Source organism: Salvelinus alpinus, chromosome 6, assembly GCF_045679555.1.
Source record: "Salvelinus alpinus chromosome 6, SLU_Salpinus.1, whole genome shotgun sequence".
Classification (NCBI taxonomy): domain Eukaryota; kingdom Metazoa; phylum Chordata; class Actinopteri; order Salmoniformes; family Salmonidae; genus Salvelinus; species Salvelinus alpinus.
In genome coordinates this window covers 29,293,513-29,365,601 of record NC_092091.1, presented here as the reverse complement: position 1 = coordinate 29,365,601, position 72,089 = coordinate 29,293,513, and the positions used below count along the sequence as shown (strand labels likewise).

Below are 72,089 nucleotides of genomic sequence, written 5' to 3'. Positions count from 1 at the left end.
CCCTATCCACATCGACGGGACAGTAGTGGAGAGGGTAGTACGTTTTAAGTTCCTCGGCGTACACATCACGGACAAACTGAATTGGTCCACCCACACAGACAGCGTTGTGAAGAAGGCGCAGCAGCGCCTCTTCAACCTCAGGAGGCTGAAGAAATTCGGCTTGTCACCAAAAGCACTCACAAACATCTACAGATGCACAATCGAGAGCATCCTGTCGGGCCTTATCACCGCCTGGTACGGCAACTGCTCCGCCCACAACCGTAAGGCTCTCCAGAGGGTAGTGAGGTCTGCACAACGCATCACTGGGGGCAAACTACCTGCCCTCCAGGACACCTACACCACCCGATGTCACAGGAAGGCCAAAAGGATCATCAAGGACAACAACCACCCGAGCCACTGCCTGTTCACCCCGCTATCATCCAGAAGGCGAGGTCAGTACAGGTGCATCAAAGCGGGGACCGAGAGACTGAAAAACAGCTTCTATTTCAAGGCCATCAGACTGTTAAACAGCCACCACTAACATCGAGTGGCTGCTGCCAACATACTGACTCAACTCCAGCCACTTTAATAATGGAAATTGATCAGAAAATGTATCACTAGCCCCTTTAAACAACGCCACTTAATATAATGTATATGTATATACTGTACTCTATATCATCTACTGCATCTTGCCATCTTTATGTAATACATGTATCACTAGCCACTTTAAACTATGCACTTTTATGTTTACATACCCTACATTACTCATCTCATATGTATATACGGTATCGAGTACAATCTACTGCATCTTGCCTATGCCGTTCTGTACCACTCATTCATATATCTGTATGTACATATTCTTTATCCCTTTACACTTGTGTGTATAAGGTAGTAGTTGTGGAATTGTTAGGTTAGATTACTCGTTGGTTATTACTGCATTGTCGGAACTAGAAGCACAAGCATTTCGCTACACTCGCATTAACATCTGCTAACCATGTGTATGTGACAAATAAAATTTGATTTGATTTTGTGCACGGGGGCATTGTCATGCTGAAAAAGAAAAGGGCCTTGCCCAAACTGTTGCACACGTCTAGAATGTAATTGTATGCTGTGGCGTTAAGATTTCCCTTCATTGGAACTAAGGGGCCTAGCCCAAGCCATGAAAAAAACTGCCCCAGACCATTATTCCTCCACTAAACTTTATAGTTGGCACTATGCATTGCGGCAGGTAGCGTTCTCCTGGCATGCGCCAAACACAGATTCTTCCGTCAGACTGCCAGATGGTGAAGCGTGATTTATCACTCCAGAGAACGCATTTCCACTGCACTAGAGTCCAATTGCAGCGAGCTTTACACCCCTCCAGCCAACGCTTGGCATTGCACATGGTGATTTAAGGCTTGCGTGCGGCTGCTAGGCAAAGGAAACCCATTTCATGAAGCTTCCGACTAACAGTTCTTGTGCTGACGTTGCTTCCAGAGGCAGTTTTGAAATCTGTAGTGAGTGTTGCACCCGAGGACACAATTTTTACACGCTACGTGATTCAGCACTCTGTTCTCGTTCTTTGAGCTTGTGTGGCCTACCGCTTTGCGGCTGAGCCGTTATTTCTCCTAGTCGTTTCCACTTCACAATAACAGCACTTACAGTTGACCGGGGCAGCTCTAGCAGGGAAGAAATTTGACAAACTGACTTGTTGGAAGGGTGGCATCCTATGACGGTGCCACATTGAAAGTCACTGAGTTCTTCAGTAAGGCCATTCTGCTGCCAATGTTGGCCTACGGAGGTTGCATGGCTGTGTGCTCGATTTTAAAAACATCTCAACAACGAGTGTGATTGAAATAGCCATATCCACTCATTTGAAGGGGTGTCCACATACTTATACAAAAGTATGTATAAAAATAAATAAAAAATCACTGTCATTATGGGGTTATTGTGTGTAGATTTTTTTTTTTAATTTATTATCCATTTTGATTTCAGGCTGTAACAACAAATAGTGGATTAAGTCAAAAGGTATGAATACTTTCTGAAGGCACTGTGTATAAGCCTTACAGGAATCTAACAAGCCTTAGGACTGGCCTCATTAGCCAGAGTTACATTTCTTCACCCCACCCACACGAGAGCTTGACCTAGGCACACGAGGGCCTGTTGCACTGACTGCAGCTACCTCGCCTGTTGTCCACCCACAGACTTTCCATGTATTATCCCCACATTTCATGGACACACACACAGTGAATCATTGAAGGGTTAGTTTACAGTGCGACTGTGTGAGAGAGGAGACTTGGGGTCTGTGTGATTGAGGCTGAGAGCGGCTGATTCATATGCCCCCATTTCAGCACAACCATTAGAAAAATACACAGCTCCATACAACCGTGAACTGTTTACAAGAGCGAGAGAGAATTTGAGAATAGGTCGATATGACTTAACAATCACATCTATCATTTTCTAATTTATGGGCGATTCACAGTATATCAATTACCAGTCAGAAGCTGACACACCAACTCATTCAAGGGTTTTTCTTTATTTTTTACTCTTTTCTACACTGTAGAATAATAGTAAAGACATCAAAACTATGAACATATGGAATCATGTAGAAACCAAAAGTGTTAAACAAATCAAAATATATTTTATATTTGAGATTCTTCAAAGTAGCCACCCTTTGCCTTGATGACAGCTTTGCAGACTCTTGGCATTCTCTCAACCAGCTTCATGATGTAGTCCCCTGGAATGCATTTCAATTAACAGGTGTGCCTTGGAAAGATATTACACAAATTAACTTAACTTCTAAAAATGTGTTTGAGCCAATCAGTTGTGTTGTGACAAGGTAGGGGGGTATACAGAAGATAGCCCTATTTGGTAAAAGACCAAGTCCATATCATGACAAGAATAGCTCAAAAAGGCAAAGAGAAACGACAGTCCATCATTATTTTAAGACATTAAGGTCAGTCAAGCCGGAAAATTACAATAACTTTAAACATTTCTTCAAAACTGTCTTGGGAAAAAGGCATAACCATAAATTCAAATTTATCAAATTAATTAGATATATCGCGCAAGTTGAGAATGAGATTGGAGGAACAGAACAGAGAGAGGGGGAGTGTGCCACTTGTAGTTGTTTGAACCACTCCCAGTATAAGTACAGGCGGAGACATCCAGTTCCAGACCAGTATGATCAAGGGAGGGCAGCCTGCCGTGGCAGCCGGGTAGCCTACTTGCTTGTGGTACCAGAGGGGAAGTCAGCTACAGACTGTGGGTCTCTACTCCGGTTTCCGGAAGTGAAAGTTGAGACATTCTCTTGAGTGACAGCCCAAAAGCCAAACCGGCAGACCGAAGTTGGCAAGGGGCCACATGAGCTCCTTGACTATGGGCACAACACACAGTGTCTTGCAAGAGTATTCATCCCCCTTGGCGTTTTTCCTTTTTTGTTGCATTACAACCTGTAATTGAAATGGATTTTACTTGGATTTCATGTAATGGACATACAAAATAGTCCAAATTGGTATAGTGAAATAAAAAAATAACTTGTTTAATTAAAATGATTTTTTTTTATTTTTTTTATGGAGAACGGTGCCTGCATGTATTCACCCCCTTTGCTATGAAGCCCCTAAATAAGACCTGGTGCAACTAATTACCTTCAGAAGTCACATAATTAGTTAAATAAAGTCCACCTGTGTGCAATCTAAGTGTCATATGATCTGTCACGATCTCATATATATAACACATATACACCTGTTATGAAAGGCTCCAGAGTCTGCAACACCACTAAGCAAGGGACACCAGCAAGCAAGTGGCACCATGAAGACCAAGGAGCTCTCCAAACAGGTCAGTGACAAAGTTGTGGAGAAGTACAGATCAGGGTTGGGTTATAAAAAAAATCACAAACTTTGAACATCCCACAGAGCACCATTAAATCCATTATTTTTAAAATTGGAAAGAATATGGCACCAGAACAAACTTGCCAAGAGAGGACCACCCACTAAAACTCAAGGACCAGGCAAGGAGGGCATTAATCAGAGGCAACAAAGAGACCAAAGATAACCATGAAGGATCTGCAAAGCGACACAGCGGAAATTGAAATATCTGTCCTTAGGACCATTTTAAGCCGTACACTCCACAGAGCTGGGGTTTACGGAAGAGTGGCCAGAAAAAAAGCCATTGCTTGAAGAAAAAAAATAAGCAAACACATGGTGTTCACCAAAAGTGAAGAAGGTACTCGTCAGATGAGACAAATTGAGCTTTTTGGCCATCAAGGAAAACACTATGTCTGGCACAAACCCAACACCTCTCATCACACTGAGAACACCATCCCCACAGTGAAGCATGGTGGTGGCAGCATCATGCTGTGAGGATGTTTTTCCATCGGCAGGGACTGGGAAACTGGTCAGAATTGAAGGAATGATGGACGGCTCTAAATACAGGGAAATTCTTGAGGGAAACCTGTTTCAGTCTTCAAGAGATTTGAGACTGGGACAGAGGTTCACCTTCCAGCAGGACAATGACCCTAAGCATACTGCTAAAGCAACACTCGAGTGGTTTAAGGGGAAACATTTAAAAGTCTTGGAATGGCCTAGTCAAAGTCTTGGAATGACTTAAAGATTGCTTTACACCAGTGGAAGCCATCTAACTTGAAGGAGCTGGAGCAGTTTTGCCTTGAAGAATGGGTAAAAATCCCCATGGCTAGATGTGCCAAGCTTATAGAGACATACCCCAAGAGACTTGCAGCTGTAATTGCTGCAAAAGGTGGCTCTACAAAGTATTGACTTTGGGGAGGTTAATAGGTATGCACATTCAAGTTCAGTTTGTCTTATTTCTTGTTTGTTTCACAAAAAAAGATTTAGCATCTTAAAAGTGGTAGGCATGTTGTGTAAATCAAATGATACCAATCCCCCAAAAATCCATTTTAATTCCAGGTTGTAAGGCAACAAAATAGGAAAAATGCCAAGGGGGGTGAAAAGTTTCACAAGCCACTGTACATACAGACTAATATCGCTTGACACCCACCTCAGTAGGCAGCCAGCACCACAAGACACCTTACACACTGCTATTTTCTGCAGAATGTGTTTCACTAAATGTATTTTCTGTGAAAGAAAAAAACTAGTTGCACGCCCCTGATCACTTTATTGAAGAGACAAATGACGTGTGAAATGGTTTAAAATGCAGATTTCCTTTTGAATGTCTGTGTTTTGAAAATGCAGATCACTGAAATCTAACGCGGCCCCTGCCTTAACCTCCATGGCTGACTGCAGCATCATCACTATCACCACTCAGTCACAAAAGATGATAGGGCCAAAGACATCCTAGACAAGTCAGCGTACATCTTAAAATGTGACCCACCACTTCGATCTTGTGTAGCCAAATATGAAATGGTGTTGTTTTTATACACATAGAATAAAAGTAGAGACTCAGAGATACAAAATGGTATATCATACACTGCATGAGGAACAATGGGGAAGTAATTCTGCTTTGAAAGTTGATAAACTTGTAACCCCACTTTTGAGAAAATGGCCCTTGAATATTTTGGTACAGAGAGCTCTTTGTCTACACCTATTCAGCATCGTTCACACCCTCTTAAGCCTTAGCCCCACCCATCGCTTTAAGGATTCACATGAGGCCATGTGCTAAAGAGTGAGTAATTTAACTGTCACTTTACGGATACGATTACAATATGGCCATGTCAGCACACCCCTACCGGACACTTGTCTAAATTGATGGTCATGTGAAAGAAATGCTATAACCACCCCCCAACCACATCTAGCGAAGCGGATGGGTTATTACTGTCTAGACATGTACACATCTTCATGAAATACAATAGATGGCCATAATCACCCTCAGAAATACCTGGCTAACTTGATGGGTCATGTAATCTTCTGTTGAAGTAGAGTCCTTTGCTTAGACATGTAGTTAGCTAGCTGAACAATAATCCCAACCCATTCTACTAGCAATACAAACTGATTGTCATGCTTGCCACCATGCATGATATGCTGTAGTAACTAGGTTCAATGAGCTAGCTAGCTAACAATAGGCTATAACTAGCAATGCAAATGACTGACATACGAATAATATTGCTACACAGATCATACACGTAAAATTGACGAGTGTACTTAAAATATCTGAAAATGTAGCTTGACTCTTACCCGTATACATGGATAAACACTTCACGGTAGCATGTATTTTCTGTTTGTGTCAATTCACTCCGGTTCACACTGACTGTGTGCAGAAAGTAGTCCATCACTATTTTTTCCAGTGTTCTTTATTGATAGCTCCTGCTAAATTCTGGGCAATAATGTTGTTAAGAGCAGTAGCAACACTTTTGCAGTTCTCCATGGCTAAAAAAGCTGCGTTTCCAAGGATTATCTACACACACTGAGCATCTCATGTTATAGACAGACGCGTGCTACATGGCAGACCAATCCAAACTCATCTGTCGGCATGTCCAGCCCATCCATTATCTCAGCCCCCCAAAGAATAACACGTTCCAATGCCTCTCCTGTGAAGTACTGACGTGACATACGCCTTGCTTCTTGAAATGGTTCACAAACACCAACATTGAGACACACACAGACCAGGACACATGTTGCAATTTAAAGCTAGAATCCTAAAGTGGTGAAACTGCCACATCTGTTTGGGATATTACAACAAAGAGGTTACTGCAAACAAACACCCCCCCCCCCCCCCCCCTCTCAGAAAACATTGCGCATGCGATAGAACAGCTATCAGCTAGAACACCATGCTCCTCACCTCAGTTTAGTTAACAAAACAATAACAAATCCAGACTCCATCTTTAAGAAAGTCCCATGTCATCCGAGGGACAAAACCCAGAGCAGGCTAACTAAACCCGAGACAGACCATGGCGCTGACATCTGACGCATGCCCTGTAGCGCGCACACACACACAGCAGTCTCATTTTACAGCTAATCACATTTCAGGCCTTGGAAAGACAGAACACAACACACAACTACAGCACCAGATGCACAGCAGTACTTCCACTTAGATTAGACTGCACTGACCAGTGTTCGTGTGGGACAGTCAGGGAGGACCAGTGACATATAGTGATGGGAAGAAAAAATATACAGTTACATATCAGGATATTATTTTTGATGATACATCGTATTGTTTTACGCTAGTTGGTTGTACCTGCACCAAAACGGCAGTATTTTTCCTTCATAGCTTGTTCTCCATCTTTTTAAAAAGGGAGCCAATTTGTTTTCAGCACTTTTATTACCATGACTGATCAAACTTGTTTTCTCATGGCTCTCGTCCCTCTTCAGCTGACATGAGCAATATGTTAGAATCATCAAATCGCAATAAAAACACAATACATATAGAATCATAATAATATCATATTGTGAGGTACCTGGCAATTCCCAGCAATAGCGACATACAGACAGTGACAAACTAGTGTGCAAAAATGAGATCGTGACAAGATAGAAGACCAGGAAAAGGCCAATCTAACCAAACTAGTCTGTTTTTAAATGAGACACAGATGCAAGATAAATAGATTGGCTGTACATGCACCATGGGGTGGCATGTAGCCTAGCAGTAAAGAGCATTGGGCCAGTAACCGGAAGATCACTGGTTCGAATCCCTGAGCCAGCAAGGTGGAAAACATCTGCCGTTCTGCCATTGAGCCAGAAAGTTAGCCCCCAACAACTGCTCCACAGCCACTGATGACATGGATGTCGATTTAGGCAGCCCCCCCCAACCCCACACCTCTCTAATTCAAAAGGGTTGGGTTAAATGCGGAAGAAATAATTCAGTTGAATGCATTCAGTTGTGCAACTGACTAGGTATTCCCTTTCCCTATATTAACGAACTACAAAAATCTCTGAAACTGGAAACACTTATCTCTCCCACTAGCTTTAAGCACCAGCTGTCAGAGCAGCTCATAGATTACTGCATCTGTACATAGCCCATCTATAATTTAGCCCAAACAACTACCTCTTTCCCTACTGTATTTATTTATTTAGCTCCTTTGCACCCCATTATTTCTATCTCTACTTTGCACATTCTTCCACTGCAAATCAACCATTCCAGTGTTTTACTTGCTATATTGTATTTACTTCGCCACCATGGCCTTTTTTTTTGCCTTCACCTCCCTTATCTCACCTCACTTGCTCACATTGTATATAGACTTATTCTTCTACTGTATTATTGACTGTGTTTGTTTTACTCCATGTGTAACTCTGTGTTGTTGTATGTGTCAAACTGCTTTGCTTTATCTTGGCCAGGTCGCAATTGTAAATGAGCGTGTTCTCAATAAAGGTGAAATAAATAAATAATGATGAAACTTTCCCTTACTAATCTTGATTATTGAATGCTCTGTACACTAGGGGTAGGCAAACAGATTCAATCCAGAGATTTTGCCCCCCCCCCCAAAAGTTTGATTAAAAAATATATACACACTGAACAAAAATATAAACACAACATGTAAAGTGTTGGTCTCATAGTTCATGAGCTGGTTTCAACTGGACCAGGCAGATGGCAGACCGTGTGTGTGGCATTTCTTGGGCGAGCGGTTTGCTGATGTCAAAATGTCCCAATTCTTCCAAGGCCTGCATACTCAGCAGACATGTCACCCATTGTACGTGTTTGGGATGCTTTGGATTGATGTGTACAACAGCGTGTTCCAGTTCCCGCCAATATCCAGCAACTTTACACAGCCATTGAATAGGAGTGGGACAACATTCCACAGGCCACTATCAACAGCCTGATCAACTCTAAGCGAAGGAGATGTATCACGCTGCATGGGGAAAATGTTCACCCCAGAAACTGACTGGTTTTCTGATCCACACCCCTACTTTTTAGTTTTTTTAAAAAGTATTTTTGACCAACATATCTGTCATCTGTAATCCCAGTCATGTGAAATTCATAGATTAGTGCCCAATTTATTTAAATTGACTGATTTCCTTATGATCTGTAACTCTGTAAAATCTTTGAAATTGTTGCATTTATATTTATGTTCAGTTTATATTGCTCTGTATCCTTTGCAACAGCTCTACTCATGCATGAAAATACATAATCTATTCTATAGGAGATCTGCTAGGGAGACTCAGCGGCTGTGATCTCTTATTAGGGCTGAAATCTGGAACCTTATCTAACCATTCAATATCAGACTATTCACTTTATATTTTACCAATGGATAGACACAACAATTGCAGCTATGTAGATATGAGCATCTAACCCAACTCAAATCTATCTTGCAAGTTATATTCATCTTGAGAGAATGTTAATCTGGCAATACAAAAGTGCACATACGATACACATTTCTGTAGTTTTCTGTGTATCTAACCAAGGCTATTATATATAGCCTGGTGGTCCAGATCTGTTAAAGTGCTAGTTTAGCAAACTCCTCTCTGTGTTCGTTCCACGTCATGCCAAACGTGTATGTCATGACAAGTTATGATAGGATAGAGGTCTTGGCTACAGTACAGCCTGTGACCAACCAGGCTGTGAAGGCACTACCATGACTATAAGACATCTCAGGGCTCGACATCAACGCTTGTCCGTTTCCCCGGGGCAAGTATAATAAAAAATATATATAATAATAATAAATATAGATTTAAGCTGGCCGAATGGACAAGTTAAAGAAATCACGCAAAACCCACAATATCAAACAATTAGGCTACGCCGATCCGAATTGGTGTCCTCCGGGGCTGGAGACAAGTGACTTGAGCTTTCCGACAAGTAAAAAAAATAAAAAATGTCCTACTGGCAAAAAACGTTAATGTCCAGACCTGCATCTCAGTTATGGAACACAAGCGTACACTGCTTAACAGATATTACTGGGTTAACGGAAATCTGCCTGCATGGCATGTGGCATGACTGATATATGTTGCTGTAGAGTCCCTGGCTTTGCCCAGCAAGTGGCTATTGTCTAGCAATATCAAGGCAGCAATGAAAGATGCATCAGCAATCTGTTAAACGTGGCTCATCTAGGAAATAATGTGGGACATGAGACGTGCATTACAAATAATAAATTCATTACTCTACACTTTCACCCTTTGAAATCAATTATATCGACCCACGGTATTGCTTTTAACTGGTACATTACAGGGCCTAACGTTACCTAGCTAATGTAGCAAAACACATTGATGCTGACATATCCTAGCTACAGTAGGCAGGCATCGCGATGTTGATGCCAACCTGTCATGAAAGATTAATTAATTCGTATTGCAACGGCTGGCTGGCTAACGTGATGTTTCTTGCCTGTGTATAAACTACAGGCCGTTGCACCTCCCTAAAAGTGCTCTGCTTTTTCAGACTAACTGCATATAGTAATAACTTCTATATTGAAAGACAACTAGTCAACCGGCAGTTTGTTTATATCCAAGCCATTTTAGTGAGAGAGAAAAAAACACTCCCCGGATCTGGGCGGGACAGTGAGGGGGGTTCTGAGTCCAAGACAACCCGAGCCAAGGCGTTTCAGTAGCCATCAGCTTAGCGCTAACAGCAGGCTGGGGACAACACGCGCAAATAACCGTTAGCCAGCTAGCCATCTCAGTTGGCAAAAAAACACAAATAGCAACGACATTAAAGAGGACAGTTGTTAGTTAGTTTGCTAACTAAACTTGTCAAACAAACGTTGACTACCTACAGCTATCGTTAGCTAACTCGACAAGTGCAAACATCTTAAGACATTCTGAGAGCTAGAACTGGCAGTGGTGTAACGCAAGGTAGTCAACGTTAACTAACGTACTTAACGTTACTGCAGAGAGAGAAAGCTTAACGTCGTTAGTGTGGCTTACTCCAGTGGATAACGTTAGCTAACCTTCCGCGCAAATGGATTTAGCATCAGGGATGCTGCCACATACCCTAGTTTACGAAAACAGACATAAACCAGACACTCACCACACAGAAATGGGTGCCAAATTCCTCTTTTCGGGTAGGGAAACTCGACCCCGGCAAATTTCAGAGGCTCCTACAAAGCCAAAAGCGGTGTGCTCTGCAACAGCTGTGTTCTGTTTTGAATGAGGGTTGAATGGACACGGGAAAAGGGGCGGAATTTAGAAAGTTCGCTCGCCTTCGCTGTTGCCCGCTGCAACCTGGTCTCAGAGCAGTTCGTATTATTGTGTACGGAAACCGAAATCCTTGTTTTTAGGATAATAAATGACATGTCCAATGGTATGTTTTAATTTGTGGATGTCAGGCACCAATTTCGCATGATGTAATACGAATTGTAATTTGTGACATATGTTACGAATTTGCAAAATACAGAATATGTTAAGATTTTGCAAAATTAACTATATATTACAAATTTGAGAAACGTATGATATGTTACGAATTCTAGCTAGGCAGATAGGCGGCTAACCGTAGCTAGCTGGCTAACGTTAGCTAGGCTACGGGTTCGCGTTTAGGAGTTAGGTTAAAGGAGTAAAGTTTTGAAAGCGTGTTAAGTAGTTGCAAAGTAGCTAAATGTAGTAAGTAGTTGTAACGTTTGCTTATTAGCTAAAATGCTAAAGTTGTCCCTGATGAAATTCAAACTCCCAACCTTTGAGTTGCTAGACATTCATTCCTACCCATTCACCCCAACCAACCATCCTACTTTCGTTTTTGCGTTAAATACCCATCTGTTTTATGTAACCATATCAAACCCAACATATACTAATACTAGTGTCCAGGATTTATTTTACTATGTTACGTTTAGTTTATGAGACCAGGCTAAAATATTTTTTATGTCTCCCCCAATGTTACTAGGGAGTGTAAACTGATCCTAGATCTGTGGCTACAGATAAGGGTGATTCCTACCACCGTGTGCCAGTACACCAGAGAATGCTGCGTGTGTGTCGCGTGGAGTCTTGACTGGCACCTACCGGGGGCGCGAGACAGAGCTGGGCATTGTTTAGTCAACGAGAGTGAATGGTATGCCAGTGAAATTGCCACCGGTAATGGTAAGAGAGAGGATAGAGGTCTGTATTTTAGGTTTCTCGCTACGCCCCCAAATATTTTGCATTACAGCCAAGTTTTTATCTCGGATGTGACCAGTGTGCTTCTCTGTGGATGTGACCAGTGTGCTTCTCTGCTGGATTTGGAAGTAGCAAAACAATAGAATATGTTTGCATCAATGTTTTCATATTGTCAATTTGGACCATGGAAGGCTGGGACTTTAATAATAATATGTGTACAAAAAACAAAATAAATGTTTCAGCAATTCTGACCGAAACGTCACATTATCTGTCTGATCTGAAGCGCTTTACTCAATAACGTGAATATATCCCACCAGATTATTCTATTTTTAACACATCACATGACATCAAATGGGATGAGCAAATTAGACGACAAAATAAAACTCTGACCTGCCCTGATGTACTCATGGACAGTGGATTTGTCATATCACGCTAGTTTTCCTTGACTTTGACTCCATCTTGTGGCAGAACCTATGAACTTCGCAAACAGCTGCATTTTAAAACACACATTAGTGAATCCTTCAACCTTTTGCCCCCTGAGTCAGAGCCGGCCTTCATGGCTCAACCAACGTCGGTGAGGAGACCCACGTTTTGACACGCGTCCACAGAATTCTTACCACCACTGCTGTAGGCCGTCATGAAGCAGGAGTAGGCCATTTTCAGATGATCTGCAACTTCCCCTGGTGGAGAGATGTAGAACATGGTGAGTTTGACCACTTGGGGGATGGATTCAGGGTCTGTCTGTCTGTCTCTATTTTCTTATCATCCTTATATTTCTTATTAATAATATGACATGTCTGAAAACATGTTTTTGTCATGCCATACTCTAACCTTTCAAATGACTTGTCTATCTGAGAAATGCAAATTGTTGCAGACTTTGCTGTTGTAATCTTCTAGTGAATGGGATTAAGTTTAGTGTAGTGGAGTCATGTACATTTCCCTTGGACATAGTAAGCCCCGAGCTTGTAGAAGCCTTCACCATGTGTATTCATCTCACAATTGTGTTTGAGCACCTGGGTGGTAGACTCAACGTTTTCTTTCACTCCTTCCATGTAGTCAGCAAGCCTTTGACACCCTGACAACAGAATACATACATGCAGAATGAGGTTAGATACATTTATGAGGTGGAAGGCGGAAAGCTTACAGTACAAGTACATGAGGCATAAAAAAACTAAACACCAACCAGAATCAGTGGTTCAGCACCCCGGTTATGGGACAGCGAAAGGGTAACCATGAGCTGAACAACACTGAGTGACCCCAACACTCACTTCAGCACCAGTGCATGGGACAGCGCACGTCATGCCTTACCTTCAGGGTCCTTCTCTCTGTAACACTGGTAGCTGAATTCTACACCTTTGTTATCCAAATGCTGCTTCACCTCCTTTTCGTCCTCAAAGTTTACGAGTCTAGCCGTGATTCGAACGGAGGAGCAGTGTCGTAAAAATTCCTATCTAAAAACCACACGTGTTGAAAAGTCCACAACTTGTGACCTTGGTGTTGGACTGATGAGGTAATAATTTCAGAGAGTCTGGTCCCCGTTGAACAACAATGTAATATTGAGAGATCGTCTTGATTAAGGCTAATGTGATGAACTTGCAGTGAATTATAATCTATTTTCAAATAAAAGGTAGCTAGAGATGCTTGTTTTAGCAGAATTTTTTAGAACGCTCCCAACAGTAGCCATGACATCACCTACAAGCATCACCTACCCGCGGAACTGCGCTTCTTAACACCAGCCCGCTTAACCAAGAAGCACCAATGTGTCGGAGGAAACACCGTTCAACTGACGACCGCAGACTCCTAGTGGTGCCCGGCCCGCCACAAGGAGTCGCTATGAGGTCAGCCTGCAGGTGCCCGGCCCACCACTAGGAGTCGCTAAAGCACAATGAGCCAAGTAAAGCCCCCCTAGCCAAACCCTCCCCTAACCCGGACGACGCTGGGCCAATTTGTCGCCGCCCTATAGGACTCCCGATCACGGCCGGGTGTGATACAGCCCAAGATCGAACCTGGGTCTGTAGCCTTAGACCGCTGTGCCACTCGGGAGGCCCACATCATTGTCCTGTTTTACCACAGCACTGTTAACCGCGGCACATTGAAGCATATATGAGTAGTCTAGTTATGTAAGGGATCGAATGGATTGGATGTGCGTTTTAAATATCTAATAACTGATCTATTAAATATCTGATCAGTGGAACAATTCTCCTGCTTAACAATGGGCTAAAATATCGTGTAATTATTGTGCTTGTCAGCAAGAACACTGTTTCCATTCCCCACACTTATTTTATTATTCTACTTCTTCATAATTCTTTCAGTGTAATAACATATTTGAAATCTGATATGCCTACTCGTGTCTATGAAAATGAATTATATGAGGCTATGTATTTTTGCAGCCATTCATGGGCAGTTTTGAATAAGTCATACAAATAAGCATTGGATATTGAATGCTCCAGGCCTCAAATATAATTTTAGGACATTTTAGTATTTGTGCACATGCACAGATGGCATAGATGGTAGGGAGACTCACAACTCATAAACGCATCATATTTTGTCTATGTAGAGTAAGATGATGGCAAGGATCTTCAACTAGTTGGCATAAACCACCTGAATATTCATTTGATTTTTCTTGAAGGTTGGTTGATTTTGAGAAATGAATTGTTAGAACAAGAACATTTTCAAACTCTCAGCACTTGGGAAACATAGATCAGGGGTGGCCAACCCTCCTGGAGCACAAGCAGGGTTTACCCAAATTACAAAATACTTGTGTCCTTACCTTGAAACTAACCTATGGACAAGGAGACTGCAATCTATGATTTGGTTACCCACTGCCATCAACCATTATTATTAGTATTTCTTGAGCAGAGCCTTGGTGTAGTGGTTAAACTCCCCGGCATGTGTCGTATACAACTTTCCATGTGAGAACAGGAATCAATCCCTGCTTCCAACCTTCCCACTGTTTCTCCCACTTCCCATTTCATTACTGTCTGAATAAAGTGTCAAACCACCTAAAAAATATGTTAAAAAATTATATTTCATCACCCCAAAATCTCAAAGTAACAAAGTAGTCACATTTTGAGTGTTCATTTAATGCTCAAACCATCCTGAATACCCTTGACCTGTGGTTTTTATTATTAAAATGTTCCACCCTGGTCATATGCCTAAACCATGTCAAAATAAATAGAATGACAGAAAATGAGCTTTAAAACAATAAAATATTCCCCGGGGAAAACCCCCTGAATCCCCAACTAGGGGTTGTGCCATGGGGCAATGAAATTCATATAGCAAATCTCACTCCAAACTTTCTTCAAAAGTTGGCAGCCCTGCAGGCAGTCATGGCTATAATTGTTGTCAAATTAACGTCAGATGTGACTTTTCGTAGAAGATTTGGATAATTAACACAGCAGGTTAGGATAAGTTGGTTAAGGTTTGGAAACGGGTTGATAAAATTCGAAACAAATATACCTTTGACGTTATTTTACAAAAGCTGGATCCCTTCTAGCCATGATCAGTGACTTGAAAGGGACTTTATAAAAAACCGAATGACCTTTGATCACATCAACATTAAAGGTGTATATATAGCTCCATATACTACAGGCGCAGTCGGACAATGTGTATCCCCATAATGCAACAACCTTTAAAGGGGACTAGACAACATTCATCCTCGAAAGCGCCCTGTATATTCCTAGCATAGACTGTAAATAATAGCTTCCTAGCTGGTGATGTACTTCCTGTGACATGACCTTTGTTTACTGTCTGTCAACAAAAATAGCTACATCTATCGTTTTCTCCGGTGAATGTTTACGTTCAAACTGGCTGTGTGTTGATTTAGAGAGAAGTATTAGCCTTGTTAACTAACGAACATGGTCTGAAAATGAATTCGGAAAATGTTCACAACCGTCCATTGTTGCAGGAACATCTCTTTTCGTACCAACAAGTTAGCTAGCTGCTAGCTAACGTTAGTTGTTAGCTCTTCGCAAAAACTAGTTTCAGCTAGATTAGGCTATCTAGGTACAGTAGCAAGTTAACAAGACGAACCGAGTCCAAAGCTATATTTATTTTTGGTCAGGTATCGAGCCTTCCCGGCTGTTTCAACTATCACGGTGTGCATGATATGGTCTTACATTTTTTGAACATGGTGAGTTTTTTTTCGCTTTACATTTCTAACATTCAGTCGTGCATTGATCGAAAAAGGCATACAGTTAACGTTAGCTAGCTAGCCTATTCATAGACACCAACTAGCTACCTTGGGATGAGGCAGAATACCTTGATTATAATGCCTTGGGTTTTCGAGCGCAAATCAGTAACTAGCAAGCTAGCTAACTATATAACGGTACCTGCTGAAATTTGATCCACGACGATCGCTAACGTAACGTTGCTGGCTAGTTAAACCTGTACTTAGCTGGAGGTGTCTTGTTTTATTTTTCACAAATTACCACCACGAGACGTTCTCTACCTCCTCCTGTGTGTATCTGGATAACAGGTCTCATTGGCGACTATTTTAACTTTGGACATTATAACTATTCAAATGTTTGGTATGCCATTTTGGAGTACTGCCTTGAAGTGTCTAATGGTGATCTCTTGCCTTGTGTGTTCCAGGATGAGGCATCCCCTGCATCTCTGACGGATCTGTGTCTGTCCTACGTCAGTAGGAACCTGGAGAGGTTCTGTGTGAAGCATGCTGATGGATCTCTCTGTCTCAGAGACTCTCTGCTGTTTCCCCAGGAGCTAGCTGACCAGCTGTTGGCTAAGATGGCCACTGAAGGTGAGCAAGGAGGATGAAGTAGTCAACCGTCACAGATCCAAGCTTAGATCCTTACATTGATCATTAGTAGAAAACACAAAACAGGCAGTGTCTAGAGCAGTAATGAGCAAATTCCAGGCCTTAAATGATTTAGTCTCCGCTCTAACAAAAAAGGTGTGTATGTGTGTGTTTCTAGGTCTGTTGAATGACAGTACAGTAGGAGTGTTTCGTAGCAGTGAGTACCTTCGGCTGCGTCGTGCGTGTATCCGTACGGCCCGTATCTCTGCCGAGGCGTTCCAGAGAGCGCTCTGTCCTCACCGCCTGCTGGAGCTGGACGCTGCTAGGGTCAACGCTGACCTCACAATCTCTGACATACTACATGGCCTTGCCTCCAACAAACACTGCCGGGTAAGCACACTAATAAGAGAGCCTCCAGCAGTTAGACACCCACAAACACTCTTCTTCTTCTCACTCTCCCCCTTCTTCCTCTCCCCCCAGGAGAGCTTGCAGCGGTTGGTCCTTACAGGTCTGACCATGTCCTCTCTGGAGGAACCGTCATGTCACTGTTTCAGCTCTCTCCAAGGGCTGCGGTCTCTCTCCCTGGCCAACGTGGACTTCTACGACTCTGGGCTGGCTGATGTGTGTTCCCTGTCCCGTCTGGAGAGCCTGGACCTGTCCAACACCTCAGTAACCAACCTCAACCCTCTACTGGGACTAAGAGAGAGGCTGAGGTCACTAACACTACACCAGCTGAAGAGGCTGGAGATGAGCACTGCCCAGCTACTGGCTGTCATTGGACAACTGAAGGCACTGCAGGTGGGTGGGGACAGCTCTAATGCTGAAGTTTTACATTGATTTCCTCCACTATAAGGTGTGTGTAATATACATGTATACAGTTTAAGTTTACATACACCCTAGCCAAATACATTTAAACTCAGTTTTTCACAATTCCTGACATTAAATCTAAGTAAAAATTCCCTGTCTTAGGTCAGTTATGATGACCACTTTATTTTAAGAACGTGAAATGTCAGAATAATAGAGAGAATTATTTATTTCAGCTTTTATTTCTTTCATCACATTCCCAGTGGGTCAGACGTTTACATACACTCAATTAGTATTTGGTAGCATTGCCTTTAAATTGTTTAACTTGGGTCAAACTTTTCAGGTAGCCTTCCACAAGCTTCCCACAATAAGTTGGGTGAATTTTGTCCCATTCCTCCTGACAGAGCTGGTGTAACTGAGTCAGGTTTGTAGGCCTCCTTGCTCGCACACTCTTTTTCAGTTCTGCCCACAAATTTTCTATAGGATTGAGGTCAGGGCTTTGTGATGGCCACTCCAATTCCTTGACTTTGTTGTCCTTAAGCCATTTCGTCACAACTTTGGAAGTATGCTTGGGGTCATTGTCCATTTGGAAGACCCATTTGCGACCAAGCTTTAACTTCCTGACTGATGTCTTGAGATGTTGCTTCAATATATCCACATAATTTTCTTTCCTCATGATGCCATCTATTTTGTGAAGTGCACCAGTCCCTCCTGCAGCAAAGCATCCCCACAACATGATGCTGCCACCCCTGTGCTTCACGGTTGGGATGTTGTTCTTCGGCTTGCAAGCCTCCCCCTTTTTCCTCCAAACATAACGATGGTCATTATGGCCAAACAGTTCTATTTTTGTTTCATCAGACCAGAGTACATTTCTCCAAAAAGTACGATCTTTGTCCCCATGTGCAGTTGCAAACCGTAGTCTGTTTTTTATGGCGGTTTTGGAGCAGTGGCTTTTTCCTTGCTGAGCGGCCTCTCAGGTTATGTCGATATAGGACTCATTTTACTGTGGATATAGATAATTTTGTACCCGTGAAGATGCTGGCGGAAACAAGGTCCTTTGCTGTTGTTCTGAGTTTGATTTGCACTTTTTGCACCAAAGAATGTTTATGTCTAGGAGACAAAATGCGTCTCCTTCCTGAGCGGTATGACTGCTGCGTGGTCCCATGGTGTTTATACTTGAGTGCTATTGTTTGTACAGATGAATGTGGTACCTTCAGGCGTTTGGAAATTGCTCCCAAGGACGAACCAGACTTGTGGAGGTCTTGGCTGATTTCTTTAGATTTTTCCATGATGTCAAGCAAAGAGGCACTGAGTTTGAAGGTGGGCCTTGAAATACATCCACAGGTACACCTCCAATTGACTCAAATGATGTCAGAAGCTTCTGAAGCCATTACATAATTTTCTGGAATTTCCCAAGCTGTTTAAAGGCACAGTCAACTTAGTGTATGTAAACTTCTGACCCACTGGAATTGTGATACAGTGAATTATAAGTGAAATTATCTGTCTGTAAACAATTGTTGGAAATATGACTTTGTGTCATGCACAAAGTCCAAGTCCTATCCGACTTGCCAAAACTATAGTTTGTTAACAGGACATTTGTGGAGTGGTTGAAAAACGAGTTTTAATGACTCCAACCTAAGTGTATGTCAACTTCCGACTTCAACTGTACATATACATACTAATATGTGGACACCCCTTTACATGAGGGATTCTGTAATTTCAGGCACACCTGTTGCTGACAGGTGTATAAAACTCAGCACACAGCCATGCAATCTCCATATACAAACATTGGCAGTAGAATGGCCTTACTGAAGAGCTGTGACTTTCAACAAGGCACCATCATAGGATGCAACCTTTCCAACAAGTCAGTTCGTCACATTTCTGCCTTGCAGGTGTATAAAACTCAGCACACAGCCATGCAATCTCCATATACAAACATTGGCAGTAGAATGGCCTTACTGAAGAGCTGTGACTTTCAACAAGGCACCATCATAGGATGCAACCTTTCCAACAAGTCAGTTCGTCACATTTCTGCCTTGCTAGAGCTTCCCCGGTCAACTGTAAGTGCAGTTATTGTGAAGTGGCAACGTTCAGGGGCAACAATGGCTCGGCCATGAATTGGTAGGCCACACAAGCTCACAGAATGGGACCGCCAATTGCTGAAGCACGTAGCGCATAGAAATTGTTTGTCCTCGGTTGCAGCACTCACTACCAAGTTCCAAACTGCCTCTAGAAGCAACGTCAGGTGGTCTGGGGCTGTTTTTCATTTTTCGGGCTAGGTCCCTTAGTTCCAGTGAAGGGAAATCTTAACGATACAGCATACAATTACGTTTTAGACGATTCTATGCTTCCAACTTTGTGGCAACAATTTGGGGATAGCCCTTTCCTGTTTCCGCATGACAATGCCCCCATGCACAAAGCGAGGTCCATACAGAAAGGGTTTGTCGAGATAGGTGTGGAAGAACTTGACTGGATGCACAGAGCCCTGACCTCAACCCCATCGAACACCTTTGGGATGAATTGGAACGCTGACTGCGAGCCAGGCCAAATTGCCCCAACATCAGTTCTCGACCTCACTAATGCTCTTGTGGCTGAATGAAAGCAAGTCCCCGCATGTTCCAACATCTATTGGAAAGCATTCCCAGAAGAGTGGATGCTGTTATAGCACCACAGGGGGGACCAACTCCATATTAATGCCCATGATTTTGGAATGAGATGTTCGACAAGCAGGTGTCCACATACTTTTTGTCATGTAGTGTACATTGCTGAGCTAAGTTTCTAAAACCTTTTTAGTGATCCGTCACTGTGATTGTTAGCTATCCCTTAACTTTACTTGCGGTGCTCTAATGGTTTTACTTATGATACTCCTGCTTCTGATTCTTGTGTGTGTGTGAACCTAACCATGCAGCACCTGGACATCAGTGATGATAAACAGTTCACGTCAGATGTGGCTCGTCAGCTGCTGGGTGAGCCTGGAATCCTGCCTGCTCTGGTCTCGCTGGATGTGTCTGGACGCAAACAGGTACTTGAAACAGACTATGAGTTTAGTTGACTTGAGTTGTGAGTGGGTGTATTGCAGACCTGGCTGTGTGTGTAGAGCAGGGTTCACCAATAGGCGGACCTATTGTGATTTTCGATGTTGGACATAAAGACTGTTAAATCACACAATCAGCTCAAATTGATTTTCATTTACGAAATCTGTTCCCAGGTATTCCCACTCATGAATACAGAGGCATCTGTTTTTGTCAAATGCTAAGTCTTTTGGGGATTCTTATGGTCAATTTGCAATTTTGTTCTGGTCCCCCGATCATCCGCTCACGGGTGAATGTAGTTGGGGACCCCTGGTGTAGAGTGTTTACCTGGTGTGTGTGTGTGTGTGTTATGCCAGGTGACGGATGCGGCGGTCAAGGCGTTTGTAGAGGAGCGTCCAGGGATGACCTTTGTTGGTCTGCTGGCTACAGACGCTGGCTTCTCTGACTTCCTCAATGGAAAGGGCAGCCTCAAGGTGGGTCTCACTGTCTCTTTTTTTCTCTCTGTCTCTCTTGCTATGTTGCCTTTGTGTAGAGGAAGCAGCATATTGAGAGCACTACGTGTTGTGTATGTCCTCTGTGACAGGTGACAGGAGAGGCCAATGAGACTCAGATCTGTGAGGCGCTGCGTCGCTACAGTGAGAGGGAGGGCTTTGTCAGAGAGGCTCTGTTTCATCTCTTCAGTCTCACACACGTCATGGAGAAACCACGCCCTGACATACTCAAGGTAAACACACACACACTTTGTCATTCTGTCTCCTTCACCTCCACCTAAATCTTACTACAGACTGGCTCTTAGTCAGTGGTACAACTTTTTATAAAGTAATGAGTCATTTCTTCTCTTCTCCCTATCTCTCTCGCCCTCTATCGTTCTCTTTAGTTGGTAGTTTTGGGGATGAAGAACCACCCTGCCACCCTGAACGTCCAGTTGGCAGCCAGTGCATGTGTGTTTAACCTGACCAAGCAGGACCTGGCAGCGGGCATACCTGTTAGACTGCTGGGCACAGTCACTCAACTACTGCTGGAGGCCATGTGCACCTTCCCTAACCACCAACAGGTATACACACACACACACACACACACACACACACACACACACACACACACACACACACACACACACACACACACACACACACACACACACACTCTCTCACCTTCTCCACCAAATTGTTTACACATATTCAGTTTCTTCCCATCTGCAAACACAGACAAGCTAGGGGCTGTTTGAGGACGAGGCCAGAGTGTGTGTTTTGTTTGGTCTCTGACTGCCATCTTGGATCCTCTCTTTCCAGTTGCAGAAGAATTGCCTGCTCTCTCTGTGCAGTGACCGCATACTGCAGGAGGTTCCCTTCAACAGGTACACATACATTTTTAGTTACGTTGACTTACTGTAGATACATTTATCCCTTAAAATTAGGAGCTCTATTTGAAAAAACCTAACGCAATGATAAATCTAAGTGCACTATAGGTTCAGGGGTTTGTCAGGAATATTTTTGCTAATTTCACTATCAGAATTATGTGGGCAATAGCTGGCGGTAGCGTGAAAGGGATGGGTTTTGATTTAGAAGTCGACCGATTAATTGGAATGGCCGATTTAATTAAGGCTGATTTCAAGTTTTCATAACAATCGGTAATCTGCATTTTTGGACACCGATCATGGCCGATTACATTGCACTCCACGAGGAGACTGCGTGGCAGGCTGGCTACCTGTTACGCGAGTGCAACAAGGAGCCACGGTAAGGTGCTAGCTAGCATTAAACATATCTTATAAAAAACAATCAATCTTAACATAATCACTAGTTAACTACACATGGTTGATGATATTACTAGTTTATCTAGCTTGTCCTGCGTTGTATATAATCGATGCGGTGCCTGTTAATTTATCATTGAATCACAGCCTACTTCGCCAAATGGGTGATTTAACAAGAGCTTTCGTGAAAAAAGCACTGTCGTTACATCAATGTGTACCTAACCATAATCATCAACGCCTTTCTTAAAATCAATACACAAGTATATATTTTTAAACCTGCATATTTAGTTAATATTGCCTGCTAACATGAATTTATTTTAACTGGGGAAATTGTGTCACTTCTCTTGCGTTCTGTGCAACAGAGTCAGGCTATATGCAGCAGTTTGGGCCGCCTGGCTCGTTGCGAACTGTGTGAAGACGATTTCTTCCTAACAAAGACAGACAACTTCGCCAAATGGGGGATGATTTAACAAAAGCGCATTTGTGAAAAAAGCACAATCGTTGCACGAATGTACCTAACCATAAACATCAATGCCTTTATAGAAATCAATACACAGAAGTATATTTTTTTAAACGTGCATATTTAGTTTAAATAAATGTATGTTAGCAGGCAATATTAAACTAGGGAAATTGTGTCACTTCTCTTGCATTCATTGCACGCAGAGTCAGGGTATATGCAACAGTTTTGCCAGAACTTTATGTAATTATGACATAACATTGAAGGTTGTGCAATGTAACAGCAATATTTAGACTTATGGATGCCACCCGTTAGATAAAATACGTAACGGTTCCGTATTTCACTGAAAGAATAAACGATTTGTATTCGGAATGATAGTTTCCTGGTTTTGACCATATTAATGACCTAAGGCTTGTATTTCTGTGTGTTTATTATATTATAATTAACTCTATGATTTGATAGAGCAGTCTGACTGAGCGGTGGTAGGCAGCAGCAGGCTCGTAAGCATTCATTCAAACAGCACTTTACTGCGTTTGCCAGCAGCTCTTCGCAATGCTTCAAGCATTGCGCTGTTTATGACTTCAAGCCTATCAACTCCCGAGATTAGGCTGGCAATACTAAAGTACCTATTAGAACATCCAATAGTCAAAGGTATATGAAATACAAATGGTATAGAGAGAAATAGTCTTATAATAACTACAACCTAAAACTTCTTACCTGGGAATATTGAAGACTCATGTTAAAAGGAACCACCAGCTTCCATATGTTCTGAGCAAGGAACTTAAACGTTAGCTTTTTTACATGGCACATATTGCACTTTTACTTTCTTCTCCAACACTTTGTTTTTGCATTATTTTAACCAAATTGAACATGTTTGACACTTGCGCCTTCTTACCGCCAGCCCAAAATAGAGCCCTATTTCTTACAAGAAACGTAGTATGTACAGTGTATATGCGTATCCGTTGTACAGTGTGTGTGGTCTATATTATAGGTTTGAAGCAGCTAAGCTGGTGATGCAGTGGTTATGTAACCATGAGGACCAGAACATGCAGAGGATGGCTGTGGCTATCATCTCTATACTGGCTGCCAAGGTGTGTGTGCACGCGCGTGCATAATAAGGCATTAGAAATGTGTCTATGGTTTGGCCTTTACTAACATTTGTGTGTTTAACTTCAGTTGTCTACAGAACAGACGGCACAGCTGGGCGCAGAGCTCTTCATAGTGAAGGTAAAACTGTTCACTAAACACATATTTTACACCCTCCATTCAAACAGCTCCACATACACTGAGTGTACAAAACATTAGGAACATTTCTCAGTTATTGAGTTCCACCCCCTTTTGCCCTCAGAACAGCCTTAATTCGTCGGGGCATGGGACTCTACAAGGTGTCAAGCATCCATAGGGATTCTGGCCAATGTTGACTTCAATGCTTCCCACAGTTGTGTCAAGTTGGCTGAGTGTTCTTTGGGTGGTGGACTATTCTTGATATACACGGGAAACTGTTGAGCGTGAAAAACCCAGCAGCGTTGCAGTTCTTGACACACTCAAACCGGTGCGCCTGGCACCTACTTCCATACCCCGTTAAAGGCACTTAAATATTGTCTTTCCCACTCACCCTCTGAATTGCTGACATTCTCAAGGCATAAAAATCCTTCTTTAACCTGTCTCCCCTTCATCTACACTGATTTGAAGTGGATTTAACAAGTGACATTAATAAGGGATCATAGCTTTCACCTGGATTCGCCTGTGTCATGGAAAGAGTAGTTGTTCCTAATGTTTCTATGCTGTGTACACTTTCCCCTTCTAAATTATTTCCCCTTCGCTAAGCCCCACCCCAGAATTCTGGGCAACCAATCGCAGGGCTCCAATGGACTTTTATTTTTATTTTTAAAAAATTTAAAGGCTAAATACACAGAACAAAAAAATAAACGCAACATGTCAAGTGTATGTTTCATGAGCTGAATTAAAAGATCCCAGAAACTTTCCATGTGCATAAAAAGCTTATTTCTTTCAAATTTGGTACACAAATTTGTTTACATCCTAGTTAGTGAGCATTATATATCAGGAAGCTGATTAAACAGCATCACCTTGTGCTGGGGAAAATAAATGGCCTCTCTAAAATACAATACTACAGATGTCTCAAGTTTTGAGGGAGCGTACAATTGGCATGCTGACTGTATGCATGTCCACCAGAGCTGTTGCCAGAGACTTGAATGTTAATTTCCTCTACCATAAGGCACCATCAATGTTGTTTTAGAGAATTTGGCATTCCGTCCAACGGCCTCACAACCGTCGACCATGTCTAGTAGAGGTCGACCGATTAATCGGAATGGCCGATTAATTAGGGCCGATTTCAAGTTTTCATAACAATCGGAAATCGGTATTTTTGGACACAGATTTTTTTTTTTTTTTACACCTTTATTTAACTAGGCAAGTCAGTTAAGAACACATTCTTATTTTCAATGACGGCCTAGGAACGGTGGGTTAACTGCCTTGTTCGGGGGCAGAACGACAGATTTTTACCTTGTCAGCTCGGGGATTCAATCTTGCAACCTTACGGTTAACTAGTCCAGCGCTCTAACCTCCTGCCTTGCTTTGCACTCCACGAGGAGCCTGCCTGTTACGCGAATGCAGTAACAGGTAAGTTGCTAGCTAGCATTAAACTTATCTTATTAAAAAAATCAATCAATCATAATCAATCATAATCACTAGTTAACTACACATGGTTGATGATATTACTAGTTTATCTAGCGTGTCCTGCGTTGCGCATTCGCGAAAAAGGACTGTCGTTGCTCCAACGTGTACCTGAAAATTGTGTCACTTCTCTTGCAACAGAGTCAGGGTATATGCAGCAGTCTGGGCCGCCTGGCTCGTTGCGAACTGTGTGAAGACGATTTCTTCCAAACAAAGACAGCCAACTTCGCCAAACGGGGGATGATTTAACAAAAGCGCATTTGCGAAAAAAGCACAATCGTTGCGCGACTGTACCTAACCATAAACATCAATGCCTTTCTTGAAATCAATTCACAGAAGTATATATTTTTAAACCTGCATATTTAGCTAAAAGAAATCCAGGTTAGCAGGCAATATTAACCAGGTGAAATTGTGTCACTTCTCTTGCGTTCATTGCACGCAGAGTCGGGGTATATGCAACAGTTTGGGCCGCCTGGCTTGTTGCGGACTAATTTGCCAGAATTTTAAGTAATTATGACATAACATTGAAGGTTGTGCAATGTAACAGGAATATTTAGACTTATGGATGCCATACGTTAGATAAAATACGGAACGGTTCCGTATTTCACTGAAAGAATAAACGTTTTGTTTTCGAGATGATAGTTTCTGGATTCGACCATATTAATGACCTAAGGCTCGTATTTCTGTGTGTTATTATGTTATAATTAAGTCTATGATTTGATAGAGCAGTCTGACTGAGCGATGGTAGGCACCAGCAGGCTCGTAAGCATTCATTCAAACAGCACTTTCGTGCGTTTTGCCAGCAGCTCTTCGCAATGCTTCAAGCATTGTGCTGTTTATCAACTCCTGAGATTAGGCTGGTGTAACCGGTGTGAAATGGCTAGCTAGTTAGCGGGGTGCGCGCTAAGAGCGAGTGACGTTTGAAACGCTATGAGACTTGGAGTAGTTGTTCCCCTTGCTCTGCATGGGTAATGCTGCTTCGAGGGTGGCTGTTGTCGATGTGTTCCTGGTTCGAGCCCAGGTAGGAGCGAAGAGAGGGATGGAAGCTATACTGTTACACTGGCAATAAAGTGCCTATAAGAACATCCAATAGTCAAAGGTATATGAAATACAAATTGTATAGAGAGAAATAGTCCTATAATTCCTATAATAACTACAACTTAAAACTTCTTACCTGGGAATATTGAAGACTCATGTTAAAAGGAACCACCAGCTTTCATATGTTCTCATGGTCTGAGCAAGGAACTTAAACGTTAGCTTTCTTACATGGCACATATTGCACTTTTACTTTTGTCTCCAACACTTTGTTTTTGCATTATTCAAACCAAATTGAACATGTTTCATTATTTATTTGAGGCTAAATTGATTTTATTGATGTATTATATTACGTTAAAATAAGTGTTCATTCAGTATTGTTGTAATTGTCATTATTACAAATAAATAAAAAATTATCGGCCAATTAATCGGTATCTGCTTTTTATGGTACTCCAATAATCGGTATCGGCGTTGAAAAATCATAATCGGTCGACCTCTAATGTCTAGCCACGCTAGCCCAGGACCTCCACATCCGGCTTCTTTACCTGCGGGTTCATCTGTGACCAGCCACCCGGCATCTGATGAAACTGGGGGTTTGCACAACTGAAGAATTCCTGCACAAACTGTCAGAACCCATCTCAAGGAAGCTCATCTGTCTGCTCGTCGTCCTCACCTAGGTCTTGACCTGATTGCAGTTCGGCATCGTAACCAGCTTCAGTGGGAAAATGCTCACCTTCTATGGCCACTGGCATGCTGGAGGTATACTCTTCACAGATGAATCTCAGTTACAACTGTACTGGGCAGATGGCATCGTGTGGGCGAGCGGTTTGCTGAAGTCAACATTGTGAACAGAGTGCCCCGTGGTGGTGGGGTTATGGTATGGGCAGGCATATGCTAGGGGCAACGAACACAATTGCATTTAATCAATTACAATTTGAATGCACAGAGATACCGTAACGAGCTAGCTAGCCACTTAATATAACTTGTTTTCTCAATGTATGTTAATGTTATGAATACAACTCCCATCTGCTGTTGATGTCAGGATACGATTTAAGAGCATTAGTTGGCTCCTAAAGTGGTTATTAACTTTGGTATTCTTTCCCTCGATCCTAACTAGTCTCTCAGTCCCTGCCGCTGAAAAACATCCCCACAGCATGATTCTGCCACCACCATGCTTCACCGTAGAGATGGTGCCAGCGTAGGGATGGAGCCAGGTTTCCTCCAGACGTGACGCTTGGCATTCAGGTTTTCATCAGACCAGAGAATCTTGTTTCTCATGATCTGAGAGTCCTTTAGGTGCGTTTTGGCAAACTCCAAGCGGGCCACTGAGGAGTGGTGGAGTGGTGTCCGTCTGGCCACTCTACCATAAAGGCCTGATTGGTGGAGTGCTGCAGATATGGTTGTCCTTTTGGAAGGTTCTCCCATCTCAAAGGAGGAGCTCTGTCAGAGTGACCATCGGGTTCTTGGTCACCTCCCTGACCAAGGCCCTTCTCCCCCGATTACTCAGTTTGGCTGGCGGCCAGCTCTAGGAAGAGTCTCTAGGTGGTTCCATACTTCTTCCATTTAAGAATGATGGAGACCACTGTGTTCTTGGGGACCTTCAATGCTGCGGAAATGTTTTGGTAGCCTTCCCCAGATCTCTGCCTCAACACAATCCTGTCTCGGAGCTCTACTGACAATTGCTTCGACCTCATGGCTTGGTTTTTGCACTGTCAACTGTGGGACCTTATATAGACAGGTGTGTGCCTTTCCAAATCATGTCCAATTCAATCGAATTTACCACAGGTGGACTCCAATCAAGTTGTAGAAGCATCTCAATGATGGTCAATGGAAACAGGATGCACATGAGCTCAATTTCGAGTCTCATAGCAAAGGCTCTGAATAGTTATGTAAATACTTTTTTACATTTTTAAATTTACAATTTCTAAAAAACAGTTTTTGCTTTGTCATTATGGGGTATTGTGTGTAGATTTTTATTTAATCCATTTTAAAATAAGGCTGAAACGGTACGAAAGGGTCTGAATACTTTCCGATTGCACTGTATATTAAGTGCCATATCCCTGTATTGCTTAGAGAAGATCTCATGTCAAGTTTAGATGAGGCAGATTCACATGCCTCATCTAAAGCCTAGTCTTTCGGGATGTTGCTGTAGGCCACCAAGTGCTAACAGTCAGTATCTAAATAATGCGTGTGAAATGCTTGATAGTGTATGTGATGTAAACAGAGGTCTACTTTCTTGGGGACCTGAATATTGACTGGTTTTCATCAAGCTGTCAAACCTGTGGGAAGCTTCTCACTGTAACCAGTGCCTGTAATCTGTTTCAGGTTATTAATCAACCTACTAGGTTGTTTACAAACACTACAAGAACAAGATCATCCACATGTATTTATCACATTTTTACTAATACCGTATAACTTTGTTCTGAAGCTGTACCCATTGGATGCAGTGATCACAATATAGTGGCTATATCTAGGAGAGCCGTAGTTCCAAAAGCTGGACTAAAATAGTGTATAACAGATCATTCAAAAGATTTAGCTGTGACTCATGTTGATGATGTAAAAAATATTTGTTGGTCTGATGTGATTAATAAGGAGCATCCAGATGCTGCACTTGATGAATTTTTATGAAATTGCGTCTCCCAGTTATTGATTTAACATGCACCTTTTTAAGAAACTGACTGTCAGAAATGTTAAGGCTCCATGGTTTGAAGAGGAATTGGAAAACTATAGTTGATAGTTGGAGCAAAAGGAGTAGCTAATAAGTCTGGCTGCACATCTGACTTACTGGAAATTGAGAAATATGTGACTAAACTCATCAAAAAGAAGAAACTAATAAAGCCAAGATCAATTAAGTATAAAGAATGATGGAAAGATCTTTGATGTGCTTTAAATTAAATTATGGGCAGAAAGACAAATTCAACTTTCATCAAATCAGATGTCTTATCACAAAACTATTTGATGTTGCCAATTATTTGAATGATTACTTCATTGGTAAAGTGGGCAAACTTAGGCAGGAAATGCCAACAACGAACATTGAGCATCCTATTCTTGCATTAAAAAAAAGTGCATGATGAAAGAAAAGCATTGTAAGTTAGAATTTTGTAAAGTTAGTGTGGGAGAGGTGGAAACATTATTGTTATCTATCAATAATGGCATTGACAACTTAGATGGACAGATACTGAGGATGGTAGCTGACTATAGCCACTCCTATCTGTCATATCTTTAATCTGAGCCTAGAGGAAAGTCTTTGTCCTCAGGCCTAGAGGGAAGCCAAAGTAATTCCGCTACCCAAGAGGGATAAAGCGTTCTTTACTGGTTCTAACAGCAGACGTATCAGCTTGCTGCAAGTTTTTAGCAAACTGTCGTACAAAATGGTGTTTGACCAAATACAATGCAATTTCTCTGTTAACAAATTGACAACAGACTTTCAGCATGCTTATAGAGGACACTCAGTGTACAGCACTGATACAAATTTACTGATGATTGTTTGAAAGAAATGGATTAATATAAGATTGTGGGAGCTAGATTTGATTTAGATTTCTGTGCAGCCTTTGATTTTGACCGTAACCTGTTGTTGAACTTTAATGTAATGGCTTTTCAACCTTTACCATATCGTGGATTCAGAGCTATCTATCTAATAGAACTCAAAGGGTTTTCTTTCATGAAAATGTCTCTAATGTCAAACATGTAGGGTATGGTGTACCGCAGAACAGCTCTCTAGGCCCTCTACTCTTCAACGTTTAATTATTTATTATTTTTACCCCATTTTCTCCGCAATTTCATGGTTTCGGGACTCGGGAGAGGCGAAGGTCGGGAGCCATGCGTCCTCCGAAACACAACCCAACCAAGCCGTACTACTTCTTGACACAATGCCCACTTAACCCGTAAGCTAGCCGCACCAATGTGTCGGAGGAAACACTGTGCACCTAGCGACCGTGTCAACATGCACTGCGCCCGGCCCGACCTAGATATTTTGTGTGTATGTATTGATAAGTAGGCTGTGTGCTGTTTTTACATTCATGAAGTTCTGACCTTGAGCTGTTCTTGTCTTTTAATGTTCTGTATTATGTCATGTTTTATGTGTACCCCAGGAAGAGTAGCAGCTGCTTTAGCAACAGCTGGTGGGGATCCTAATAAAATACCAAAAAGGGTCAAATGCTGTTTGCAGGGTGTAAAAAAATAAATAATAATTTTAAGACTAATGTTCACCATCTTTATCCCACTTCACACTCTTTCTAACCCCCCCCTCTCTCTCTCCTCTGTCTCTCGCTCTCTGTGTGTGTGTGTGTGTGTGTGTGTGTGTCTCTCTGTCTCCCTCCCTCCCTCTGCAGCAGCTTCTCCACATTGTGCATCAGAAGGCTACTCAGGGTGTGGTGGACGCCACCCTCAAGTTCACACTGAGCGCACTCTGGAACCTCACTGACGAATCACCAACCACCTGCCGCCATTTTATAGAGAACCAGGGACTGGACCTGTTCATCAAAGTACTGGAGGTAGTACACACACACTCGTGATGCACAGGTTGACTCATAACCCACAGTCCCTGTAGTTATATCCGCGGGTGGGTTAAGGGTCATTAAATATTGTGTGGAGGAAGGGTAGCTGGGTGGGGTGAATAAAGGGAAAACAACAATACCTTAAAGAATCCATAGATGTATCATTCTTGTGCAATTTACATATATAGGCTATAGCCTTAAATAATGAAAGAAACTTATCTGTCATTAGTGCGTAAGCCTAAACTTGAGGGCCTAACTGTACGCGCACCATATTGCTTACGTGCCTATCGCCAAATGCTTTTGGGAACGGGCAGAAAAAGTTAATTAACATCGATCCACAGGGACAAAGAGGACAATGTCGGAGTTTAATTCAATAAGAGAAAAAGCTGCGAAATGTGGAGTTGAAAATAAAGAGGACCAGAAAAGTAATATTTGGGAAAGATTTGGTAAAGTGGTAAAAGAGGATGATAGCAGTGCCGGTTATGTTATGTGTGATTGTGAGGCACTATACAAATTCAACAGTCACAAGATGTGGACTTCAAATAGGCCTATGGCACGTCAAGGTAACTGTAACCTACTGTTCAGATGGGTTAAATGGAAACTGAAATCTGGACACTGACTGTAGGTCTATAACTTCTCATATAGCCTTATTATTAACTCCTGCAGAATTAAGCATTTCTTGCAATAAAATTATACACTAAATGGAGGCAACATTTTTACTCGGGAACAGGAGTGGAGAAATATGATTTCTTTCTTTTAGCATCTTAAGAGAATGCGCATGCGCAGTTAGCACCTCTACAGGTATATCTATCTTCTTCAGCGTCATAAAAGCTGATTTAGTATTTCAACCACTAAAATATGCATCCAAGCCGAACTGAAATGTTATCAGAAACATGTTGGGTCGTTTTCACAGCTTTCTATTTCCTTACTACCGGTCAAACTGATGTCATTTGGCGCGTTGGACTAGTAACCGAAAGGTTGCAAGATTGAATCCCCGAGCTGACAAGGTAAAAAATCTGTCGTTCTGCCCCTGAACAAGGCAGTTAACCCACTGTTCCTAGGCCGTTATTGTAAATAAGAATTTGTTCTTAACTGACTTGCCTAGTTAAATAAAGGTTCAATAAATAAAAAAAATTGCACAGAAAATCATTCCCTTTTTTTGTTATTGAATTTTCTCCCCGGTCCCTAAAAATGTCAGAAATTATAAGCAGAAACGCATCTAAATCCAGCCCCAAAAGTTCTTAAACCCCTGTCCAAAAATTGTTCTGTCATCTCAGCGCATTTTCTATATTGGTGGGTTTGTCACTTTATCACACATTGAGTCAGTGTCTACCCGTCATTCAGTGCAGGTGAGGCTTTTGAGCCCCACATTTTTTACAAAAAATAAACATGGTCTCTTTTTTTTGCTTTCTTAAGGCAGCTCCAAAATGCAGGTGTTTCAGCCTAGCTCAGTGCTTTCTGTAGTGGTGGGGCAGGCAGCGAAAATTATGGAGCATAGGGGTTGGTAATGTTCTCTAGTTGCGCCATGATTGGCTCAGTGTTCTGTCACTCATGGGGACACTACGTCACCACAAAACCTACAGGGAGAGCTCGAAATTCAAGCCCTTTGGGTGCTGCCATAGATTTACATTAGAAGTACCCATCCAACAAGGCTCAAGGTCATTGCCCACAAGTAAAATGAAGTCAAATCACGTTATATCTACCGTAAGTTTGATTGGACTGATCATGTCAACATTATGCTTTCAAAATATTAGCTAGCAGTCATCATCATGAATCAAGTCGACAATGTCCTTGCAAATCGTTTTTAATCTTTGTCATATGATGATAAATTATAGATAAAAAGTATCGGCCATTGGACATAAACATCACACAACAAGTTGGAAATCGCAAATTCAATATTGAGTGGTTTGGAAGGAATCAGTGGCTAACTGCAAGCATTGCAAAGCAATCACTAGCCTGCTATTCTGTTCAGTGGGTGTGTGGTTCCAAGTCTGGGTTTCAGGGTCTCTGTTCCAAGCTTAAAATTATAAACATTCAACCTTGACCATGCTGTCAATCCAGCATGATTTCTGCCGCACTCAAAACAACTGTTAACTCGGAACTGGGAAATCTAACTTCAGTGAGTTCAAGACAACTGCGTACTTGGGGAAAAAACTAGCTCCGACTAGGAAAATACGTTTTGAACGGTCATCCAACTCGGAATTGTAAGTCGGGAACGCGGGCCTCTTTCTAGCGCTATGACCTGAAGATCAATGAAGTCATCATAATTCGACCTTGTTTTTTTCAGAGTTCCCAGTTGTCTTGAAAGCACCATAAATCCAGAGAATGTCAGACTTTGATGACAAAGTTTGATGACAAAATTTGCCCACGAAGGACCGCTGCGCCACCTTCCTGTTCAAGTGAGCACAGCACAACAAGGTGACAAATGTCTTGTATGCTGCTGCATAAATTATGTAATATGCCAGGGAGATATGTTTACTGTAACTAAGGAAGTAATACTAAGTGTATGTTGTGTAGTAAGATGTTAGTAGCCCATGTGCCTCACCCTAATAATTTGGTCTATTTTCCCCTCTTAGTTTCGCATACTGTTCTGACTTGGTGGTGCACATGTAGCCTATAACCTGTTTTTAGAGAAATGTAATCATTGAATATTGTAAGAGCTTTCATTGTCTGCTTATATGCCCCCTTTATTTATCCTACGGTTCTGACTTGGTATACAGGGAGAATACTGTAAGAACGGCCCACGTTCTGAATTCTGTTGCTCTAGATTACAGATTACAGATTACCACCGGTCTAATGTCCATTGCGTGTGTTTATTGACCCAAGCAAGTCTCAACTTCTTATTGGTGTCCTTTAGTAGTGGTTTCTTTACAGCAATTTGACCATGAAGGCCTGATTCACGCAGTCTCCTCTGAACAATTGATGTTCTGAAGAAGTAGTTATATGTCCGTCGTAGCTCGCTTATTAATGTGTTAATTGAAATTACGGATGCCTCTTATCTGCTTGTCGTCCCGTTATGCCATAGTTTGTACATCTCAATTGTCAGTAGAACCACATTTGTTTTAAGCAAGTCAGCCATATCAGCTATGTTTTTTTTAAATAAATGAGGTTGAATGAACTGTTTCGCTGCCAGACAAGACTCCGCTGATAGCCAGGTGTAGCAGTGGTAAGGTGTTGGGACAGCTTTAGGCCCTAACAGTTTGTGGGCACAGTTTGTCAGCGTTATAGTGCAATTAATGTATTGTTTAGTGTTGTGTTGTGTATTGGCTTTGCTGGCATGCATCCCAACAAACAAAAATTCTTCCCCGCTTTACATGCTAAATTCGTCACTGCATTGAGTATACAAAACATTAAGGACACCTTCCTAATATTTATTTTATTTTTATTTCACCTTTTATTTAATCAGGTAGGCCAGTTGAGAACAAGTTCTCATTTATAACTGCGACCTGGCCAAGATAAAGCAAAGCAGTGCGACAAAACAACAACACAGAGTTACACAAACAAATGTACAGTCAATAACACAATAGAAAAATACTGGGGTGCAAAAGAGCAAGAGGGATATGTAACAATATGGGGATGAGGTTGTTGGGTGGGCTATTTACAGATTGGCGGTGTACAGGTACAGTGAGTGGTAAGCTGCTCTGACAGCTGATGCTTAAAGTTAGAGAGGGAGATATAAGACTCCAGCTTCAGTGATTTTTGCAATTCGTTCCAGTCATTTGCAGCAGAGAACTGGAAGGAAAGGCGGAAATATACCTGCTGGAGCGCGGGCTACGGGTAGGTGTTGCTATGGTGACCAGTGAGCTGAGATAAGGCGGGGCTTTACCTAGCATAGACTTATAGATGACCTGGAGCCAGTGGGTTTGGCGACGAATATGTAGTGAGGGCCAGCCAACGAGAGCATACAGGTCGCAGTGGTGGGTAGTATATGGGGCTTTGGTGACAAAACGGATGGCACTGTGATAGACTACATCCAGTTTGCTGAGTGGAGTGTTGGAGGCTATTTTGTAAATGACATCGCCGAAGTCAAGGATCGGTAGGATAGTCAGTTTTACGAGGGTACGTTTGGCAGCATGAATGAAGGCTTTGTTGCGAAATAGGAAGCCGATTCTATATTTCATTTTGGATTGGAGATGCTTAATGTGAGTCTGGAAGGAGAGTTTACAGTCTGACCAGACACCTAGGTATTTGTAGTTGTCCACATATTCTAAGTCCGAACCGTCCGTAGTAGTGATGCTAGTCAGGCGGGAGGGTGCAGGCAGCAATTGGTTGAAGAGCATGCACTTAGTTTTACTCGCATTTATAAGCAGTTGGAGGCTCAGAAGAGTGTTGTATGGCATTGAAGCTCTTTAGGAGGTTTGTTAGCACGGTGTCCAAAGAAGGGCAGGATGTATACAGAATGGTGTCGTCTGCATAGAGGTGGATCAGAGAATCACCAGCAGCAAAAGCGACATCATTGATATATACAGAGAAAAGAGTCGGCCTGAGAATTGAACCCTGTGGCACCCCCATAGAGACTGCCAGTGGTCCAGACAATAGGCCCTCCGATTTGACACACTGAACTCTATCAGAGAAGTAGTTGGTGAACCAGGCGAGGCAGTCATTTGAGAAGCCAAGGCTATTGAGTCTGCCGATAATAATGCGGTGATTGACAGAGTCGAAAGCCTTGGCCAGGTCGATGAAGAAGGCTGCACAGTATTGTCTTGAGTTGCACCCCCCCTTTTCCCTCAAACAGACTCAATTCGTCGGGGCATGGGCTCTACAAGGTGTCGAAAGCGTTCCACAGGAATGCTGGCCCATGTTGACTCCAATGCTTCCCACAGTTGTCAAGTTGGCTGGATGTCCTTTGGGTGGTGGACCGTTCTTGATACACATGGGAAACTGTTGAGTGTGAAAAACCCAGCAGCGTTGCAGTTCTTGACACTCAAACCAGTGCTCCTGGCACCTACTACCATATCCCATTCAAAGGCACTTAAATCTTTTGTCTTGCCCATTCAACCTCTGAATGGCACACATACACAATTATTTAACCTGTCCCTTCCCCTTCATCGACACTGATTGAAGTGGATTTAACAAGTGACATCAATAAGGAATCATACCTTTTACCTGGATTCACCTGGTCAGTCTATTTCATGGAACGAGCAGGTGTCCTTAATGTTTTGTACTCTCAATGTATGGTCGGGCGATTGCGGATGGTTTATTTAGCAATTGCGGGTGGGTGCAAGTGAACAAACACACACTAACACACACACTCACAGACCCTAGAGCTGTTTATCGAAGTGCTAGTTATGCTCTCTCTGTCACCCTAAAGTGCAAGCTGACCCACTCATGCCTCTGTCTTTCTTTTCCTCTTTCTTTCTCTCTGCAGTCATTCCCCTCTGAGTCTTCCATCCAACAGAAGGTGTTGGGGCTGCTGGTGAGTCATAGTGAACCCTGAAGGAATGTGTGTATTTATTCTAGTGGGCATCCAACCCTGGTAGCCCTAGGTGGCCAGAGTGCATAGGGCGTTGTTTCTGGACAGGGTCTTAGTGAATTCAGCTGAAGCTATACTGACAATACTGTTGTTTTAGTGTTTGAATCATCCTGTTTGAAGTGGTGTAGAACAGTGGGGGAGCTGACTTTGTGGCTCTGTCTCTCCTTAGAATAACATAGCGGAGGTTGGGGAGCTGCATGTGGAGCTGATGGTTCAGGGCTTCCTGGATCACATCTGCTCCCTGCTCCACAGCCCTGAGGTGGAGGTGTCCTACTTCGCTGCTGGGATACTGGCCCACCTCACCTCCAGAGGAGAGGCTGCTTGGACACTCAGTATCACACTGAGGTCTGACCTGCTAGAACAACTGGTGCGTGTGGGTGGGGGTGCGCGCGTGTGTTCACGTATGTATGTTGTCAAAGTGAGTTGTAATGTTATCCCACCACCTTCATGTGTTTATAAATGTGGCTCATGTTCTGTGTCTCTCTCTCCTCCAGCACTCTACCATCCTGAAGTGGCCGACACCAGCGTGTGAGATGGTGGCCTACAGGTGAGACCCCAGAACACACCTTTACAACCCCATACACTCGCAAAAGGAGAGGAAGACACTGTAAAGTATTGAGATGCAGCCTGAGTGTTGATGATCTCCTCTCTCCTCCACCTCTCATCCCTCTTTCCCATCCTCTGTAGGTCCTTTAACCCCTTCTTCCCCCTGTTGGAGTGTTTCCACACCCCAGGAGTTCAGCTGTGGGCGGCCTGGGCCATGCAGCATGTCTGCAGCAAGAACGGTGAGACACATGCACATCCCCCTATCTGCCTGTCTCCAGTTTAGGACGATGAGACACACACATACCACTATCTTAAAGTTTCTATAATTGATGTGAGTGTAATCTCTCTGAACTCCCACAGCCCCTCGGTACTGCAGTATGCTGCTGGAGGAAGGAGGTCTGCATCAGTTGGAGAAGGTCCAGACACACCCCGACACCCACGCAGACGTCATGCGATTGGCCGAGAGCATTCTGGAGAGCCTGCAGCGCCACCAAGCTCGCACCAGGCAGACCACACAGACACACACACACACTCGCTGCCCGCTACAACCCCACACACACAAAGGTGAGACACACACAATTATTTGAAGTGTGTAATTTCAGAACATGTTAAAAGTAATGTTAAAAATTCTGTTTTCCTCCTCCAGAGGGTGACAAGCCCTGATCAGAACCTATCCCACTGCTACCTTCAGGACAAGAGGCCATTGAAAGTGTGTGTGTGTGTGTGTGTGTGTGCGGGAGTGCGTTCATTAGACAGGGGTGAGGACAGACACCTTGTCACCCCCCATCCTGTCTGAAGGTGGTGCTATAAAGTGAATGAGAGGACAAAAACTATGCATTTCTTTGCACACACCTTGCTGTTTTCTTGAGTTTGGTAAGCAAAAGTAGTACTATGTGGCTACTTATGCGTGCTACTGATAAGCAAATTAATATTATGAAGAAAAAAAAGTTATGAAAATAGAGTTGTTGGTTAAAAACACTAACGTTGATGTCTATGCCCCCACATAAATCTAATTAGCATAATAAAATAATCACCATAAAAATCTGTTAATTTAAACTAGAGAAGTTTTTTTGCATTGGATGCATCTCAATCCACCGCATCCACCTACAGTAGCAGTCAAAAGTTTGGACACCTACTCATTCAAGGGTTTTTATTTATTTTTACTATATTTTCTACGTTGTAGAATGATAGTGAAGACATCAAAACTATGAAATAACACATATGGAATCATGTAGTAACCAAAAAAGTGTTAAATCAAAATATATTTGATATTCTTGCCTTAATGACAGCTTTGCGCACACTTGGCATTCTCTCAACCAGCTTCACCTGGAATGCTTTTCCAACAGTCTTGAAGGAGTTCCCACATATGCTGAGCACTTGTTGGCTGCTGTTCCTTCACTCTGCAGTCCAACTTATCCCAAACCATCTCGATTGGGTTGAGGTTGGGTGATTGTGGAGAGCAGGTCATCTGATGCATCACTCCTTATTGGTCTAATAGCCCTTACACAGCCTGGAGGTGTATTAGGTCATTGTCCTGTTGAAAAACAAATGATAGTCTCACAAAGTGCGAACTAGATGGGATGGTGTATCGCTGCAGAATGCTGTGTTAGCCATGCTGGTTAAGTGTGCCTTGAATTCTAAATAAATCAGACAGTGTCCCCAGCAAAGCACCATCACACCTCCTCCATGCTTTACAGTGGGAACCAGTCATCCAGAGATCATCCTTTCACCTACTCTGCGTCTCACAAAGACACAGTGGTTGGAACCCAAAATCTCAAATTTGGACTCATCTGACCAAAGGACAGATTACCACCGGTCTAATGTCCATTGCGTGTGTTTATTGACCCAAGCAAGTCTCAACTTCTTATTGGTGTCCTTTAGTAGTGGTTTCTTTACAGCAATTTGACCATGAAGGCCTGATTCACGCAGTCTCCTCTGAACAATTTGTTTTGAGATGTGTCTATTACTTTTATTCGGCATTTATTCGGGCTGCAATTTCTGAGGCTGGCAACTCTAATGAACTTATCCTCTGCAGCGGCGTTAACTCTGGGTCTTCCTTTCATGTGGAGGTCCTCATGAGAGCCAGATAGCGCTTGATGTTTTTTGCGACTGCACTTGAATAAACTTTCAAAGTTCTTAAAATGTTCCGCATTGACTGACCTTCATGTCTTAAAGTAATGATGGACGCTTTGCTTATTTGATCTGTTCTTGCCATAATATGGACTTGGTCTTTTATCAAATAGGGCTATCTTCTGTATACCACCCCTACCTTGTCACAACACAACTGATTGGCTCAAACGCATTAAGAAGGAATGAACTTCCACAAATTAACTTAAATGCACACCTATTATTTGAAATGCATTCCAGGTGACTAACTCATGAAGCTGGTTGAGAGAATGCCAAGAGTGTGCAAAGCTGTCATCAAGGCAAAGGGTGTCTACTTTGAAGAATCTCAAATATATAAAATATATTGATTTAACACAATTTTTTGTATATATAACACATCTGTGTTATTTCATAGTTTTGATGTCTTCACTATTATTCTGCAATGTAGAAAATAGTAAAAATAAAGAAAAATCCTTGAATGAGTAGGAATGTCCAATCTCTGGACTGGTACTGTATGTAACACTAACGCATTTGCGGTGAAAGGTGACTGAGTGAGAGCAGTATTTGTCAGACCGTGAGACATCTCAAAAATCGATCTTCTCACAAATTCGTCTGTAGCGTCCGAACGGTTTGGCCTACAAAACTATTATGACACCTCTATGGAAAGATGAGACTCTCACGAACACGAGGGTGTTCTCTGTTTTGCGCTACGACCGCTGCAAGCGTCTTGGGACTCGTCAGAAGTCGGTATAGCCGATCTGCCAACTTCTGTCTGTAGCGTCCAAACAGTTTGGGCTACACATTAATATGACGCATCTGTGTAAAGGTGAGACTCACAAACACGTTTGCACAAGGACGCCCCCAGCATCACAAGACAAGTCTGAAGGTCCCTTGGTACCAGTTGAAAAAATTTATGGAAATATATATGGAGTCTGTTTGGTGACAAAAATAAGGGGTTAAATACTTGGTGGGGGTTGAGTCCAGCTCCTCTTATAGGCTGATTAGCTAATATATTTGCATGACAATGTGATTTTCCCAGCATGCTTGAGTTTGTCTGAATTATTATGTTTAGATTTTTCCAGAAGCTTAGGTCTATTATTTGGACACCAGTGAGTTTGTAGCAGGACGTTGACGTGGAGGTCCATAGTGCGCACTTCTTTTCAGTCTGGTAGTTAATTGATTCATGTAAATGTATGAATTATTTGATGGATCAACTGAAAAGCCACAGTCCACCACACACCTGTGGTCCCAGGTCTGAATCAGTCCCTGATTAGAGGGTTGGGTGATGAAAATCAGCAGTACTGTGGACCTCCAGAATTTGAGTTATTCTGAATTATGTTAATAGAAATTATGTTGGGAAAGTAAATATGGTTTCCCCTGTGGACACAAATGGCAAATATATTGGTCAATATTTAGAATACAATTTTGTACAGTATGAAGGCAATTTTTTTCCTTGAGTCCTGTATATTTCTGTATGTTGGTAATGGTTCTGTGTGTGTATCAGTGTATGGGTATAGGTGAGTGTGTGTTTGCTGGTTGTGTCTTTGTACTTGTGTCAGTACATTCAGGAGCATGTATGAGGCTGAGTGTGAGGATTCTATTTTGTACGTGCTGTATATACCTGGATTGGGGGAGATTAAACTACAATCGTTATAACGAAGTGTTTAAGGTGTTGCACGGAAACAATAATACATGTCTTTGTTCCATTAAGTACCTCATTTGGAAATAAACCAAAGGAGTCAAAACTGAGGGGGGAATTCTGAAGCAGAGTAGCTCAATCCCAAATCGACCCATAGCCCCTACCCTTTAGGCACTTCATTTAGATGTAAAAGAATTGAATAGGTGTATGTAAGCAAAGTGTCAGTTTCTCCACCTTGCTCTCTTGAATTTTCACCATATTGCTCAACCCCACACAGTCCTTTCAGATGTACACAAGAAGTGCATGCGGCTTCAGTCAATTTGGAATTGTATCTTGATTGTGCTCTCCCATCAGGCCCTTGTTCAGTAGGTACACCGTTATGGAATGTTCTGAATCAGAAATACACTGTGTAACAGACATGCCTCTGACTTGAAGAGTAACAGAATCATGTCAGCTCTATTCATGGCAATTCTATCTGCAACGTTCTGAGCGTGATCCTGCTATAGGCTACTGCTCCTGTCTTCATTCACTATGCAACTGAGGCTGACATTACATTTCATGGCTGCTGGCAAATCACAACATGCTCAATTTCAATCAGCCTACACATTGTATGTGCTTGCTACTGCTGCATGGGTCATACTATCCCTTCTTTATGGCATCAAGGGCAATGTACAGAACTGATTTGTGAACTAAAGTCAGTATCCTAATATACATATTGGCAGAATATTAAATGTGAGTTTGCATCCGCACTGTGATTGAAGCTGTGGGAATGTTTAGTCATGTCTGTGCATTCCCCTAATGTGACAGTCGGTTTCTTCTTTCAGTATGGGTATTTCTTAATGAAACTGGGTGCAGAGTGGATCTAAGGGGAAGCATTTGCATATGTTGCTGCTGAGGGTCATGTTTTCATGTTTCTGAAATAAATAATGTACACCCCCCCATCGGTTGTAAACGAGTACTGTATCCCTTTATCTCAAACACTTATCCTTAACCCATCTGCTAAAATATTAAAACTGCAGTTGAAAAACATTTTATTAAAGGAATGAAAATTAGGTTTGTGTACAATCACACAACAGCAGTCTCCATGTGTGTTACTCTCCAGTGTAGCGTGGGGGTCTCTTCTCTATAAAGGCAGCCATCCCCTCCTGTCTGTCTCTTGTCGGGATCACCTGGAGAGAGAAAGATGATTAACCACTACAGTTTGACCTCAGACAATGCACATGAGCATTTGACCGCTTACCCTGGCATAACACATCCTCTCTATGGCCATCCCTGATGTGATGTCTACCTGAGAGAGACAGACAGGTTACAGACATACCTGCTACTAGCACACAGAGACAGGTGTCATCAAATACATTGAGATAATGAGCTGGGATGTGTGTGGGTGTATCCCAGATAGCATATGAACACGTAAGGAATGGCAAAATGTTAATTGCAGGAAATTTGTTTAAAAAATGCTACATTTTCTCTCTGCTTCGTGGCAAACTAGAATAGCATGCACATTTTTCTCTGCCCCATGGGGGAATTTTTTTTAGAATTTCAGGAAGTTACCCGGGCCCCAGATGTGGTGGTCCGGCCCTGAGTAATGTGTGAAGTTCTTTAGTAAAGCAGCCATACCTCCATGCCTCTGTTCATAGCCTCCTTGGCCATCCTCACAGCAATGGGAGCCTGGAGAGAGAACACACTGGGGGTAAGAAGGACCACGAACACACACGATGAGTAACCATGTCTAAGACCTGAACTAGCTCAGCAGATGACCCAGGTTCAAACACTGCTGTCCATGTCCCTTACAGTGGTCAGTTGGTGTCCTGGTTTGGTATGACTGGTCTGGTGACAGTGACTGACAACTGACAGGATGTGATCAGAGAGACAGCAGATGTCTATGTAACCCCAGTGTCAGTCAGTGTGTGTTTGTGTTAATTGAAACCCAAGCAGTCAGTCAGCCAATGTGTTAATCTCTCTTCTCCTCATCCCTCGTAACTCATTTAATCTAACCACCTATAAAATCCCTCATCACTATGGAATGGAAAGAGACAATGAGTAAGGTTTTTGTGTATGTGTAACCTGTGGTAGTATCTCTCTAGCCAGACTCAGTGCCTCTCTATAGGCAGCGTCTCCGTCTGGATTCTGCTCGGTAGCTCTGTTGACCAGCCCCATGTCCACAGCCCTCTGTCCATCCACTCTCCTGCCGGTGAAGATCAGCTCTTTGGCCAGGGCAAAGCCCACTGCTCTGGGCAGCCTCTGACTGCCCCCTATAGGAGAAATGATGTACAGAGGGAACGATGCTGAACTCATTATGCCAAACAAACCATGAGGTGACATGAGGGTAACTGGTGTGTGTGTTTATCTGTGCGCGCATATGACTTCTGGTTGTCTTACCCGCCCCTGGGAGCAGCCCCCGTGTTGTCTCAATCAGACCCATCTGTGCAGATTTGGCTGAAACACAACACACACACACACACACAGAGGACAGTTGAAGGTCAGACTGGCTGCGTGTCATTTAGCAACAGTGGGAGTACAGACTGACTGATGTGTCTGTAAGAGTAAGACGTGCACGCACATACACACACCTGCTCACCTCACGCCTCTGCCTCAAATCTATTACCAACCATATTTTCTCTAGATGTTAGCAGTTCCATAAAAATATATATTATAAGTTACGTATGATAAGGTACCACTGTGGAAAAGTATGTTGGTGAAACGAAAATCATGTTGAGTGTTTGAATACGTTTATCATTAAAAACATACATTATTTACATTTAAATACACTGGTATATGTTATACAAAATGTACAACAAATAGCAACTAAATGTGCTCGCTTTACAAATTATACAAAATAAGACTCAGGAGTGTAAAGAAAAACTTAAATTTCTCTCCGAATTTACATACGCATACACACATTTGTGCTCAGAAAGTAATTTGAACTATGAATAAATCCAGATATTTTGCTAATCATTATCATGTGAAAGGTGTTTCAATAACCTAAGATTTAAGCTACTCTATTGGGCTGTCCAAAAATAAAATGTTTACAATGATCAATGGCCATCATACTGTATGTATTGTTGTGTATAATAATGTGCATTTTGATGTTTATTGTTGTGATATACAGGGCTCATTTGGAAAAGAGAGTTTGGTCTCAGCGTTAACTCCCTGTCAAAATAAAGGTTACATTTTAAAATAAATACAATGAGCATTTCACTCAAATAACAAACCAAATAGGGTCAAAATAACGACCCAGCTAGCACATTTGGTTCCTTGGAACGTATTTTTTGGTTTCTGAATGTTTTTGTAAACATTCTGAGAACAGAAGTAAAAATGTTGCCTGTTCTGGGAATGTTTATTTTTAGGTTCCAGGGAGGTTCTGAGAACGCTTTACTCTGGTTCCTTGAACAATTTCCTGGGAGGTTTTAGTAACTCTCCGAGAACGGAAATTATAGGTGATTTGAAAGTAATTAAATAACATTCTAAGGTCCGGAACTCAGTCATTTTTCAGAATAAAAAAACAATACATACACTGAGTGTACAACACATTATGAACACCTGCGCTTTCCATGACAGACTGACCAGGTGAATCCAGGTAAAAGCTATGATCCCTTATTGACGTCACATGTTAAATCCACTTCAAATCAGTGTAGATAAAAGAGAGGAGACCAGTTAAATAAGTATTATTAAGTCTTGAGACAATTGAGACATGGATTGTGTATATGTGCCATTCAGAGGGTGAATGGGCAAGACAAAATATTTAAGTTATGGGTTTTTGAAGTTGAAGTTTCCCGTTTGTATCAAGAATGGGTTCACCACCCAAAGGACATCCAGCCAACTTGACACAACTGTGGGAAGCATTGGTCAACATGGGCCAGCATCCCTGTGGAACGCTTTCGCCAAAGGGGGGGAGGGGTGCAACTCAATATTAGGAAGGTTTTCTTAACATTTTGTACACTCAGTGTAATTGTGATTATATATTATATATATATATTATATATATATATATATATATATATATATAATCACAATATATATAATATATAATCACAATTACACTGAGTGTACAAAATGTTAAGAAAACCTTCCTAATATTGAGTTGCACCCCTCCTCCCCTTGACTTTTTCCACATTTTGTTACGTTACAGCCTTATTCAAAAAAAAAATAATCCCTCATCAATCTACACACAATACCCCATAACTACAAAGCGAAAACAGGTTAAGAATTTTTTCAAATATATTAAAATAAAAAAACACAAATACTTTATTTAGATAAAAATTCTGACCATTTGCAGTCAGACTTGAAATTGAGCTCAGGTGCATCCTGTTTCCATTGATCATCCTTGAGATGTTCCTCCACCTTGATTGGAGTCCACCTGTGGTAAATTCAATTGATTGGACATGATTTGGAAAGGCACACACCTGTATGTATAAGGTCCCACAGTTGACAGTGCATGTCTGAGCAAAAACCAAGCCATGAGGTTGAAAGGAATTGTCCATAGAACTTCGAGACAGGATTGTGTTGAGGCACAGATCTGGGGAAGTGTAACAAAAGGAGAAACTTCGCCCCAGCCTGAGGTCCTGAGCGCTCTGGATCAGGTTTTCATCAAGGATCTCTCTGTACTTTGCTCCGTTCATCTTTCCCTCGATCCTGACTAGTCTCCCAGTCCCTGCTGCTGAAAAACATCCCCACAGCATGCTGCTGCCACCACCATGCTTCACTGTAGGGATGGTGCCAGGTTTCTTCCAGACGTGACACTTGGCAGTCAGGTCAAAGAGTTCAATCTTTGTTTCATCAGACCAGAGAATCTTGTTTCTCATGGTTTGAGAGTCTTTAGGTTCCTTTTGGCAAACTCCAAGCGGGCTGTGTTGTGGAAAATTGCAAGATTATGTTATAGTGCTTGTAAGATTATATTATAATCTTTGTATTGCATTAGAATGGTTGTTTTATTCGACAGAATAGAGGATTCTGTCGACTATTGTGTGTGTGTGTTCCACTGAGGATGGGCCTCTATGAGATAGCACTGACAGAGGAGATTTACGATGTCTTTGGGTAATAAAGCCTAAAGAGCATTCCAGATAGTAAAGGTAATGTTTTTGTGCTATACCGTACCAGGGTGAGACGGGTTCCAGTTTGGAGTAGGAGGGGGCCAGACACTGGTCTTTACAATGAGAACTGTTGACACAGCAGTAACTGTCTGCTATGTTTTATAGATATCTTTCATACAAATCTTAACCTTTGAACTGTTCCTAAGATCTGTGGTTCGTCATGTAAGTTGAGAGGGGTGTATCTTGGCTATAATAGATCTTTGTATTCTTCTGTAGGGACTCTCAAAATTCATTGACACTGAATTGATCTGAGAGTCAAAGGGCTATTGTAAAGCTCATTATTAAAGATGAAGTTTAAGTATAACTCTGACTGGTGTGTGGTTTGTAACTCTCCTCATTTGGTAATACAGAAAAATGCCACAACAGCTGTCATGTGCCTTTTACTGAGGAGTGGCTTCTGTATGGCCACTCTACCATAAAGGTCTGATTGGTGGAGGGCTGCAGAGATGGTTGACCTTCTGGAAGTTTCCCCATCTCCACAGAGGAACTCTGGAGCTCTTTCAGAGTGACCATTGGATACTTGGTCACCTCCCTGACCAAGGCCCTTCTCCCCCGATTGCTCAAGTTTGGCTGGGCTGCCAGCTCTAAGAAGTCTTGGTGGTTCCAAACTTCTTCCATTTAAGAATGATGGAGGCCACTGTGTTCTTGGGGACCTTCAATGCTGCAGAAATATCTTGGTACCCTTCCCCAGATCTGTGGCTCGACACAATCATGTCTCGGAGCTCTACGGACAATTCCTTTCAACCTCATGGCTTGCTTTTTGCTCTGACATGCACTGTCAACTGTGGGACCTTAAATAGACAGGTGTGTGCCTTTCCAAATCATGTCCAATTAATTGAATTTACCACAGGAGGACCCCAATCAAGTTGTAGAAACATTTCAAGGATGATCAATGGAAATAGGATGCACCTAAGCTCAAAGTCTCATAGCAAAGGGTCTGAATACTTATGTAAATAACGTGTGTTTTTTATTCCTTAATACATTTGCTAAAATGTATAAAAACCTGTTTTCACTTTGTCATTATGGGGTATTGTGTGTGGATTGATGAGGGAAAAAAATATTTTATACATTTTTGAATAAGGTGGTCTGAATACTTTCCGAATGCAATGTACATATTAATCTAGACTGTCTTTATTCGTCACAAAAAGGGATGGCTCCCGGTGAGAGGCTAATGGCGATTGGTGAGGTAAGAGGTTAGAGGTCACTGACCAGCTGTGCGAAGGTCACAGGCGAGCGCCAGCTCCAGACCCCCTCCAAGGGCGAAGCCATCCACCGCAGCAACCGTCGGCATGGGCAACAAGGCTGCATTAGCGATGCAACATCCATAGAGAGACGACATGTGGAGAGTTCAGACGATGTAGTTACAGACTATGAACGCACGCCTGCACACAATACAATGCACACACACAGTACAATGCACAAACACACACTATATTTTTTACACCCTTTTTCGCCCCCATTTTGACCTTGTCTCATCACTGCAACTCTCCAACGGGCTCGGGTGGTGAAGGTCGAGTCATTCGTCCGCCGACACATGACCCGCCAAACCGAGCTTCTTAAAACCTGCCCGCTTAAACCGGAATCTAGCCGCACCAATGTGTTGGAGGAAACACCATTCAACTGATGACCGAGTTCAGCCTGCAGGCACCCGGCCCGCCACAAGGAGTCGCTAGAGCACGATGAAACAAGTAAAGCCCGCCGGTCAAACCCTCCCCTAACCCGTGCAACGCTAGGCCAATTGTGCGCCGCCCTATTGGACTCCCGATCAATGCCGGTTGTGATACAGCCCGGGATTGAACCCGGTTCTGTAGTGACGCCTCTACCACTGTGATGCAGTGCCTCAGACCGCTGCGCCACTCGAGAGGCCCAGCGCATTCGGAAAGTATTCAGACCCTTTGACTTTTTCAAAATGTTGTTACATTACAGCCTTATTCTAAAATGTATTAACTAGTTATTTTCCTTTATTATCAATCTTAACACAATACCTCATAATGATAAAAGAAAAATAGTTTTTTAGAATTAATTTGCTAATTTGCTAAAATACTGAAATATCACATTAACATAAGTATTCAGACCCTTGCTCAGTACTTTGTTGAAGGACCTTTGGCAAGGATTACCGCCTCGAGTCTTCCTGACACACCTGTATTTAGGGAGTTTCTTCCATTCTTCTTTGCAGATCCTCTCAAGCTGTGTCAGGTTGGATGGGGAATGTCACTGGACAGCTATTTTCAGGTTTCTCCAGAGATGTTGGATCGGGTTCAAGTCCGGGCTCTGGCTGGGCCACTCAAGGACATTCAGAGACTTGTCCCAAAGCCACTCCTGCGTTGTCTTGGCAGTGTGCTTAGGGTCGTTGTCCTGTTGGAAGGTGAACCTTCGCCCCTGTCTAAGGTTCTGAGCACTCTGGAGCAAATTTCATCAAAGATCTGTCTGTACTTTGCGCCGTTCATCTTTCCCTTGATCCTGAGTCTCCCAGTCCCTGCTGCTGAAAAACATCCCCACAGCATGATGCTCCCACCACCATGCTTCACCGTAGGGATGGTGCCAGGTCTCCTCCAGACGTGACGCTTGGCATTCAGGCCAAAGAGTTCAATCTTGGTTTCATCAGACCAGATAATCTTGTTTCTCATGGTCTGAGAGTCCTTTAGGTGCCTTTTGGCAAACTCCAAGCGGGCTGCCATGTGCCATGTCCCATCAATTGAATTTACCACAAGTGGACTCCAAGTTGTAGAAACATCTCAAGGATGATCAATGGAAGCAGGATGCACCTGAGCTCAATTTCAAGTCTCATAGCAAAGGGTCTGAATACTTATGTAAATAAGGTATTGTTTTTTATTTTGAATACATTTGCAAATATTTAAAAATAACGGTTCACTTTGTCATTATGGGGCATTGCGTTTAGATTGATGGGTAATTTTTTTCATTTAATCTATTTTAGAATAAGGCTGTAACGTAACAAAATGTGCAAAAAGTCAAGGGGTCTGAATACTTTCCCGAAAGCACTGTATAAAGTGATATGAGAGAGAGAGAGAATTTCGGGTTGTTGAGAGAGATGTACAAGCATGAGAACAGGCTATATATACACACATACAGTACCAGTCAAAAGTGTATCTATTTTTACTATTTTCTACATTGTAGAATAATAGTCAAGACATCAAAACTATGAAATAATATGTGGAATCATGTAGTAACCAAAAAAAGTGTTAAACAAATCAAAATATACTTTATATTTGAGATTCTTCAAAGTAGCCACCCTTTGCCTTGATGACAGCTATGCACACTCTTGGCATTCTCTCAACCAGCTTCACCTGGAATGCTTTTCCAACAGTCTTGAAGGAGTTCCCACATATGCTGAGAAATTGTTGGCTGATTTTCCTTCAGGTCTGGTGATTGTGGAGGGCAGGTCATCTGATGCAGCACTCCATAACTCTCCTTCTTGGTCAAATAGCCCTTACACAGTCTGGGTGTGTTGGGTCATTGTCCTGTTAAAAAAAAATGAGTCCCACTAAACGCAAACCAGATGGGATTGCGTATCACTGCAGAACGCTGTGGTAGCCATGCTGGTTAAGTTTGCCTTGACTTCTAAATAAATCACAGACAGTGTCACCTGCAAAGCACCTCCTCCTCCATGCCTCACGGTGGGAACCACACATGCAGAGATAATCCGTTCACCTACTCTGCATTTCACAAAGACACAGCGGTTGGAACCAAAAACATCAAATTTAGACACATCAGACCAAAGGACAGAGTTCCACTGGTCTAATGGCCATTGCTCGTGTTTCTTGGCCCAAGCAAGTCTCTTCTTACTATTGGTGTCCTTTAGTAGTGGTTTCTTTTAAAGGTCGACCGATTATGATTTTTCAACGCCGATACCGATTATTGGAGGACAAAAAAAAAACGATACCAATTAAATCGGACGATTTTTATATATATATATTTGTAATAATGACAACTACAACAATACTGAATGAACACTTTCATTTTAACTTAACATAATACATCAATAAAATCTATTTAGTCTCAAATAATGAAACATGTTCAAATTGGTTTAAATAATGCAAAAACAAAGTGTTGGAGAAGAAAGTAAAAGTGCAATATTTGCCATGCATATTTGCCAAAAAAGCTAACGTTTAAGTTCCTTGCTCAGAACATGAGAACATATGAAAGCTGGTGGTTCCTTTTAACATGAGTCTTCAATATTCCCAGGTAAGAAGTTTTAGGTTGTAGTTATTATAGGAATTATAGGACTATTTCTCTCTATACCATTTGTATTTCATATACCTTTGACTATTGGATGTTCTTATAGGCACTATAGTATTGCCAGCCTAATCCCGGGAGTTGATAGGCTTGAAGTCATAAACAGTGCAATGCTTGAAGCACAGCGACGTGCAGGAAAACGCAGGAAAGTGCTGTTTGAATGAATGCTTATGAGCCTGCTGCTGCCTACCACCGCTCAGTCAGACTGCTCTATCAAATATCAAATCATAGACTCAATTATAATATAATAACACACATAAATACGAGCCTTAGGTCATTAATATGGTCAAATCCAGAAACTAATTTAGAAAACAAAATATTTATTATTTCAGTATTTTATCTAACGGGTGGTATCCCTAAGTCAAAATATTGCTGTTACATTGCACAACTTTCAATGTTATGTCATAATTATGTACAATTCTGGCAAATTAATTACGGTCTTTGTTAGGAAGAAATGGTCTTCACACAGTTCGCAACGAGCCAGGCAGCCCAAACTGCTGCATATACCCTGACTCTGCTTGCACAGAACGCAAGAGAAGTGACACAATTTCCCCAGTTAAAATAAATTCATGTCAGCAGGCAATATTAACTAAATATGCAGGTTTAAAAACATATACTTGTGTATTGATTTTAAGAAAGGCATTGATGTTTATGGTTAGGTACACATTGGTGCAACGACAGTGCTTATTTCGCGAATGCGCTTGTTAAATCATCACCCGTTTGGCGAAGTAGGCTGTGATTCAATGATAAATTAACAGGCACCGCATCGATTATATGCAACGCAGGACAAGCTAGATAAACTAGTAATATCATCAACCATGTGTAGTTAACTAGTGATTATGTTAAGATTGATTGTTTTTTTATAAGATAAGTTTAATGCTAGCTAGCAACTTACTTTGGCTGCTTGCTGCACTCGCATAACAGGTAGTCAGCCTGCCACGCAGTCTCCTCGTGGAGTGCAATGTAATCGGCCATAATCGGTGTCCAAAAATGCAGATTAACGATTGTTATGAAAACTTGAAATCAGCCCTAATTAAATCGGCCATTCCAATTAATTGGTCGACCTCTAGTTTCTTTGCAGCAATTCGATCATGAAGTCCTGATTCACATTCATGTTCATCATCTGAACAGTTGATGTTGAGATGTGTCTGTTACTTTGAACTCTGTGAAGCATTTATTTTGGCTGCAATTTTTGAGGCTGGTAAATCTAATGAACTTATCCTCTGCAGCAGAGGTAACTCTGGGTCTTCCTTTCCTGTGGTGGTCCTCATGAGAGCCAGTTTCATCATAGTGATTGATGGTTTTTTGCGACTGCACTTGAAGAAACTTTCAAAGTTCTTGAAATTCTCCGGATTGACTGACCTTCATGTCTTAAAGTAATGATGGTCTGTCTTTTCTCTTTGCTTATTTGAGCTGTTATTGCCTTAATATGGACGTGGTCTTTTACCAAATAGGGCTTTCTTCTGTATACCAACCCTGCCATTTCACAGCACAAATGATTGGCTCAAACACACTAACGAAAGAAATTCCACAAATTAACTTTGAACAAGGCACACCTGTTCATTGAAATGCATTCTAGGTGACTACCTCATGAACCTAGTTGAGAGAATGCCAAGAGTGTGAAAAGCTGTCATCAAGGCAAAGGGTGGCTACTTTGAAGAATATCAAATATAAAATATATTTTGATTTGTTTCACACTTTTCTGGTTCCTACATGATTCCAAATGTGTTATTTCATAGTTTTGATGTCTTCCCTATTATTCTACAATGTAGAAAATAGTAAAAATAAATTTAAACCCTGGAATGAGTCGGTGTGTCCAAAATGTTGACTGGTAATGTATGTAACACTTCCGCATTTGCAGTGAAAGGTGACAGAGAGCAGTATGAGACATCCTAAAAATCGATCACACCCCCCTCACCGATCTCAGTCATGAGTGAGCGCAGGCCGTGAACAAACAGATCGGAGTCAGAGTGGTTCATCTCAGCTCTCTCCTTCAGATCAGCTCCTACAGAAGACACAGAGAAGACATCAAAACACACACACACACACACACACACACACACACACACACACACACACACACACACACACAAAATGACAGACCTGCACAGAAGACCCCTTGTACCAGACTCCTGAAGACCACCACTCTCACAGCTGAGTCATGGTGTAGAGAGGACACCAGCTCCCTCATCTAGAGAGATGAATAGAGAGAGGGAATGGGAGAGAGAGAATAGTCTCAGCAGTCATCATACTCTGTTAGATCAATAGCAGAGCTGGGACCAAGTCACTATTATTCAAGTCACTCACAAGAAGGTCCAAAGGTCCAAGTCTTAAGTCAAGTCCCGAGTAGAACGGGTCGAGTCTTGAGTCAAGTCCAAGTCGTGCATTCTAAGAGCAAGTCAAGTCACAGGTTTTTTTCCAAGTCAAGTCAAGCAAAAATAAATCTGTACAGGCAATGACTTGTTCAACTACAAATCTTTGTATATTTAATGAGGCTAACTTGATCCCCGAACAGTTTTTTGAGCAAATTTCACAGGAGGTTGGTGGCACATTAATTGGGGAGAATAGGCTCGTGGAATTGACTGGAGTGTAATGAGTGGAATGTATCAAATACATCAAACGCATGGTTTCCAGGTGTTTGATGCCATTCCATTCGCGCCGTTCCAGCCATTATTATGAGCCGTTCTCACCTCAGCAGCCTCGTGACATTGGCAATCCTCTCTCCCTACAAATTGACGTTTGCGCTGAACCTGAACCTATAGCTGTACAGCAAATCAGCAATTTGTTCGCTAGCTCAGTAGTGTTCAAACTTTTTCACACGCGACCCTCAAAAAGAAATGGTTCAACGCTTCCTACCCCCATGGAAGCACATGCACGCAGGGCGTACAGGCACTCACAATGTAGCCTATCATTACAACCATAAACGGTGACGCATTTTCAAAACGCAAGAATATAGAAATAAACTGTGTCATACACCTGCATTTTGAGCTGAAAGTCATTCATGTTAACAGTCAATATCAACTAGGGATATCATGTCACATTGTCACTTTTCTGGAATCCAGAGCAAGCAGGATCATGTGGCCTACCTGTATTCAAATAATCAACTAGTCATCAAGCTTTGATAATTTGAATCAGCTGTGTAGTGTTAGGGAAAAAACCAAAATGTACACCCCTTGGGGTCCTGAGGACCTAGTTTGGGAAACGCTGCCCTAAAGCAATACTGCAAAAAAAATGGCAAAGCAATTAGCGTTTTGTCCTGAATAAAAAGTTTTATTTTTGGGACAAATCCAAAACAACACATTACTGACTACCACTCTCCATATTTTCAAGCATACTGTAGTGGTGGCGGCATCATGTTATGGGTATGCTTGTAATTGTTAAGGTCTGGGGAGTTTTTTTTTTAATAAAAAGAAGCGGAATGGAGCTAAGCACAGGTAAAATCCTGGAGGAAAACCTGGTTCAGTCTGCTTTCTAGCAGACACTGGGAGATTAATTCACATTTTCAGCAGGACAATAATCTAAAACACAACGCCAAATCTACACAAGTTGATACCAAGAAAACAGTGAATGTTCCCAAGTGGCTGAGTTATGGTTTTGACTTAAATCTACTTGAAAATCTATGGCAAGACCTGAAATTGGTTGTCTAGCAATTTCAACAACCAATTTGACAGAGCTTGAAGAATTTGGAAAAGAACAACGGGCAAATGTTGCACAATCCAGGTGTGGAAAGCTCTAAGAGACTTACCCAGAAAGACTCACAGCTGTAATCACTGCCAAAGGTGCTTCTACGAAGTATTGACTCAGGGGTGTGAATACTTATATAGATGAGATATTTCTGTATTTCATTTTCAATAAATTTGCTGAAATTTCTAAAAACATGTTTTCACTTTCTCATTATGAGGTATTGTGTGTAGATGGGTGAGAAAAAAGTATATTTAATACATTTTGAATTCAGGCTGTAACACATCAAAATGTGGAATAAGTCAAAGGGGTATGAATACTTTGATGGCACTGTAGTCAGTACTACCACTAAGGTATACAGTTGAAGTCGGAAGTTTACATACACTTAGATTGGAGTCATTAAAACTCGTTTTTCAACCACTCCACAAATTTCTTGTTAACAAACTATAGTTTTGGCAAGTCGGTTAGGACATCTACTTCGTGCATGACACAAGTATTTTTTCCAACAATTGTTTACAGACAGATTATTTCACTTATAATTCACTGTATCACAATTCCAGTGGGTCAGAAGTTTACATTCTAAGTTCACTGTGCCTTTAAACAGCTTGGAAAATTCCAGAAAATTATGTCATGGCTTTAGAAGCTTCTGATAGGCTAATTGACATCATTTGAGTCAATTGGAGGTGTACCTGTGGATGTATTTCAAGTCCTACCTTCAAATTCAATGCCTCTTTGCCTGACATCATGGGATTTTTTTTTTTTTTAATCAGCCAAGACCTCATAAAAAGAATTGTAGACCTCCACAAGTCTGGTTCATCCTTGGGAGCAATTTCCAAATGCCTGAAGGTACCACGTTCATCTGTACAAACAATAGCACTCAAGTATAAACTCCATGGGACCATGCAGCCATCATACCGCTCAGGAAAGAGAAGCGTTCTGTCTCCTAGAGATGAACGTACTTTGGTTTGCAAAAAGTGCAAATCATTCCCAGAACAACAGCAAAGGACCTTGTGAAGATGCTGGAGGAAACAAAACAAATCCTATTTCGACATAACCTGAAAGGCCGCTCAGCAAGGATTGCTCCAAAACCGCCATAAAAAAGCCAGAATACGGTTTGCAACTGCACATGGTGCAAAGATCGTACTTTTTGGAGAAATGTCCTCGGGTCTGATGAAACAAAAATAGAACTGTTTGGCCATAATGACCATCGTTATGTTTGGAGGATAAAGGGGGAGGCCTGCAAGCCGAAGAACACCATCCCAACCGTGAAGCACAGGGGTGGGAGCATCATGTTGTGGGGGTGCTTTGCTGCAGGAGAGACTGGTGCACTTCACAAAATAGATGACATCATGAGGCAGAAGAATTATGTGGATATATTGAAGCAACATCTCAAGACATCAGTCAGGAAGTTAAAGCTTGGTCGCAAATGGGTCTTCCAAATGGACAGTGACCCCAAGCATACTTCCAAAGTTGTGGCAAACTGGCTTAAGGACAACAAAGTCAAGGTATTTGTGTGGCCATCACAAAGCCCTGACCTCAATCCTATAGAAAACTTGTGGGCAGAACTGAAAAAGTGTGTGCAAGCAAGGAGGCTTACAAACCTGACTCAGTTACACCAGCTCTGTCAGGAGGAATGGGACAAGATTCACCCAACTTATTGTGGGAAGCTTGTGGAAGGCTACCTGAAACGTTTGACCCAAGTTAAACAATTTAAAGGCAATGCTACCAAATACTAATTGAGTGTATGTAAACGTCTGACCCACTGGGAATGTGATGAAAGAAATAAAAGCTGAAACAAATCATTTCTCTCTACTAATATTCTGACATTTCACATTCTTAAAATAAAGTGGTGATCCTAACTGACCTAAGACAGGGAATTCTTACTAGGATTAAATGTTAGGATATATGAAAAACTGAGTATAAATGTATTTGGCTAAGGTGTATGTAAACTTCCGACTTCAACTGTATATACTGAATTTAAAAAAATTAAAAAGCAACATGCAACAATTTCAAAGATTTTACTGAGTTACAGTTCATATCAGGAAATTTGTCAATTGAAAGAAATTCATTAGGTCCTGATCTATGGATTTCACATGGCTGGGCAGGGGTGCAGCCATGGGTGGACCTGGGAGGGCATAGACCCACCCACTGGAGAGCCAGACCCAGCCAATCATAATTAGTTTTCCCCCACAGAGGGGCTTTATTACAGACAGAAATACTCCTCAGCATCTAAAGTTATTTTATTTTCTATCAAGTCAGACTCGAGTCCAAGTCATGTGACTTCACTCCACACCTCTGATCAATAGTTAGCAATTCGATGCGTGTGTAAGGTCAAATAGAGATCAAACCCACCTGAGAGACAAACACACGGCCCAGAGCGTTCTTTGCCTTCTGACGGCACATCAACACCTCAGCTATACCTACAGAGAGAAAGAGAGAGAGAGAGTCACGTGTACTGCCTCAAGAAGGTATGTGGTGTGTGTTATTGTTTATGCATTTGAAATATAAGCAGCTGCACAGGCCCAGGTGCAGATGTTGATGATGTTGTCACATTAGATTTGAGCCATGAGGTGACAGGTGTGTGTGTGTATGTCTGGAGAAGAGGAGAGGATGAGGGAGGGAGGAAGAAGAGGATAGGAGGGACAGAAGGAGTGGGAAGGAGAGGAGGTGATGGAGGGAGGAAAGGAGGGAAAGAGACAGGAGGGGAATGCCTGAGGCTGTGTCTGACCTGTGGCTAGGCTGAAGGCTTTTTATAAGCAACATCTCCCCTGTGTGTGTGTAAATATGTCAGTGTTTACCTCAGTGTTAATCACTGAATAGTAGGAAATGGTTTTCACTCTGTACAGAAGCTCCTGCAACACAACACTCCCTGTATCAAAGTGCCTACTACTTCTTCTGCCTCTACCAAGAGGTTAAATCCAAATCAAATCAAGGGCTGGACCTTTATGGCACAGCAGGTGGTGCGCTTACTTCCCCTGTAACTTCAGATAATGTTTATGTCATTTCAGGGTAAGCTTATTCACCTAAGCTACCTAAACTCAGCAAAAAAAGAAAGGTCCCTTTTTCAGGACCCTGTCTTTCAAAGATAATTCGTACAAATCGAAATAACTTCACAGATCATAATTGTAAAAGGTTTAAACACTGTTTCCCATGCTTGTTCAATGAACCAAACAATTAATGAACATGCACCTGTGGAAAGGTCGTTAAGACACTAACAGCTTACAGACGGTAGGCAATTAAGGTCACAGTTATGAAAACTTAGGACACTAAAGAGGCCTTTCTACTAACTCTGAAAAACACCAAAGGAAAGATGCCCAGGGCAATAAATTGCAATGTCCGTACTGTGAGACGCCTAAGACAGCGCTACAGGGAGACAGGACGGACAGCTGATCGTCCTCGCAGTGGCAGACCACGTGTAACAACACCTGCACAGGATCGGTACATCCAAACATCACACCTGCGGGACAGGTACGGGACGGCAACAACAACTGCCCGAGTTACACCAGGAAGGCACAATCCCTCCATCAGTGCTCAGACTGTCCGTCCGCATTAGGCTGAGAGAGGCTGGACTGAGTGCTTGTAGGCCTGTTGTAAGGCATGTCCTCACCAGACATCACCGGCAACAACGTCGCCTATGGGCACAAACGCACCGTCGCTGGACCAGACAGGACTGGCAAAAAGTCCTCTTCTCTGACGAGTCGCCGTTTTGTCTCACCAGGGGTGATGGTCGGATTCGCGTTTATCGTCGAAGGAATGAGCGTTACACCGAGGCCTGTACTCTGGAGCGTGATCGATTTGGAGGTGCAGAGTCCATCATGATCTGGGGCGGTGTGTCACAGCATCATCGAATGAGCTTGTTGTCATTGCAGGCAATCTCAACGCTGTGCGTCACAGGGAAGACATCCTCCTTCCTAATGTGGTACCCTTCCTGCAGGCTCATCCTGACATGACCCTCCAGCATGACAATGCCACCAGCCATACTGCTCGTTCTGTGCGTGATTTCCTGCAAGACAGAAATGTCAGTGTTCTGCCATGGTCAGCGAAGAGCCCGGATCTCAATCCCATTGAGCACGTCTGGGACCTGTTGGATCGGAGGGTGAGGGCTAGGGCCATTCCCCCCAGAAATGTCTGGGAACTTGCAGGTAGGTGCCTTGGTGGAAGAGTGGGGTAATATCTCACAACAAGAACTGGCAAATCTGGTTCAGTCCATGAGGAGGAGATGCACTGCAGTACTTAATGCAGCTGATGGCCACACCAGAAACTGACTATTACTTTTGATTTTGACTCCCCTTTTGTTCAGGGACACATTATTCCATTTCTGTTATTCCATTTCTGTACATGTCTGTGGAACTTGTTCATTTTATGTCTCAGTTGTTGAATCTTGTTAAGTTCATACAAATATTTACATATGTTAAGTTTGTTGAAATAAAAACGCAGTTGACAGTGAGAGGACATTTCTTTTTTTGCTGAGTTTATGATTCTCAGCATTGTCAATCCCAGCCTGGTCTCATACACTAGACGTAATATAGCACATTTAAATTAAATATTCTCATACAAGTAAGATATGTTACATTTTGTATGGTTACATAACCCATATTAGAGTATTTGATTGGTCGGATGGGTGGGTGGGCGTATAACACAAACGTTAAGCAACCCAAAGGTTGGAGTTCGAATCTCATCACGGACAACTTTAGCATTTAGCTGATTAGCAACTTTTCAACTACTTAGCATGTTAGGTAACCCTCCCCTTAACCCTTTTAGCTAACCCTTCTAGCATTAGTCAGCCACCTAGCTAGAATTTGTAACATATTATACATTTAGCAAATTCGTAACATATCATACAAAATGAGTGATGGACATCCACAAATTAATACATACATATCCTAATAAATGGAACGCTACTACGAAATGCTCTGAGACCAGACTGTCGATCATGGTGAATATTGTGGAACTTGCACAAATTGTAAACCTTACTACCGCTCAACTTGATTTCCTGGGAGCGGAAAGCATAAAGTTTAAAAGAGCGTCCTTCCCTACCAGTGTCCTCCCCATCTAGTCGCTTTAGATCCACTTCTATGGACTCTGGCGTCTCGGTGTGTAGCCAGCTTGTGTGTGTGTCATTGTGCCCCGTGAAAGGGCGTCCTCGGCTGGGCAGCTTTTCCACTCCCAGCTTGTGTAACGTTACCGAGCCTGGAGCTCCAAGAGACGCCGGGGATAGAGCACCCAAGCCGCGGGAGAGAGAGCAGTGCCTAGTCGCAAACCTTCGAAGGAAAGTCATGGTTGTGTTTCTCCTTTTTCTTATGTGTATGGAGCGATGTCGTTTAAAAGAAAACACGGAAGTAGGCTACAACCAATTGACTTGTTTTTTAGTTTCAGCTCCGGGTATAAGTTGCCCGAGGGATCTAAGAACCGATCTAAGATCAGCTACATCCCAAATCCTTAGTTAAGCCAAGGCCAAGGAGGGACGCAAAACCGAGTTTATATCAGTATGTCTAAGGCCAACTTTGTTCTATTCCAGTTTTACTGTGTTTGACGTTTTTGGGAACGGAACGGATACATTTTCATTTCCGAGTTCATTTGAGCATCCTTAACCATACTTGAACCTGTTTTAGTGTTCTCTTATTTTTTTAAATGTTTCTCTCTTTTCATAGTGAGATCATCGGCTTGGTTACATACTGACACACGCACTGACTAAGCATACATCCTTAGCTGCCCATGGTTTGAGCCAATAGATTTCATAGTTTATTAATAATACCACAGAACGTGTGTTTAAAAAAAAAACATGTATCGGTAGGCCATCATTGTAAATAAGAATTTGTTCTAGTGGTTAGAGCGTTGGGCAAGTAACCGAAAGGTTGCTGGATCGCATCCCCAAGCTGACAAGGTACAAATCTGTCGTTCTGCCCCTGAGCAAGGCAGTTAACCCAGTGTTCCCAGGGTGCCGAAGACGTGGACGTCGGTTAAGGCAGCCCCCGCACCTCTCTGATTCAGAGGGGTTGGGTTAAATACAGAAGACACATTTCAGTTGAAGGCATTCAGTTGTACAACTGACTAGGTATCCCCCTTTCCCTTCACTAGTTAAATAAGTAAATTTAAAAAAACATCCTAACATTGCGATACTAAATAGGCCTACATTATTCTCATATGTATTTATGGTCAATGATTGGAATGCAAATGTTAAGCAATATCTAAAGTAGTCACCAGGGGACGTTCTCCTCACACACTCTTGCCTGAGGCACTGATGCAACCTTTATCTCCTGGCCTCTGTTTTATTACAATTAATCATGATTCATGAGCCAATGGTTTTATACATTATACTTTACATGCATTGAGAATTTCAATCAGGTACATGATTTAGCACCTTTACATTGAGCAGGTCTCAAATGGGAGGTCAGAGAACTGGCAGTGTGGTACCAGGACAACAACCTCTACCTCATTATGAGCAAGACAAAGGAGCTGATCGTGGACTACAGGAAAAGGCGGGCCAAACAGGCCCCCATTAACATTGACGGTGCTGTAGAGGAGCGGGTCGAGAGTTTCAAGTTCCTTGGTGTCCACATCACCAACGAACTATCATGGTCCAAACATACCAAGACAGGTGTGAAGAGGGCGTGACAAAACCTTTCTCCCCCTCAGGAGACTGAAAAGATTTGGCATGGGTCCCCAGATCCTCAAAAGATTCTACAGCTGCACCATCGAGAGCATCCTGACCGGTTGCATCACCGCCTGGTATGGCAACTGCTCGGCATCTGACCGTAAGGCGCTACACATCACTGGGGCCAAGCTTCCTGCCATCCAGGACCTATATAATAGGTGGTGTCAGAGGAAAGCCCATAAAATTGTCAGATACTCCAGCTACCGCACGGCAAGCAGTACCGGAGCACCAAGTCTAGGATCAAAAGGCTCCTCAACAGCTTCTACCCCCAAGCCATTTGACTGCTGAACAATCCATAAAATCGCCACCAGACAATTTACATTGACCCCCCCCTCCTTTTTGTACACTCGCTGTTTGGTTGTTACCTATGCATAGTCACTTCACCCCCATCTACATGTACAGATTACCTCAACTAGCCTGTACCCCTGCACATTGACTCGGTACCAGCGCCCCCTGTATATACCCTCGTTATTGTTATTCTTATGGTGTTACTTTTATTATTGCTTTTTATTTTAGTCTACTTGGTAAATATTTTCTTCTTCTTGAACTGCACTGTTGGTTAAGGGCTTGTAAGTAAGCATTTCACATTAAAGTCTACATCTGTTGTATTCGGCGCATGTGACAAATACAATTTGATTTGATTTTAAATGCAGGGCTGGATTACCGAACTGGCACACAGGGTAAGTGCCTCCCCCGACCTCCAGGGAGCGCCAATCCCCCCCACCCCTGCATTTGCAGGAAATTAGCTTTAAAACTGTAAAATGTTCTCTCAGCCCTATGGCCAAATGTGAACAAAAGCATGAGATGGCAAGAAGTGTAGAATTACTGGAAATTTGCTTTAAACTGCAACATTTTCGCCTCATGATGAAATGTGTAGAATAGCATTATAAAACTGCACATTCTCTCTCTGCTCCATAGCCAAATGTGTTGAAATGCAGTGTTAGCTGACCCAAATGTGGTAAACTGGCCCTGCTCAAATGGTACATTCATGGATAGAAATATGGCACATTCATAGAGGCACATTGAACAAGATGCACTGTCAGTTTGGCACAAAACAGGTGTATGACAGACCAAGGCCCTGTTGAGTATGGCTTCACGTTGTCCGGACATAGTAGGTTGGAATGGATCTAATGCACAGGAGGTTAGTGGCACCTTAATTGGGGAGAATGGGCTCGTGATAATGACTGGAGCGGGAATGGTATCGAATGTATCAAACAAACCGTTTCCAGGTGTTTGATGCCATTCCATTTGCTCTGTTCCGGCCATTATTATAAGCCGTTCTCCCATCAGCAGCCTCCACTGATCTAATGTTTATAGAGGTGTCCATAATGTAACGGAAGTGAGAACTGCCTGAGAACTGAAGACTTGCTATAGCTCCCTGAGCAAATATTAAGGTTTTGCTTAATTGGCTAACACAGTGTTTCCCAAACTTGGGGTGGGGTCCCCTGAAATTGAAATGGGTTCCCCTGAGAAAATCTGTAAGCTTATCAAACAAATTAAGAACTCTTTCTCTTCAAAATGTGTACAGTGTCAACTAAGGGCCTTTTTACACAAATGTGCTGTCATGTCATTATCATGTTGGGACAGCCTGTGGGACCTAACATTTAGTGAATGTGAACACATAGTGTTAACTGTTAGGCCTATTATTTTCCAAACTTGGGTCCCATGCATTTTCTAGTTTAAATTTGGGGTCATGTGCAGAAAACCTTTGGGGACCCCTCAACACATTCCTGTGGTGTGCAAAGGTCTTAGGTTAAAACAAACATAGTCAGTAGGTCACACTCACAGGAATGTTTTTAAGTCTAACAGGGTTGCTTTCAGAATCTGTGGTTGGAACCCATATTGCCTCTGGTGAATATGTCAGTGATTGACAGCTCCCACTCGCAGGGGGATAGACCTCGGTGACGGATGTAGCGAGCTTTACGAGCCTCAGCCAGTGATTGGTTGAAATCCGAAAGGAGGTGGAGCATCCTGGGCTGTCCATCAGGAGTGAGGGAGTCAGAGGGGGCAGGAGGAGGAGGAGAGGAGGATAATAATTCTCTCTCTGTCTGTCCTCCCATTCGCTTCCTCCCTCTCTTTCTTTTGCACTGCTCTCCCCTCTCCCCCCTCACATCTTCACTCTCCCGTTCGGCTCTCCCCTCCCTCCGTCCCTCCCCCAGCCCAGTGCTGGTCAGTGCAGCTGCAGGCTGCAGTTTTAGGTCTGGCAGGCAGAGCGGCTCTGCTGAGCTCTCTGCCCCATGTCTCTGTGCGTCTAAAGACTGAGCTGCAGAGGAAGTCATGGATGCGAGCCTGCAGTGGAACAGACATTCCCCCACACACAGCCTTCACTGACCTGAGAGAGAGTGGGGGGAAGAGAGAGAAAGGGGGGAGAGAAAGAGAGCGGGCGAGAGATTGAGAGCGAGAAAGAGAGAGAGAGAGTCAGTCGGACAACGCATGCATGCATGCACACACAATCGCACACACACAAATGCGCACACACACATAAACACAAACGGTGGTGTTATCAGCTCTGTGGATTCAGTAAAATGCTGCATTGAACAACAGAGAAAGTGATAGAGGGAGAAGAAAGGGAGCCAGGAAGAGGACTATAAATCCAATAGAAGTTGGCAGAGGAATGCACATCGTAAAAGAAAATTAGTTTAGAATCAGTCTGTTAAAAGAGCCAGAATGGATCCGTGCCTAGTCACAACACAGAGAAGACAGACACACACACGTCAGAGGAGAGTGGGGGGGGGGGGGGGTTATGGTATGGAGCTGTAGCATAGATATGGGATATGAGCTGAGAAATAGTTATAATTGTTATTCTTTCTGAAACACACACATGCAAACACACACACTCATTCATATCTCTCTTTCTCTCTGACAAAGTCTTATATTTTCTCACAGAGACTATCTCTCTCCAGAGGATAACAGTCGTACCCACACTAGCAGAGAGCTCTGTGTGTGTCTCAGAGTGAGGTATTAAGCGTCTCGTTATCTGCCCCCTGGATTAGCATAATTAACCAGTCCGCCTACTTAGAATCCTCTTCCTCCAGTCAGCTTGCTGCAGGGGCCATTCGAGAATAATTAACCAGTCTGCTCGCTTAGAATCCTCTTCCTCCAATCAGCTCGCTGCAGGGGCCATTCGAGAAACTGGAGGGGCACAAAGGACTGAACATTGTGTGTGTGTGTGTGTTTGTGTGCGTGTGTGTGTGTGTGTGTGGAGCTTGGTCCGATTATCTCATTATCAGAGTCAGTAAGGCGAAGGGCCCAGGGCTGGGTTTCTACTTAGCTAACATATGGAATTGTTTTATGATGGTCATACCAAGGATAATTTAGCTATTTTGTTTAGAATTTTAGGGCCCTGTAATTATAACAAAAATATATACAAAAATAATTTGATGAAACATTGAATTTGGTCCAAAAAGGGAAGTGTATGTTTTGAAGTGTATGACAGACCAAGAGACCAATATAAGAAAGCTCAGGGGGAAAAAAATATTATACCGTTGAATTATCCGTATGCCTTTGACATTGAAATGCCCCATTCACAGGTAGCGGGTTACCTTCAGACTAGTCCTGTGACACTTGTGGGGGTCGTAGAGCAAAACAGAGAAGTCCATCGTGTTTGTGAGAATATTTCCATAGAGGGGTCATATTAGTTTGTAGCTCAAACATTTTGGACCCTACAGACATTTTCATGAGAAGACCGATTTTTGGGATGTCTCCCGTTCAACCATGAAAGGCATGTGATCTTCTCTTTAAAGTTGAAACTCTACAGAGTATCTCATTGCATGTATCGAGAGAAATACTGCCCTACTGGGTGTGCTCTGTGCATGCTTTTGCTCTAGCCCTGCTCTAACACACCTGATTCAGCCAAGGATTTTGATTTGATTTGATTCAGCCAATCAACGTTCTTTTGAGCAGCTGATTAGAATAATTAAGGTGTGTTAGAGTAGGGTTGGAACAAAATCCTGCAGGAGGGTATAGCTCTACCAAAGAAGGGTTGGCCATCCCCAGAGGTGATCTGCGATCAGGTGTTTGATTGATCAAAACTAACATTCTCATTTGTTTTTTAACCACCATAAAAAAAAGTTCAATTAGCAGAGAAAATTAAAGCTGAAAGCAGAAGTACTAGGCGGCAGGTAGCCTAGCAGTTAGCGCGATGGGCCAGTAACTGAAAGGTCACTGGTTCGAATAACCTAGCCAACAAGGTGAAAAATCTGTCGATGTGCCCTTGAGCAAGGCACTTAAGCCTAATTTGCTCCAGGGGCACCATACTACTATGGCTGACCGTGTGAAAAAAACTATCCAGTGAATGTGAAAATAAAAAATACTAGTGGCAAGAAGTACTACTGGCAAGGTTAACCTGACTGCAGGCCTCAAATTTCCCTTTGGCATTGACGATCATGCCCCCTTGTTCAGGTGCCTCCCTCATGTCAGCATATGCTATCACCTACACTTCGACATGTAGGCTAATTATTTATGTAGGCCTATATTTACATACACTTATGTTTTTCTTAACAGAATAGCTAGTGTATTTCGGTTTTCAAATCAATTTAATTGGCTATTTTGGTTAATGGATTTGGTGCCCTAGCAGCTGGCCTTGGTGCCCTGGCAGATTGGGCACCTCTTGAACGCCAAATGGCCTTGCCCCTAAAATCACGAAATTCCAGGCCTGCCTGACAGCCTGTTTTCTCTTCTATGCAACTATACTAAGCAAAAATATAAATGCAACATGCAACAATTTCAAAGATTTTGCTGAGTTACAGTTCATTTAAGGAAATCTGTCAATTGAAATGCATTAATTAGGCCCTACGGGTAGGCCTGGAAGAGCATAGTTTTATCCACTTGGGAGCCAGGCCGACCCACTGGGGAGCCAGGCCCACCCAATCAGAATGTGTTTTTCCCACAAAAGGGCATTATTACAGACAGAAGTACTCCTACGCATTCCAATTGCACGCTCCTTCAAAACTTGAGACATCTGTGACATTGTGTTGTATGACAAAATTGCACATTTCAGAGTGGCCTTTTATTGTCCCCAGAAAAAGGTGCACCTGTGTAATGATCAGGATGTTTAATCAGCTTCTTGATATGCCACACCTGTCAGGTGGATGATCTTGACAAAGGATAAAATGCTCACTAACAGGGATGTAAACAAATTTGTGCCCCAAATTTGAGAGAAATAAGCGTTTTGTGCGTATGAAAAATTTCTGGGATCTTTTATTTTGGCTCACGAAACATGGGACCAACAATTTACATGTTACGTTTATATTTTCATTCAATGTATTTCTGTGCAACGAGATAGTAGTTAGGTGTTAGGATTAAATTAGCCCTATGAAGGTCCTGTTATATAATCCAGCTCTCCTCAGATTATTTTAATTCTGCCATGAACATGTTACATTAACCCTTTCACAACCCTGAGTCAAAGTCCCAGCTCCACCTTACAAGTTGTGGAGATGTAGTGGCTCTGTAATAAACTGGGGTAGCGCTGTAATGCTGTGTTCATAATACAATAACCCAACTTCACTAATACAGTAAAGACTCTGCTGTTTTTTTCTCATGCAGTAAAGTGATTGTCTTGTGTAGTTTTGGGTTGATGCAGATTTATTTACTTTCTCCCAGTCTGCCTGAGACAGAGGAAGCTCACCTACAGTGGTTTAAACCTGTGGTTGATCTCTGATGTGAAGAGAAGCTCACCTGTGTTTCTCTGGCTCTCTGCTGGCCCTTGTGATTGTGAGTAGTGTAGTCCTGTAAGGCACAGAGGGGTGGGCAGGGTTGAAAAGTCTCGTCATGAATGTTATTTATCTCTTTCTTTCACATCTTTCATCTCTTTCACTCTTGATTGTCTCTAGAATTTTCCTCCTCTAATTTATGAGTTATACACAAATCAATTCAAAATAACCTTTAAACTTAAACTATATCCCATGAAGGGAAATGTATGTTTGCATGTTACACACTAGTGAACACACAGACATACTGTATCAACTTCACTGCCATAGTTCCAAACACATAGCGTATTCTAGTGAGAGGGGAATAAGTAATGTGTGTATCTGTTGTCTCTCACTCTCTCTCTTTTTCTCTCTTTCTCTTTCTCCCCCCGGCCCTCTATATTGAACACCTCTCATGTGTTGTGGTGTTGCTATGCTGGGCTGTTAGATCATGTTGACTGTTGACTCAATGTAATCATTATACCATCATAACTCTCCATGGTGTCCGACTCACACCAGCAGGATGTGTGTGTGTATGTGTACACGCATTACCGCTCCCCAAGTGCACCCTGGTTATCTCACACACTATACAGTAGCAGTTAGCCAGACCCACGAGTTATAAGCAGCTACACACTCTCTCTCTCTCTCTCTCTCTCTCTCTCTCTCTCTCTCTCTCTCTCTCTCTCTCTCTCTCTCTCTCTCTCTCTCTCTCTCTCTCTCTCTCTCTCTCTCTCAGAACACCCACCTGACACACTCAGAGCTTGAACCAGCAACCCTATGGTTGTGGTGTGAGCGCACTACTGTCTGTGTCATAAAAGCCTGAACCTCAGTAGTACCCTTACATACAGGGCAATTACATTAGCAAAAATACTTTACTAAGACACATCAATAACCATCTCTCTGCTTCTATTAACTGGGCTTGAATGAAGTGGGCTTGAATGAACCCTGAACATAGCAAGGGAGGAGAATCTGCTTAGCAACAGTTGAGTTCCTGGCATAAATTGCCTATTGTATCAACAGTGATCATAATTCACCATCAATAGGTGTAATGAGAGAGCAGAGGCAGTCATTCGCCGTGAGTGGCCCGCTATGACGAGCAATTTAGTCTCACACATTGTTTGGGAACCTGCAGGAGAGTGGAAATTAGCATTTTAAATTGTGATAATTACAGCAGAAAGATCATGGAGATGTTCTCCTTCTTTCAACTTGCTTACTGATGGCTGTCTCTCACACACACACAAGTTTGTTTTACTATCCTTGTGGGGACCAAACAATTGATTCTCATTCCAGATACTTTTTTCCCTAACATCGCCTTTTTCCTTGTGGAAACAGACAATATGTTCCCACTTGTCCGAATTTTCTTCGTTTTACTATCCTTGTTAGGACTTTACATTTTTGTTATCATTTAGCAGAGGCTCTTATCCAGAGCGACTTACAGGAGCATTTAGGGTTAAGTGTGTTGCTCATGTGCACATGGACAGATTTTTCACCAACGCTCTTAACCGCTAGGCTACCCACAAGGATAGCAAAACCAAACACACACACACACATACACAAGCGGTTTACGGTCTGCTGTAGTATGTAATGTAGCATATTATGCTGGATTCCCACGCCTCAATCTGAGTTCTACCAGAGAGCTGGAGCTGGATACAGCTGGAGAGAACCTACAGAAATAGGCTAACTCACACATCACACTGAATCACTGCACTAACACCTACAATAGGCCTACACCATCAAGCACAAGGCAAAACAAATAATGGCCTACCTTTTAGAAATTATGTAAATTATGGTGTAGGCTTCGCTGAATCAACTTTGCACTAGTATATAAGGAATTGGCCCAAATAGAACATGCGCACCGCTGCTCGGATCCTTATTCAAAGCTTAATGTAAATGTGTGCAGTTACATGGCTGTCAGTCTTCCAATCCAAAAAGTAAGGTATTATATTATGCGCAGTTGAATGGGTAAGAGCTCTCCACCATATTCCACTAGTATGGTGGTGGAAATCGGTGTTTCATAAAGAAAGTATGCATATTTTCCCTGTTATTTTCTGCCTTCTCATCATTACATTGATTTAAGGAGAAAATCGACGCCTTTGCAGCCTGAATGGAGAATGTTTTAGGTACGAACCGGTCCACGAGGGATAGGAGTGTATTGCTGGCTGCATACAATGCATTTGAATGGTAAGATGAAACCAACCTTTGGGCTACCTGGTGTCAGTCTCTAGATCACCATGGAAACCTGGTCAGTTATCAACTACTGGGCCAGAAGGAGAGAAACAGAGTGAGAAGAGATGCTAAGTACTTTTGCTGATTTGCATGCACTGTTAGCCCAGCGCAGCAGTACACTCTTCTTCGGCTGGATCCATAGGAGAACACTTTGAAGAACCCTTTTTGGTTCCAGAAAGAACTCTTTTGGTTCCAGGAAGAACCCTTTTGGTTCCAGGAAGAACCTAAAATACTTATCCTATGGGAATAAGAGTGTAGGCATTGCATTAGCCTAGCCTATGCCTACCAAGTTTACATTTATGCCACATTTTAGTTAAGATTATTTGGGTCCGGGTGTGTATTGCATTGGAAGAGAGGGTTAACCTATTTGGAGGTCAATAAGGCATGTGTCCTAAGCTGCAACCAGCTGCTGTCATAACTGTCAGATGCATGCCATCAATTAAAATATACTACATCTATGCAACCACTGTAGGGGAATCGGCAAGAATGGGATTTGAACCAGCAACCTTGCAGGACAAGTATGGCCATCCCACTGGTTGAATCAACCAATGTTGTTTCCACGTCATTTCAATGAAATTACATTGAACCAATGTTGAATTGACGTCTTTGCCCAGTGGCATACCTCCTACGCTATAAGGGCCCAGGCCTCTTGACAACTGCTGTGATTGCTGAGGGGTTTCCCTGTAATCTGATTTGGGTCAGTCATACCAGTGATTTGGGATGTCAACTGTCCTGTTGGGCCCTCAGGGAGGAAAGGAGAACCCGTTAGGGTGGTAGCTGCGTCAGTTAACTGTTATTTCAAGAAAATGATTGGAATGGTACGAACTTCACAGTATTTCATTTGTATTACACACAAACACTTGGACACACAAACACTTGGACACACACACACACACACACACACACACACACACACACACACACACACACACACACACACACACACACACACACACACACACACACACACACACACACACACACACACACACAGCTCCCTCACCCTGCCTGCTCTCATGTCAAATCGATAACGAAGCATCTCGGGAGGAGGAACGAGGGAGGCTCATATAGAGGAGGAAGGGAAACACAGACTTGTATCTCCTCCTCTCCTTTATCTCGTTCTTCTCTTGTATTGATTGGTAAAATGGTGGTTTTTAGTTGCTGCCTCCAGCACCATACCTGACCCTGCTCTGTTCAGCTCTGAACCACACACCATCACTCTGCTGCCTCTTATGTGTGCTGCGTGCGTGTCTGTGTGTCACAGGCCAGATATGAACCCCGGTCTCACAAGGAAGAACCCAACGCCTTGGGCCGAGGATGACACTGATTTTGAAGTCGCATGCAGGGTTACCTCATCACAAGACCATGAGCCCGACTCATGTCCGCTACATGTGCATGTGTGTGTGTGTGTGTGTGTGTGTGTATACACTGAGTGTACAGAACATTAAGACATGCTCTTTCCATGACATAGACTGACCAGTTGAATCCAATAATCCCTTATTCATGTCACTTGCTAAATCCACTCCAATCAGTGTAGATGAAGGGGAGGAGACAGGTTAAAGAAGGAATTTTAGGGACATGGATTGTGTATGTGTGCCTTCAGAGAGTGAATAGGCAAGACAAAAAATGTAAGTGCCTTTGAATGGGGTATGGTAGTAGGTGCCAGGCGCACCTATGGTCGTAGGTGTCAAGAACTGCAACGCTGCTCGGTATCCTGTGTATATCAAGAATGGCCCACCACCCAAAGGACATCCAGCCAACATGACACAACTGTGGGAAGCATTGGAGTCAACATGGGCCAGCATCCCTGTGGAACGCTTTCGACACCTCGACCCCATCATAGCACTGAGACTGCACTTGTGAAGGTGGCAAATTACCTTTTAATGGCATCAGACAAAGGCTCTGGATCTGTCCTCGTGCTCCTAGACCTTAGTGCTGCTTTTGACACCATCGATTACCACATTCATTTGGAGAGATTGGAAACCCAAATTGGTTTACACAGACAAGTTCTGGCCTAGTTTAGATCTTATCTGTGGGAAAGATATGAGTTTGTCTCTGTGGATGGTTTGTACTCTGATAAATCAACTGTAAGTTCTGGTGTTCCTCAAGGTTCCGATTTAGGACCACTATTGTTTCCACTATATATTCTACCTCTTGATGATGTCATTTGGAAACATAATGTTAACTTTTACTGCTATGCGGACGATACAGAGCTGTACATTTCAATGAAACATGGTGAAGCCCCAAAATTGCCCTCCCTGGAAGCCTGTGTTTCAGACATAAGGAAGTGGAATGCGGCAAATAGTTTACTTTTAGACTTGGACAAAACAGAGATGCTAAATCTATGTCCCAAAAAACAAAGAGATCTTCTGTTGGATCTGACAATTAATCTTGATGGTTATACAGTCGTTTCAAATCAGCTTTTTTACATTTTCGTAACATTGCAAAAATCAGAAACTTTCCGTCCAAAAATTATGCAGAAAAGTTCATCCATGCTTTTATCACTTCTAGATTAGACTACTGCAATGCTCTACTTTCGGGTTACCCGGATTAGGCACTAAATAAACTTCAGATAGTGCTAAACACGGCTGCTAGAATCTTGACTAGAACCCCAAAATGTGATCATATTACTCCAGTGCTATCCTCTTTACACTGGCTTCCTGTTAAGGCTAGGGCTGATTTCAAGGTTTTACTGCTAACCTACAAAGCTTTACATGGGCTTGCTCTTACCTATCTCTCCCATTTGGTCCTGCCGTACATACCTACACGTATGCTACAGTCACAAGACACAGGCCTTGTTATTGTCCCTGGAATTTCTAAGCAAACAGCTGGAGACAGGGCTTTCTCCAACAGAGCTCCGTTTTTATGGAATGGTCTGCCTATCCATCTGAGTGACGCAGACTCGGTCTAGACCTTTAAGTCTTTATTGAAGACCCATCTCTTCAGTAGGTCCTATGATTGAGTGTAGTCTGGGCCAGGGGTGTGAAGGTGAATGGAAAGGCACTGGAGCAACGAACCGCCCTTGCTGTCTCTGCCTAGCCGGTTCCCCTCTCTCCACCCGGGATTCTTTGCCTCTAACCCTATTACGGGGGCTGAGTCACTGGCTTACTGGTGCTCTTCCATCCCGTCTCTAGGAGGGGTGCGTCACTTGAGTGGGTTGAGTCACTGACGTGATCTTCCTGTCCAGGTTTGGCGCCCTCCTCAGGTTCATGCCATGGGGTAGATCTTAGTGAGCTATACTCTGCCTTGTCTCAGGGTAGTAAGTTGGTGGTTTGAAGATATCCCTCGAGTGGTGTGGGGCTGTGCTTTGGCAAAGTGGGTGGGGTTATATCCTGCCTGTTTGGCCCTGCCCGGGGGTATCATCGGACAGGGCCACAGTGTCTCCCGACCCCTCCTGTCTCAGCCTCCAGTATTTATGCTGCAATAGTTTATGTGTCGGGGGGCTAGGGTCAGTCTGTTATATCTGGAGTATTTCTCCTGTCTTATCCGGTGTCCTGTTCGAATTTAAGTATTCTCTCTCTCTCTTTTTCTCTCTTCTCTTGGAGGACTTGAGCCCTAGGACCATGCCTCAGGAGTACCTGGCCTGATGACTCCTTGCTGTCCCCAGTCCACCTGGTTGTGTTGCTGCTCCAGTTTCAACTGTTCTGCCTGCGGCTATGGAACCCTCATCTGTTCACCGGACGTGCTACCTTGTCCCGGACCTGCTGTTTTCGACTCTCTACCGCATCTGCTGTCTCTAACTCTGAATGATCGGCTACAAAAAGCCAACTGACATTTACTCCTGAGGTGCTGACCTGTTGCACCCTCTACAACCACTGTGATTATTATGATTTGA

At 42.6% G+C, this 72,089-nt stretch overlaps 3 protein-coding genes and 1 pseudogene across 17 annotated transcripts in view; 1 reads left to right on the top strand and 3 right to left on the bottom strand.

Annotated features, from left to right (window-relative positions):
• Positions 1-10,976, bottom strand: part of LOC139578505 (ras-specific guanine nucleotide-releasing factor RalGPS2-like) — a 151,684-nt gene extending 140,708 nt beyond the window's left edge. For 8 of the 13 annotated variants that reach the window (XR_011675564.1, XM_071406191.1, XM_071406192.1 and 5 more), the window contains exon 1: positions 10,819-10,976. The gene's annotated coding sequence lies outside the window, so the exon portion shown is untranslated. Of the gene's footprint in view, positions 1-6,104; positions 6,613-10,818 lie in introns of those variants that run through there. The other 5 variants (XM_071406200.1, XM_071406201.1, XM_071406202.1 and 2 more) reach the window with 3 other exon arrangements.
• Positions 10,977-15,533: 4,557 nt separating this feature from the next.
• LOC139578502 (protein zyg-11 homolog) lies at positions 15,534-38,946 on the top strand. 2 transcript variants are annotated; one of them, XM_071406183.1, is made up of 18 exons: positions 15,534-16,005; positions 16,467-16,632; positions 16,808-17,019; positions 17,110-17,427; positions 20,342-20,455; positions 20,822-20,938; positions 21,049-21,189; positions 21,343-21,519; positions 21,758-21,822; positions 23,664-23,763; positions 23,849-23,899; positions 30,736-30,894; positions 36,266-36,313; positions 36,540-36,737; positions 36,865-36,917; positions 37,058-37,155; positions 37,277-37,480; positions 37,563-38,946. In XM_071406183.1, exons 1-18 carry the CDS (start codon positions 15,982-15,984, stop codon positions 37,577-37,579), a joined length of 2,262 nt encoding a protein of 753 aa, XP_071262284.1. In that variant the 5' UTR covers positions 15,534-15,981; the 3' UTR covers positions 37,580-38,946. The 2 variants fall into 2 exon arrangements, with proteins under 2 accessions (XP_071262284.1, XP_071262283.1); XM_071406182.1 differs by having other exon boundaries at positions 30,733-30,894; positions 37,563-37,878.
• Positions 38,947-41,675: 2,729 nt separating this feature from the next.
• On the bottom strand, positions 41,676-59,189 carry echdc2 (enoyl CoA hydratase domain containing 2). 2 transcript variants are annotated; one of them, XM_071406184.1, is made up of 10 exons: positions 58,724-59,189; positions 56,039-56,106; positions 52,109-52,196; positions 51,924-52,010; positions 46,961-47,053; positions 43,041-43,097; positions 42,726-42,913; positions 42,279-42,329; positions 41,902-41,949; positions 41,676-41,830 (listed from the first exon to the last, which is right to left on the bottom strand). In XM_071406184.1, exons 1-10 carry the CDS (start codon positions 58,962-58,964, stop codon positions 41,753-41,755), a joined length of 999 nt encoding a protein of 332 aa, XP_071262285.1. In that variant the 5' UTR covers positions 58,965-59,189; the 3' UTR covers positions 41,676-41,752. The 2 variants fall into 2 exon arrangements, with proteins under 2 accessions (XP_071262285.1, XP_071262286.1); XM_071406185.1 differs by lacking the exon at positions 46,961-47,053.
• Positions 59,190-62,158: 2,969 nt separating this feature from the next.
• LOC139579674 (uncharacterized) lies at positions 62,159-66,112 on the bottom strand (annotated as a pseudogene).
• Between the last annotated feature and the right edge of the window lie 5,977 nt (positions 66,113-72,089).

What these genes read in the sequence shown, in the direction of transcription:
- LOC139578502 (XM_071406182.1), top strand. Translation starts at nt 15,982, where the DNA reads ATGGTCTTACATTTTTTGAACATG. An exon ending in GGCTAAGATGGCCACTGAAG is followed by an intron (nt 16,633 to 16,807) that starts GTGAGCAAGGAG and finishes GTGTGTTTCTAG; the next exon opens with GTCTGTTGAATGACAGTACA. An exon ending in CAGGAGGTTCCCTTCAACAG is followed by an intron (nt 21,823 to 23,663) that starts GTACACATACAT and finishes TCTATATTATAG; the next exon opens with GTTTGAAGCAGCTAAGCTGG.
- echdc2 (XM_071406184.1), bottom strand. Translation starts at nt 58,964, where the DNA reads ATGACTTTCCTTCGAAGGTTTGCGACTAGGCACTGCTCTCTCTCCCGC. An exon ending in CTATGAACAGAGGCATGGAG is followed by an intron (nt 41,950 to 42,278) that starts GTATGGCTGCTT and finishes TGTCTCTCTCAG; the next exon opens with GTAGACATCACATCAGGGAT. An exon ending in AGAGGATGTGTTATGCCAGG is followed by an intron (nt 41,831 to 41,901) that starts GTAAGCGGTCAA and finishes TTCTCTCTCCAG; the next exon opens with GTGATCCCGACAAGAGACAG.